Source organism: Larus michahellis, chromosome Z (assembly GCF_964199755.1).
Source record: "Larus michahellis chromosome Z, bLarMic1.1, whole genome shotgun sequence".
Taxonomy (NCBI): Eukaryota; Metazoa; Chordata; class Aves; order Charadriiformes; family Laridae; genus Larus; species Larus michahellis.
In genome coordinates this window covers 36,973,344-37,037,288 of record NC_133930.1, presented here as the reverse complement: position 1 = coordinate 37,037,288, position 63,945 = coordinate 36,973,344, and the positions used below count along the sequence as shown (strand labels likewise).

Below are 63,945 nucleotides of genomic sequence, written 5' to 3'. Positions count from 1 at the left end.
GGTTTAGATTGGTTGTTAGGAAAAATTTCTTCACCAAAAGGGTTGTCAAGCGTTGGAGCAGGCTGCCCAGGGAAGCGGTTGAGTCACCATCCCTGGAGGAATTTAAAATACGTGTAGACGTGGCGCTTAGGGACCTGGTTTAGTGGTGGACTTGGCAGTGTTAGGTTTACAGTTGGACTCGATGATCTTCAGGGTCTTTTCCAACCTAAATGATTCTATGATTCTATGAATTTTATTTTGCAAAGCACATTCAGGATTAGTCAGGTATAAATCCAGGCAGAGAGCGCTTATATTATGTCTTGATTAGGTAACAATCAAAAGCAAGAGACTGAGTTTAAATCCAGTTCCAGAGCCAAGGGACAGATGGTGAATGGTTGCAGGCCCCAGATGATACTTCTCACAGCTCTTTCTCCCAACAGCTGTTCTCACAATAGTCTCATCCAAGGTTGTACAGTTGCATTGATTAGACCAGATCTTGAACAAAGACAGATAAACCTCTAGTTCACTGGGGAAAGAGGTTTCAGAAAAAAAACACATTGAATGATTGTTACAGGGCTGGTCAGTGCAATTAAAGCCTGTTATTGTACTCAGGTTCCTGATGTATATTTCACATATATGCCAGTCTTGCCACCAATCGACAAATAATTGCAGCATCCTGAAATCATTGCTCCTGTTATGTAATTCTGTGTACAGTACTGACATTATTTTTGTGTGTAATGTGTCTTTTTTATGTAGACCCAAATGTTGCACTTCATTTGATGTAAGAGTTATGATGTTGACTCCCGCAAAGCTTTGCTGAACTGGATCTACAGGCTTTTTGAAGCTTGTTTAATTTGTTAGCTTAAAATTTTAAAGCCAAGCATTATTGCTGAAATTCCGTGAGCGTTCTAAGCTGAGTCAGACTAGTACTACCACAGAAAAAGGTGGATACCATTATTTTTATTCCCTGCAGCTTGCTTCTGTTCCAACTCCACTGATCCTTAGTGGCACTGACCAGAGTTGTGGACTGTCCACCCTTGGTAATTAATATTCAGAACTCAGTTGGTTACAGTCCTTGGCAACCTGTTGTAGCTGACCCTGCTCTGAGCATGGAATGGGACTAGAGATCTCCCAAGGTGTCTTCCAGCTTCAGTGCTTCTGTGAATCTGTGAAGTGGAATGCGTGGTGGATGGAAACAAGTCATTAGATACTCACAGTAATTAGGATTGTCACAAAAATCATATTGCCTATTGTATTTCTTACTGTTATTTATGTATATCTTGCAGAATAGGCATGACTATGATGTGCAGTACTCTTTTTAAGTGCATATAATATGCCATACAACTTACTAACTTAAGAGGAAACAAATGAGGTATTCAGAACGAGTTTTCATTTAGTAATCAACATACTCGGTGTATTTTCACTACCTTTTCTTCATTCATTTTTTCCTCAAAAGACTTATTCTAATCGATACCTAAGAGTTGGAGCTGTAATGAACCAAAAAAACCCTTATAATTTCTTGTAACTTCCCTAGTTGCTGGAAAAGCAAAGAAAATATCAGTAAGCCCACATGATCAAAACATATTCTTTTTAATGTTGTTACAAAATCATGCAGGAGTTGCAAGATGAGGAAATGGCCTCAAGTTGCACCAGGGGAGGTTTAGACTAGATATTAGGAAAAAATTTTACGCTGAAAGGGTTATCAAGCATTGGAACAGGCTACCCAGGGAAGTGATGAAATCATCATCTCTGGAGGTATTTAAAAGATGGGTAGACGTGGTACTTAGTGATATGGTTTAGTGATGGTTTTTGTCAGAGTTGGGTTGATGGTTGGACTAGATGATCTTAAAGGTCCCTTCCAACCTAGGCGATTCTATGATTCTATGACATCAAAATGACACCTGTAAACTACCAGAAGATTAGTTTGCTACTACCTATATCTAAGATGTCAGTAAAGAGAAGTAGGAAATGGGTTATTACTCTTAAAATTATACAGCTGAGCAGAAGTAACTTTTACACAAAAGTTCAATGAAATAATATACTTAACATAAGAGTTTGTGAGCGTGTAAAGCATATGTATGAAGTACCTATCATTCTAAGAAGTAGGTGATATAATCTGAAAATTGATCACCCTTCACGATATTGTACTTTTCTCCTTACATGAAAAGAAAGATTAGTTTGGTAAAAAATTTCAAGACTTTTGAATAGTTATTTTATGAATGGTTCATTTCACTGTGGAGCATTAAATGTGGTCTAGCCATGATAACGCTACAAAAGTTTCCACACTTCACTGTTACAGATAAGCAATATGAGGCTATGCAAAGAATTTTAGTACCACATGGGTGGAGCTAAAATTTAGATGCTGTTATGAAACAATTAAAATAGATTCCCACACAATAATCCACATCAAAGAGCAAGAAAAGAAATTAACTTCTTGTAAGTTATTTACATACTTTGATTGCAGCTTTGTGAGAAAAGTTAGGAAGATCAGTGCTGGGTTAAGCGTATCAGAGGAAAAATGGTAAAAAGCTGCTAAAGCCATAGTTGCTAAGAAGAAAAAAAATTGGTAGGCTTATGAATTGTATGCTTATTCACTGCAACAGTCCATTTTTTAATTCACATATAGGCTGCACTAGAGTTTGCCTGGAAGCCAACAGACCGGAGCAACTAGAATAAGTTCATAAGGGTTGTCATTTGAAAGAGGGATGTGAAAGGGAACATGAAAGTTAAGTCATTCTACAAAACCAAATACCAGATACCAGATTGTGAGGCTGTTTCACCTGGGGAAACTGAGACTTTGCATCAAAAGTATTAAATTATATGTACCTTCATGGTTTAAAATGGTGTCTCAGTTTATGAATACCAGCCACTTTACAGCACAATGCTTTGGTTTTTTTGTTTTGATTGAGATTTAAATGAACCATTATCTGACAATAATGTAAGAAAATGCAACCTTTTTCCTCAAAATAACTGTGGTAGGAGAGTGGCCTCCAAATCCCGAGAGATACATGCAATACCTGTTGGAATCTCTGCCTGCTTCTTCAGGGATATTAGACAGATCACTTGGAATATAATCCAAACTCGAGTGAATTTAAGAATTTTGCCAAGAACAAGTTTTTAATGTATATTTTAAGTCTGAGAATTAGGGCTGTCAGAAGTGGAGTGTCTAAGGAAAAACACTCTTCCACTCCTAATTAGGTACTTATATCCTTTATCAATTATTGGTGCAAAATCATTCTGAGTATAGTTATGACTTAGTGGTATTAGCATAATTTCCATGAGGATGTTTGTTGCTTCGAATAGTGTATACTACATTTTGAGAAGACCCTTGTGGTTTTGGAAAGTTAGTATTTTTTTCTTCAGAATACCATTTACAGATGTCACTGTTAGTGGTTCCAAAATTTGAAAGTTCTTATGAAAGAATAGCACAGGGATGGGTTTTTTAGCTTTGCTTTTCTTCATTGCAGCTGTTCTGAGAAACATTACATGCTTGTAAAGGAAGCCATGATGTTTGTTTTCTGACAGAAGCTCCGTAATCTTCCAGCTTTACAGAAAGAGTGCTTTATAAGTAGGGCCCACTGAAGGAATTTAGCAAAAAATGAGGTACTGACATTAATTACTGAGCGGAATATATTATTGTATTTCTGATACCTGACTAGCTCTGCCCTTAATATTTGTGTAAATGTAGTTACTGATCAGAGGGCTAATCAAGTAAAAAAGAATGAGGGAGAAGATACCCTAACTTGTGAATCTGTTTCCTTTCCTTATTTTTTAAATCAAGAGTGTTGATTTTGATACAAAAGACTAGGAAATTACAAAAAAAAAAAAAAAAGAGAAACTAGGGGAAAGGTGAAAGATGAAGTATGAGGCAGTCCTGGCAAATACATATATAGCAGTCCGGCAATGGTTGTCTGACACATCCTACCGTATTACAGAACAGGGGGGAAATAGGGTTTGTTGACTTCACTCAGGAAGCTTGTTGTCTGGTGACTCAGTGACTCACTGTTACTTCACATCTAGAAAAAGTGGTTCCTCAGGAGGACTTCAGAATTAGCTGAATAGTTCTGAGGAGAGTCAAGGAAAAAAAATCTAAGGTTTTAAGTGTAAGCAGTAGTAAAGGAATGGGTTTTAACTTTACGTGCTATACAATCTTTTCCTTTTTTTTTTAATGGCAGTTTGTTTAGCTAGAACAGGAATATTGAATGAGCTAAAAGCATACCTGCAATAAAACCTGATTGTGAGAAAAATAAGAAAAGCTGGGGAAGCCTAGGCTTTTGTTAGGGATCAGGAAGAAAGACTAGTGATATTCTTATAAGTAATGGTTAAAGGTAGGTTCCATCTGCTTAAGATATCTCAGGTGTCTCCCAGATAGTATTTTGTAGATGTTCAGAAAACAGTTCTTCTGTTTCTGGTGTTGTGGTTTAACCCCATCAAGTAGCTCAGCCCCACACAGCTGTTTGCTCACTCCCCTCCAGTGGCATGAGGGAGAGAATCAGAAGTGTAAAAGTGAAAAAACTCATGGGTTGAGATAAAGACAGTTTAAAGCAAAAGCTGCACATGAAAGCCTAGCAAAAATAAGGAGTTAATTCATTGCTTCCTACGGACAGACAGCCATTTCCAGGAAAGCAGGGCTTGGGAAGACAAACACCATAACTCTAAAAGCTCCTTTTTCCTCCTTCTTCCCCCAGCTTTTATTGCTGAACGGGACATCATACGGTATGCGATATCCTGCTGGTCAGTTGGAGTCAGCTGTCCCAGCTGTGTCCCCTCCCAACTTCTTGCCCACCCCCTCGCTGGTGGGGCAGCAAGAGACACAGAAAAGGCCTTGATGCTGTATAAGCACTGCTCAGCAACAACTGAAACCTGGGTGTGCTGTCAATGCTGTTGGTCACAAATACAAAGCATAGCACCATAGAGCTACTATGAAGAAAATTAACTCTATCCCAGCCAAAGCCAGTGCACCTGAGCAGGTCCTATTCATCTTGCTCAGAGGTTGTGAGACAGGTCTGTGGCTGGTAAGCTTCTGGGGTCTCCCTCAGCTCCCAGCTCCCGTCCCTTAGGGAGCAGCCAGCCTGTGCTGCACGGTGACAGTTAGCTCAGGCCTTCTTGAGTCCTCAGCCCAGACAGCCAAACCTCTGGAAGGAGGGATACGCTTACAGTACTGACATTTTCTAAGGGGTAATACTTTTCTGCTATCCTGCTTTACTCAAGAAAGGATTAAACAGAGTTCTTGCCAATTTTGTATATATTAGTATACATACATGTGTAAGGGTTTGGCATTTAGTTTGATGTTTGAAGCAGTCATACTGCTAGGTGTCCCGGGAGAAAATTGTGCCTGTTCACATGCCTCACAGAGTCAGAACAATGAACCGTGACTGTCCAGAGACAGAAATTAGGAGCTTAGAAACCAGAATTAAGCCTGCTTATAGAAAACTGCTGACCAAAGAGGGGAATCACCCCAGTCTGTAACAGGTACACATAAGGCGTATGGCTTCCAGGAGTATATCTGAAGAAAATCTACAAACAAAATCACACTGCAGCTTCAGCTGGCATTGATGCACTCCCTAAAACAGACTGATGGCCTTAAGTGTTCCATTACATCCTTCCTTTTTGTAGCCAAGGTGTTCTGTTCCTTACGTGATCCATTGTATGACTGGATCCACGATACGAACTTTGTTCTTGTTCTGTACATGTAATTCAAGTTGGTTTTACCTTTGACCTGAAACCTCTTATGAGCACAGTTTCACTTGCTTACTGTAGAGTTTGTCATAGGTTGAACATCTATGGTTCATTTGGTTACAGAACAGGGCTTTACAAATAAAATATCAGGGTACTATGCCAAGCCCTCGTTCAAACTGTTTCAAAGTGAAATCCTAGGAAAGACTAATTGCATATGACAATTTACTTTGGTGAGAATGTAATTCTACCAAGTTTTGTTCTATGGTGATCTTGCCGCATGATTGCAGTGCTGTACAGGCGAGGCACAACTTATTTTCATTTCACCAATGCTGATGGAACAGACTGTTATCCTTTACTAAGGGTTACGAGAGTTTCAGATCTAGCAGTTGAGCTGCTTGTGTGAATTACTCATTCATTAACCCACGTGATGCAATGTGAGATGACAATGTTATTTAAGCTACCTGAAATAGCCAAGTTGAGGAGTATTACACAACAGTCTCATTTGGCAGCTCTGAGAGGGCATTGACATCTGACGTGGCACAGAACAGTAGATAGATTTGAACAGGTTAGGACAGCAATTTCTTCTGTATTTCTTTGTATCATTTTGTCTTTACATTTAATCTGTTTGCAGAGGCATGAGAGAAATATGAACTTGGTGGTTTCATCGACTAAAATGTCTTTCAGTTCCTCTTCAGTGAATTTTGTACAGGTTTCAGAATAGTGGGCTGTAATATCCCAAAACAAATGTGGTTGCTCCCCTCCATAACAAATGGGGAATTAATATAGTTGATCCATTACTTATGTGTGAACTTGATACAAGCAGATATATTAAGATGGATAATTACCAAGCTATCCAAAAAAACTGCAAAGGTTCATGACTGATGGAATCCTGCCATGGTGGTACAGACTGCCTAGATGATGGAATAATAGCCAGCCATGTGGGAAAGAAGACCAGTTTCTTTAAACCTTTAGAAAACACTTAACAAAATATAGCATAAAAGCTGAACTTCTTCCACTTTCAGAAATTCAACTAAGCTTACAAAGATACTATTTTTTATTTTGTTGCATTTTCTTCTCCTTCTGGGCTCCATGTCAATTGCTGTTACAGGCTTGGATTGTCGTGGACTTGCGGATGTCTGTGCTCTTCCCGTTGCTTTAAGTGGAAACCTTAAGGAGTTGGCAAGGAACAACCTTCAGTGTCTGTTTTACTATCTTTCCTTGAACTTCAGGGGATACAACATTGAGAAACATCCTCCCACAGCCTAACACAAGCTGCTTATTGTCTGCCTTAAACCTGTTTAAGTGAGTTTAGCTGACCTTGGCAGAAGTAAATTAAGAAATACCCTCAGGAAGTCCCTTGCCAGTAAATTGGAGGAAAAAGTAACTTCATACAGCAAAAGGAAGGCAAGCAGCTTGGGAAAATAACATCTTCCACTTGCAAAGATGGATCTGGAGGAGAAGATGGTGACTAAAGTCTCTTATCCTTCTTTTATAAAAAAAAGTATTCTTAAATTGGCCTACTGAATATACAATCAGTGAAGGTATAGGTTTCACACAAGCTAGCAGATTAAGTATGAGGCTTCCCACATTCTCCTGCTGATATGAAACCTACAAGCACTTTTTCCTCCATTAGGATTCATTTCGACTTAGTGAGGTCAGATGAAGAATACTTTCTTGCTCAGATTAGGAAAACTTTTCCTCCTCCTGTAGCAAAGACAAAGCTATAAGAGTGTTAGATTAGATACAGATGCCTCTAAACTAGTATGAGCTTTTCCCACTGATTTCAGTAGGCATTGATACAATTCCTAAGCACTGAGTTATTCAGATGTTTGCTGTGGAAGAAATAAGGCCTCTTGTGAAATGTTAAGAAACAGAAATGTAAACTCAGAATGGTCGATAGGTCAAAAATCAATTTTATGTACAAAGCTCTCTAACTCACCACCCACCAATACAGAAGTCCTTTACAACAGAATCAATACAGTTCTAATGCCCAGAATAGCAACATTTCAGAGCATATACAGGTACTGTTAAGTCTACCTGAACGCTATCCATGGAAGTCTTTGCACATGGAAGCTTTGTGTGTGATAGAATGACCATGGCAGCATCATTCACAGGCATTTTGAAGTACTTAATAGTACATTATTCAAGCCCAGAGATGAAACAGCCACTCCAAAGCAGCTCTTCTGCAATTCACTAGCCCTTCTCAGCCCCACAAGAGCACAGCAGATGTTTGGATTGCATTCTGTGGGCAAGACTTCAATCAAAGAGAAATTTAGGACTTGGGGACTATTAAATCCTGGATTAAAATATCAAAGTGGAATTTAAAATCATTGCCAAAACAGCTGTTGTTTACCGTCCCTTAACAAACCAGATGACTTGAGAGAAACATTTTTTAACAAGCAGATTACAGGAAGTCCAATATTCCTTTAACTGATATTTCAGGCAGCCCTAAGTTTGTATTCCATCTGCACTTTTATATCCCTTGGCAGTCTCTGTGCTCTGTTCTTTATGCAAACCTATTACCCTTAATGCACATAGCCAGGAAATCCCATGGGAGAAAAGGGAATGAACAGGCATGAGCCTCACAGTGATTAAACAGAACAGTTTACAATAAATATGAGTCTTAGATGAATCCCATTACTCCAGTCAGGAGAACTCATTAACGTGCCGCCTCTGGTTGCCAGGCCTAAGATTCAGCCCTGTTGGCTGTCAGTCATCCAGTTGTCCCCTTACTACTCCTCCTCTTCTCAGTCACTCCTGTTCCATCTGAGGTGCTATCAAAGACAAGAATCTGGTTTAAAAAGACTCTTTTTCTTTGGCTTATTGATCTTCCTGAGCCTCTGTTATGAATGTGTTGGACAGACATATCTATGTAGGACTGTAGATTGAACCTTCCCCAGAGACTGAAGGTCATTGAGTGCATCTCATATTTATTTATTTATAACAAAGTGAACTCGACATTTTTATTTTACAGATGGGAAAAGTAAATCACTGAGAGCTAGAACTCAGCTTCTAAGGCAGCCTGATGCTGAATGTCTGATTTGGGTATGCCTCTCAGAGGCATTGAGTATCTGGGAATTCCGGTTGGAGCTGAGGAAAAGTTTGCCCTTGTGCAAAGTCTTGTTAGCTACCAGCCCAGACTTTCCAATTTAAAAAAGGACAATGCTGCATTATAAAGTAGGATATTAATCTAAAAACAGTAACACTAGCGTTATTGAATTTTTAAGTTGGCTTTACTGCTGTTCTTGAGCACTGTGGGTGAGGGACTCTGAATATGAGAAAAGCACTCAAAAGTAAACAACCAGTTAAACCTCGCAGCATCCCTGCGGTGGAGCATTTTTAGAGAAGACACAGAGAAATGAAGTAACTATTTCCAAATTCTGTAAGTTAGCGTGGGTCAATGCAGATGGACTCCAGTTCCACAGCCTTATGCTCCAGTCTGACTGGAAGAGGAGCATCTGCAGTCTGGAAGCTATGCAACACTGTTAATGAAATGGGATGCCTAAGCTCTGCCACTCAGTGCTCTGCCTCTCAATGGAGCTGATGAGTTTGAGAGGAATGGCATGCTAACATAGTAATAAAAACTTCTGGATCACCAGTTTTGTGTTTAGCCAGTATGAAGTCTAGGGGAGGTTCTCTGCATTACCAGTGTATTTCGAACCTTGATCTGCTGATCCCCACTCCCCTGCATCACTGACCAGACTACATCATCTTGTGTACACGTGGAATAATTCTGGCATTTTATGCCCGCTCTGCACAGTACAGTTCAGCAAGCACCTAATGGGCTGTTTTAATAGTAGTGTTTGATTTAGCTGGTTGGTGAACTTTGTACTACAGTAAAAGATGAGTCATTTTTACAGATTTTGGCAAAGCAGCCAAGTGGAGTTTAACCAGGGTTTGTTAACATTTTCATGCACTAGTTGCACATCAGCAGCTGATGTTCAAAGCCAGTATCATCTCAAAAGGAAACTGCCCAGGGACAGTGCTCCCCAGAGACACTAACATGCGTCTGAGAGAAACCCATTTAGCCTTGTTTAAGAAAGAAGCCACAGAGGTGACGAGCTTGTGGAAACCTCAGTAGCAAGGAAAAACAGATGTGAAAGAACAAAAGCGAGGCTGCTGTGGAAGCCTCCTTGGGTTCCAAAAGAACGTTTCCCCCACTGTCAGACCTGAGATTTTATTCTGTCTGCAAAGGCTTTTGCAGGAAGATCTTTTGCAGCTAAGTCAGCGTAGAACTCAGTAATGCTAAAGTGATTTAGAGTAGCTGCCAGTCTGGCCTTATTTTTTCTTTATCAAGTAAATGGAAATGTAAGTAGTGAAGGCTTGAATGTTTTGTAGTGCACACCTCTTTGATTTCTGTGCAAGGTATAAGAATAAATAACCTTCTGGTAAGGAAACTCTTTGTGCTTAGTAAAGGAAATTCTCAGACACAGATGAAAAAGGAGTAGTTAGTTGCTAATAAGTAATTGGTTTCTGTTTAGGTGGAGAATTTCAGGAGGTATCTTAGCTTTTGTGTTGGGAAAGTCTTATATGAGAGCCTATGGGAGAATGGGGAAAAGTACTGCTCTGAATGGGAATGCTCTGGTAAAGGAGCTACCTTGATCTTTGAGGAAGAGTGGCTGATTGGGTTTCTGTGGAACACCTTCCTCCTAGGATCTTGAGAGATTTTTTAAGCATTTTCTTAAAATTACCATCTTTGGCCAGTTAATGTTTATTAAGGATTTAATCCTTTATGTATTAGACACCTCTGGCAATTTTCTTCTGCCATAAGGAAAACAGGATAGAATAGTAATCTTTGTTATTGAGGGAAAACAAAAAGCTGTGAAAAGAAAATACTGTTCACATACGGTATCAGCCAATAATCAATCCATCTCTCCTTACAGGTCTTTCCCTTACGGGTGCATGGAACTTGCAAGCGAATGTGACAGAAGTGGCCAAATAACATCTATGTCAATATCAAGACAGAGTACCCAATCTGGATTCATTGTTTGCTTTGCAATTCACAGTCAGGATTCAGCATAGCAATAATGGGACTGGGATCTGACTATAAAAAAAGCTTTTCATCATCACTTAAAAAACAGATAGTACAATGGTGATAAATAAGAAAAATCAAACTAAAAGGATAGAGTCTCCTATGGTATAGCCAGAGAGACTGATTTGAATTTTTTAGGATTGCCTGTGAGAAGCTTATTTATGCTACATTCCCATGCGCTGCATGGTAAAGATGTGTTCTAGAAAGCTGAGTAAATACACAGCACTCCTATTGACTATATGTTTTCTGGTCAAGTTTAATATTTATTTTAAAAAAAAGGTATCTGAAATGCTTTCTGAAAGACAACACTTCTAGTAGCGTGTAATATAAACTCCTAAGGGCAGTAGAGAGGCCTAAATTGGTGAATTGATTATCCTTGAATGTGTTCGGTCTTTTGCTGCACATGAGAAGGTTGTAGAAGGCATAGAAACAAAGACTGTACTATTATTTTTTGATTTCATGATACCTGACTCATTGGTATGATTTCAAACTATGGAAGTGTTTCCATTAGTGAAGGCTTGGGTACTACTTGTCAAGTTGACACTATTAAATGTTTTACTGCTCAGTGAAGCAATGTGTGGGTTTTTGGTGGAACTCACTTCTCCTTTCAGTATTGCCAGTGATCTGCTGTATGACTTCAAATAAGTCACTTCTACTTTCCATCTCTCTCATAAATAGTAACAGCAATCTCTTTCATTCTGAGTTCTTACCCAACTGTATGGGCCTTGCATAGCTTTGCACCTTGTTAAGCACTGTGGTCCTAGAGAATAGTTAAGTACTTGCGGTGCTACTGAACAACAAAAAAGCTTTATATTTTCTTTGAAGAAATAGCATTGATAATGTAATGAGTCATCTCAGTCATGCATGTCACATTGAAAAGGTCAGGAATTATATAATTAATAGCAACAAGTCTTATGGAAAACCCCAGTAACTCATTGTACACTCATGAAGGGCATCTGAATGTTACTGTGTCTCTCTGAAGTATTATGTTACATTGACAGTCATCCTCTCCAAACAAGGAAATATACTCCACTATAAATAACTTGAATTATGAAGGAAAGCATCAGATTTTGAAATAAACTTGGCTTACTGGAGATACTGAAGATATGGCCTAAATAAAAAGATGGGACGAAATTTACTAGAGTTGTATGCAGGATGTTGTCTGAGATTGAAATATCTACAAAGGTACTGGACGATGAACAATGTGTCAGGCACGTGTTCTTCAGGAAGACTCTGGGAGTTATAACAGATTGCAGGCTAGCTCTATGTGGCCAACATTGCTCTAACACTAGGACAGAGTAATATGGATCAACTAGGTTTCAGATTGAGCACAGTGCTTCTATTTGAGAAAGAACTGAGAACTGATGAGATGAGTGTCATCAGGCTAACAAATGTGACCAAAGAAGAAGGGCTGGATGAACTATGTTCTTCAGCCTAAAGAAGAGAAGAAGAATATTTGGTCTCTATCTTTGCAGATGAGAGAAGAGCCACCAATGTGCCTGAAATGCATTGGGAAACGATCAGCATAAACATTAGGGAAACCTTATAAATGGTAGGACACAGATTGCCTGTGTGTGATGTGAAACGTACATTGCCAGAGGGTCTTAAAAACAGGTTGAACATATTTCTGTCAGAAATGACAGATACTATTGCGCTTCCTTTCAGACAGGGAAGTGAAATAAAGGTCTATTAATGGGTCATCTAGCCCTCTATTTCTGGGATAACTGTCATCCCATGAGCTGATCTTGAGTCATTATCATCACCTAGAAAGTCTGTGGAGGAAAACATACAAAACTCTGCATCCCCAGGACTTCTATAGAGCATAAACTGCAACTTTATGTCAGGACCATGAGTGCATTTATAAGCCTTAACTGCCTTAACTGGTGTCACTGGGACCATCACCCACCCACTCCCCTGCCCATGGCCCAGGAGTCCCATTAAGTCTAGGCTTAAGCCTTCCATTCTGGCCTGAGCTGTGCTGTACATTTATCTTTCACCATTCCTGTTTTCTATTGCTCCTGAGTTGTTTGGGTTTCCTGACTTCATCTATAACCTGATGTATTACTTTGCCTTATTGGATGATTACTAGACTGTCAATAGGACCTGTTATCATCACCAATCTGAACCTGACCATGCTTGGGTACCCTGTTCGGGCAGACCCTATGGGACTGCACCCCGTTACTGAGGGTGTTGCCCGTGCTGGGGTCACCCTTGACTCCTGGATTTTTTTCCCTTGAAGAGTAGTCTGACTCTTTTTGGTCCTTGTCACTTAAAGCCATTGCCTTCAGAGATATCCTCGTTCTCCAACAAAGTAATTCCTACCAATACCAAAATGGAATCTGATAGACCAGCAACCACACTTGATAAACCATTGTTTAAGTTATTAAAATTTCCCAGTGTTGCTTTTAGATAATACAGGCTTCACCAACATGAGGGGGTTTGTGCAACTTGAGCAAACATGATGGTTGTTGAATGTTACTTGTGTTCCACTACTGTACCATTTTTTTGTCAGACCACCAGTTGACAAGTAAACCACAGTACAGAAATGGATTTTTCTTATCTGTCTGTTGTCTAGAATGTATTAGTCTTTAATATGAGAACATATCTCTAGCAGAGCAATTGCCAATATTAAATTATTCTTCAACCCCTCATCCTTCCCAAACTCACAGACGTCTACTGAAATGGCAGTGAACTCTTGAAAAAAAGGTCCACATTAGAATGCCTGGAAAACAACCAATAAAGTGCTCTCTGGTTATGTTATAAATTCTGACTGAGAAGATCACCTCACATATAGGCAATGATGGTATTCATTGGGCATAGCGTACAAAGTAAAACAAAGGCGTTTTGGTGAAGTGGACGTGAGTGAAGGTATTGGAGAAGCTTAAAAGACGGATAATGTCACCACAGCACAATCCATTTGATATGTTGTACCTGGTCCTCTTATGGCACCAGACAAATGCAAATGGTAACTATTATTCTATGCAGCTTAGTAAATATATCACAATTTTATTGTTTAGGAAGGAGTCTGTGGTTTTGGTGTACTGTTATAAATAAAAAAACCCCCACCTTGCTAAATTCCCTGAAAATGAAATTGTATGAAACCCACCAGACTAATACTGAAACGCCTGTCTTTAAGGGACTCTTTGTATGCACCATGTTGAGAATTTTTGACTGTCACTGCTATCACTGATGATAACTATGAACTGCTACAGCACTGACTAATGTTGATGGAACAGCATTACATTCTCAAAGAGGAATAAGCCATAACTTTATATAAATACATAGTAACATTTTTGTAATACTGTTTTCTTAAGAAAAGTGCAAAGCAGTCTGAAAACTGACAGCTAGGATTTTTTCAGTAGCAGACTTCGCAGTACTAACCCTAATTCCCTTGCTCTCTGCCCTCTTCTAAGCACGTGTGCTGCATGTGAAGAAGGCATGTCCTTGTTAGAAATGCTTAAGAACAAAATTCTCTGGTTTCTGGTTAGCAGAATGGTTTATGTTGCAGCTTTTAAGCAGCTATAAATTATGACTTCAGATATGTCCCCACAGACACCTCAGCTGGTTACGTCTCTGCTCTCAGTTGCATTGAATACGATACTCCCATAGTAAATATTCTATCATTTTTGTATCCTTTACAAAGAACAGCATCCTTATTCTGCTCTGCCCAAAAGTAAAGCACTCCCACCTTTTGTTTCTGAGCAGCGTGATCTGCAGGTTTTCTCTATTACGTGCTACATTTGCTGTCCTTTATCCCCTAGCAATAATCAATCTGTTCCTTAGTTCTAGAACAGGGACCGGATAATTTTGTCATGTGTTTGTGTTGTATCTACTATATCAAAATCCTCACCCATAACTGCATCTCCTGGGTGTTAATGCAACACAATTAAACAATTACGGGATCATGTTAACATCAATACAAAACGTGCTGTATTGTTTAACTGACAGTACCTAGATATTTGCCAGATACCTAGGATATTCATTTTTCTTTCTGCTGGTATGTCATTATGAAGTAGTTTGTCTTTTAAAACAGACTGCCCTATTGATTACTTCTGTCATGGCCTCATCTAGCATGTTTGACTATGTAAAGCCTGAAAACCACAGGGCTATATGAGGGCTGACAGGAGTTATAACATATATGTCACATGAGACACGAAGGCCTGCTGTGATCTTTCTGAACGTGCTGCACGTTACCATGACGGCACATTGCTGCCTGGCTTTCCGAGGACATCTGGCAGAGTTCTAGGCAACAGTAGCCGAATGAATAAAAATTTCCTGTACTTTATGTAGATATGTGTAATTGGCTCCCTATCCCTCTCAAGCTAGCGTGAGTTGGTCCCTTTCCCTCGTCTTCTATCTTAATTAAACATGTGATATCTATTGTGGGGGTGGTTCATACTCTATATGGGCAATAGTACCTCTCTGCCTGTAATAGGTACTACTTTTGCTTGCCTTTGCCTGTCTTCAAATGTTCAGAGGAGAACAACCTTTTACCCAATTCCTCTCTTTTGAATCAGATGTCAGGTTAGCTCAGTTACAGCTGAAGAGGTAAGAGGTAATGATCTTTGGACAGCTAACACAAGATAAGACCCTTCGAAAGATAAGTACATTCCAGAGGAAATGGAGCATGTAATAGAGAAAACCTGCAGATCATGCTGCTCAGAAACAAAAGGTGGGAGTGCTTTACTTCTGGGCAGAGCAGAATAAGGATGCTATTCTTTGGGAAGACAATTAGTGTAAACTTACAAAAGGAGGATGGTGCCTCAGAAATCTGATATCCCCTCCCGGAGAGGGAAAAACCAAGTGAGTCACAGCAGGGAAACTATTGAAGTGATTAACCAAGGCCCGAGGAAAGCTTTTCATACAGGAACATATAAAAATGGCTTAACCCCCAAACCAAAGAATAAGATAGACAGACAGTTTAAGTGGATAAGGAGTTAGTTGCGAGTCCAAAAACAGAATGGTGCAAAGAAGGATTACAAAGCCTAGAAATGGATTACCATGGGATTGGAAAGAAAGGGGAAAAGTGAGAGCTGAGGGAAGATAGCCTTGACAGTTGTCTTCTTTCACAGATAACAGTTTCAGGGTGTCCAACACAAGTGTGTTGATTCCCAGTTCCACAGATTCACTTGCATCTGACAGGGCAAAGTAACTTTTATAAACATGTAAAAGAAACACACGCTTTGAATATGATAAAACTTTAAGGCCAGAGGAACTGTTATAATCAATTGGCCTGATTATTTATGTTATGGACCCTGAACCATCTATCTTTCACAGCTCTGAACACCTTATTTTTCTTTGTGTCCCTATGGCAATCCTGACTGCTGGGAACTACTGCAGTGGTGGTGCCACTGGTAAGAACTTGAGGCACAGAAGGCATGTCAGAGTTTTCCTGTGCTTCTTGCTCACTCCAGACCTCAGACTGTGGCTGGAGGCAGTCCTTTAGAGCCTGCCAGCTTGCTAAGGCTGTGACTGGAGATGCTTTCTTGACAACTCCAAAAGGCCGCCCTTCTGTGCTCTCTGTTTTGAAGGACAAGAGCATGGATAGTTTCTCCTAACGTGGTTAAGAGTATGTCAGCACTTCACTGCTTTGAACAGTTATCCTAAAGACTGAGTAAAAAACTCTGGATAGCCATCTTGATGTGGAAGCATGCCTACTTTTAAATAAAGGTGGCTTTAATCTGTTGGGAGAGCTCTCACTGCCCCATTTTTGACTCCCCAGGATATCCCTCCACCCACCAGCTGTGAGACCAAGTGAAGACACTTCTACCAGGTTTTGCCAATACACTAGCACTCTAGCTGTCAGCCAGCTCTGGCTCAGAATATTAGGCTATACCCATTCCTAAAGGAACAGTATCAGCCCACTCAGGCCCCTACAGATATTACCACTGCTCTTCCCTTTTGCCTTCCTGTCACCTTTTTAGTGAACCACTGATACCCTGGTCTCATGAGGTTCATAGCTGAAATGAAAGTACCTCCAACCAGGTAGGTCCCAGAGGTCTTACCAGCCCCCTGCCATGTCAGCCCCCTGTGGCTGTCAGCCCCTGCCCCTGCCGGAGTAGGAGCCCGTCTCTGGTTCCCCTCAGCCCTGCTGAACTCCGCGCTGATGTGCCAGCCTGGCCTCAGCCCATCCCAGTTCCCACCAGGTTCCCAGTCCTCGGGGCTGGGGCTGCCCCCAGATGCCCACCCCCCACCCCGGCTGCTCTGCTCCTGTATGAGGTGGTGGGACCCCACAGGGACTCCCCATGGCTCCCAGCTGCCAGGAAGCCACCAGCCCACACTGAGCCCTGACACTGCAGCAAGAGGAGCGCAGCCCCTCCTCTTTGCTGTACTAAGGTGGTAAGAAAAGCTGGAGGACCTGAATTCTATCAGTTTCTGCTATCTCGGGCAGAGATATGTTACAAAGCTTGTGAGGCTGAAACCTGAGCTATTCCCTGTCATGGAGAATATGATAATGAGTTTATAACAGATGCACCAGAGGATAGATATGTTTATTATTTGATCCATAATTTCATACCTTTTAATTTTTTTCTGAAGTTAAGGATAGGTAGGTTGACTTCTGTTTAAAATGTTAATTAAATGGACTTGGGTATATGAATGTGCTAATGTGTTATTCAGACTGAAGGAATTAAACTTCTTTCATTAGATGCATTACATGATTTTAAACACCTGCCTTTGCTGCATGGAAGAGAAAGGCAGCGTATGCTACTATTGCCTTCTTCTTCTAGCAGTGGCTGGTGTGGCATGCCTTTGTATCATCTGTTACTACTGCTTTACTTGATGCTGTCCTGCCTTCCTCCCAGTGTTGACTGGGATCACACCTATCTCTGTTTTAAGATATTTGAGGAATTTGGTCCATCCAAGAGCTAACAGCCCATCCCTGCTTCTCCCCTGCTGCCTTGTTACCAAGACAAAGTTCTCAGGAAAAAAGTTTCTAGTTTTTCAGAATTTTAGATAATCCCCTCTGAATTCATCGAACACAGAAGGGGACCGGGTTGTGAAGAGAAACATGTTCAAAATCTGAATGCTTAGCCTGCCAAGGACTGTTGAGGGGCTGATACTATCTCTTAACTATTGCATTCTGGCAGAGTGTGTCCCTGGGCTGTGTGAGTCGCAGGTGTTCCGGTCCTACAAATAATGGTAACTAACATCCCTGGAATACTCTAGAATTTCCAGCACAAACACCCCTGACAAAAGGAATTAATTACTTTTGTAGTAGCCGTGGGTGCATTGAATGTTTTACACTTGAGAAGCCCCATGACTGTGAATGAGAAACAAATGGAGGTCTCAGATAACAACAACGTAAAGAAAACAGTGGAGTGCCTCTGAAGTGTTTGGTATGCATCCTAATAGAGGCATAATAGAGCGGTTCAGAGAAGTGAAAATTACTGTTTTATTCCAGAATAGTCTTCTATCTGTTCTGCTCTGGAACAAGAAAAGAGAAGTGATTCCTTTGCAGAAGCAAACTGAATGACCATTCCGGGAAGGTCTTCTTGAAATGGGATGGAAAAAAAAGATGCCCTCTCCCCCAGTCCAGGAAAAGAGTGTTCTGCGGGAGCGAGGGTCAGAATCTCTCGAGCAGTAAGCAAAGGACATTTTATAATACTGTAACATGTGAATATACATAATAAGTAAATAATAAGAATAGATGGCGTGTATATTTTCCTACCACGGCTTTGGTAGGAAGCCTTCCTTATGGTAGACGTCAGACTCTTTATGGTGGTCAGTCCAATGAGGAAAAGTGTCTCCTTCCCCTGTCTTGGGAAGTTAATGATATTTCTTACTGTACTGCTCTGTATTGGTGGAATTTGCTGTCCATTATTGAGCAGAAAAAGAGGTCTATTTGTTTTATGCAGTAGAAGTTAAAACAGAATCGTATGATGGACTTTTGTTTAGGGAACAAAAACAGCATAAAGGAGTCTTTGTCCTCTGTGGCTTAGAGATAAGGTGGTTTGTTGTCAAGTTTAACCACTAAAACAATTAAAGTTTTCTGGAAAGGAAGTTAAAATTTCCTTTAGGAAAAATATTTGTGCAAAACCGACTGGTTCAAGTAGAATTTGTTTGTACACATTTGTAGCGTGTGATTACCCTTGAGGCCTGAATCTTTCTTGTCAGCCTGTTCTGACACCCTGTCACTGCAACAATGAGCTAAATACAACTCTAATTGTAAATATGTATTTGAGCCTTTGCCCACTGTTTTTCTCTGCTGGTTTGATAATCCCTAACTGTGATGTCCTTTGTTTATAGGTTAAAAGTGAAGTGCACCTTCAGAGTTATGAAAGTTACAGCATACCAAATGCGTGTTTAGATCTGCTGAAGATGACTGTCTGTGAGCACACTGAACTGCTCCCATAGTGCCTGAGGAGAAGACTGGAGGCTCCTCTGCCTTTCCGAGCTAGAATCTCGCCTAGGGATGCGCGGCTGCCTGGCAGCCACACAACCAACTGACCCTGGTTTCAGCTCGCTCCGCGCTCCAGCCCCAGGTGGAACAACTCCTGGTTAAGAGGTGCTGGGCGAAGGATGACAGGTGATTAATTTCAGGCCAACACAGCCGTATCTCTTGCCTCGACATTTTCCCCCCAATTAGATGAGCTGCAAGACTTGCATGCGAGAGGAGGGAACACACTTTGCTTGTAACCCCTCTGTCGCTGCCTAGGCTAATGGCGGGCCTACACACCTCGCCTGAAGGCCTGGATCCACCGCTCCCCCTGGTCCTTGTGTTTGTGTTACAGTACTAAAGACGGGTCTGCCGACAGATCGGTCGAACAGGAGCTCCCTTTGCTAATACACATTTCTTTCTGGATGACGCCCTGCTCAGCGGCGCCCCCTCCTCCCTCCCCGTCCGCCCCCCGCTGCTCCCACCTCAGGGTGGGGGTGGTGCGCGGTGGCGGTGACGCACCCACCTCTCGCGAGAGAGCGGGCGGCGCGCGGCCGGCGGCGGCCGCTCCCCATAAACAGCGGGGCGAGGCCGGGCCTCCCCAGTCGGCGGCGGCGGCAGTGGCGGTAGTTCGAGCTTCAGCTGCGATATATCGGCTCCAGTTCTTCTCTCCCCGGGTGAGTACGGCCGCCCGCGGCGCTCCGGCCCGGGTCGGCTTGGCTCCCCTCCCCTCCCCTCGGCCGCAGGGGTGACTCCGCAATATGGTGGAGCCGGGCGGGGGCTGCGGGTCCGGCTCCGTCAGTGTCTCACCGGGGGGCCGCCTCCGCCATCGGCCCTGAGGCCCTCCCGCCGCGCATCCCGGTGGGCTGCTTAAGGCGCTTCCGAGCACTGGACCCCCGTCCTCGGAGACGTCCCTGGCGACACCTGGAAACTGGGGCGCCTTCGTCCCTTGGGGCACGGCGGGCAGCCGGGGCGAGCTGCTCGGCTCCTCTGCGTGGCTCGTCGTGCTGCGCTCTGGTCTTTAACTTCTTTCTATGGAGACGGGGGAAAGCAGAAGTTAAATTTTGCGACTTAGTTTATTCACTTTGCTGTTCAGGGTCTTTCGCCATCACGGAAATTTCGTATTGTGGGCTTTGATTTCAGGCATCTCACTCACCAGTTCTGGTGAGGTGGATGTGACTTTTGCCAGAGCAGAAACTATTCAAGGGATCTCTGGAACTGTGTGAGATCCTAGTTATCTTCCCTGTCTTTAAGAGCAGGAATAAATTCACGGACTAACTCCTGGTTTAGTTACTAAAATTCAAATCTGTGCCGTGTGTGACTGGATCTTTTAGGACACATTACAAATACGGAATACTCCTTAAATTAAGGGCCCTTCTTTGTTTTAGGGCCAGATTCTGCACTGTTAGCATCTTCTGCTGTTCTGCAGTGTGCTTTGCAGTTCAAAGTGAACTTAGAGTCATAGAATGGTTTGCGTTAGAAGGGACCTTAAAGATCATCTAGTTCAGTTGCACGCTGAGTAATCTGACTTGTAATGCTATGAGAGAAGCATGATGTGTTTCTAGGGGTATTTCAGTACTTGATAGATGGATGGAAAACTTCTCCATTACTGCTGTAACCCGTGTCTGTTACCTTTGTTAATGTACAGTGGTTAATCTTATTGCAGGTGTTACCTTATGGCATATCTGTGTTAATGTGGGCAAATATGCCTGTGAAATGTTAATAGCACACCTTTGTCCTTGTTCCCCATTATATAACAGGGAAAAGTTTTACTTAACCCTAGGCAGAATACTAACACGCTCCTTTTGATACTGTTGTGCGTATGAGACAGAAAACTGCTGTTGGCTTTCTGACAAACCCAGCAGAAAGTCTTGACAACCACTGTCCTTTCAAGGACTGACTTCTAGCTTGCCTTTCGGTTGCCTGCCTGTATGTACTTCACACTTCAGTGTCATATAAAACCATCAATGCAAAAAGTGCTTCTTGCAGACTTAGTTCAGCCTGCACGCATTCATAGGATGGCAGCATACTTCTGCGTGTTCTCCTTATGTGATACTGCAATATCCCTCTCCTTTTATAGGGTTGATATGGGGAGAGCGGTTAGTATTTTCTCCATTGGAATGCAGGTTGAAAAATAGTTGAGTAGCGTAGGCTTGTTGAGTGACTGCTGCGTTTCAGTGTGGGATGGGTAATAATTAAGTCTAAATTAGCATAAAGGAGAGTTATTTGCTGCGGTGGGAAGGTCCTAAGCTCTGCGTTACAGGCATGCTAACCTTTGAGCAAGCTGAGCAGGGGGAGCACTACACAAGCATCAGGCACAGCACAAGACATGATGAACTCCTCGAGCTCAGTGGAATGACTTGTGAGAATTGAGCTAGGCTTACTGAAATGAGTACTTCACCTCAACCTTCCATGTGTTTTCAAGATTTGGACAGCAATGGTGACTCAAATGTCAAACTTGACTCCCTTGTCCTAACGGAAGATTGAATCTGATTAAAGATATTGGTGATGGTTTCTTCACCTGTGTTAGACATCCTAAACTAGAGTTTTAGTGAGTTGTTGGCTGGCATTTCTTTGTCTTTGCTCAATAAATAAGCCCAAGTGTGTCTATTTCTTCTAGAAAAATTAATTAATCCACTAGTAAGTAACTCTGGTAATTCTGCAATAAACTGCACTACCTCAAAGCCTGTATCTTGCATGTGCCCTACTTGTGTTGCTTAAACCAAACAAAGTAATTGGGAAACAAAGTTTTGGATTTCTAAATTGTAACTATGAAATGTAACTCCTGTATGCAACAATGTGAACATCCCAATCCCTTTGATCAATGGGGCTGATTACAAAAGAGTTGATGGTTTCAAAGTCTGGTCATTCAGCCAAGTGGATCTGAGAATGCTGTAACTCAGATATGTTTCTTTCCTAGGCTGTGTAAGATTCACGACCTGAAAAATGGCATTGGCAGCAATTGATCCACAGCAGGTATGTCTGAGTAGCCCCATAGATTTCTACGTCTAGTTCAGAAAAATAGGAGGCAATTAACCTCTTTCTCTTTTAAACAGAACATTGTATCGAGGGTTGTCAACCTTCCCTTGGTGAGCTCCACCTATGATATGGTGTCCACAGCTTACATCACCACAAAGGATAACCATCCTTACCTGAAGTCAGTATGTGAGATAGCAGAGAAAGGAGTGAAGACGATTACTTCGGTAGCCATGACAAGTGCTATGCCTATCATCCAGAAACTGGAACCACAAAGTAAGGCAAAGATGGAGCTGTTGATGATAACTTTTAATTCAGCTGATTGCTTTATATATCCAGATGCACTTAGAGTTTAACATGATCATGCTGATCTAGAGTGCTCTTTCAAGTAGCTGACTGAACCTGTTGCCTGGCTTGTTGAGTAACTGATTACAGATGGTTATGATTTAACATAAAAAAAATAATCCAGAGCCAAAGCAGATTCCAGCTTTTGTAATACTAAACTGACTGACTCATCTTGATATGTGAGATGGTTACATAGTCTCTTGCTCAACACCTTCCTCCCCTTTCACCTGGCTTCAAATACTGTTTTGTACTTTCTCTCACCGAGAACAACTTGTGGTTAAATTTGGCAGCTGTGTCATAAAGCTGTTGTAACCAGGAGCCTGATTTCATGAAGTGGCAGGAGGCCAGGTGCTTTAACTTGTTCTAACAGTTGCTTGTAAAGCATCAAATGGATTTTCTTTGCCTGCAAATGAGCTTTTTTTCTGGCAGTGTAAACCTGCCTTGTTCATGGGCTTTCCTGCCTCAGTCTCACTGAAAAGGGGAGAAAACTACTTTGAGAGCATTGTTGCTTGAGCTTTCTTTCAAGAGAATTTTTTAATTGGAATTATTTTATACTAAGGGGAAAAAAACCCCAAAATTAAAACCAACTATTGTAATTTCTTTTATAGTTATAGTTGCCAACAACTATGCGTGTATAGGTCTAGACAAAATTGAAGAGAGACTGCCTATACTGAATCAACCCACTGACAAGGTAAGTTCTTTCCATGTACATTAGCTAAGCAGAAGAACTATATGCCCTTCCTCTTTTCTAGTGTCACTGAAAATACAGGGAGACAGATTTCAATAATCATGGCTATTTCAATAATAATGGCTTAAGAGCAATGAGAAAGTAAAAGGTGTTTCTGTAGAATTGTTTGTTTCCTTTTGGGAGGCCATTAAGCCTCTCTTTATTTTTTTTTTTATTTTGGTCACCACTTGACACCTCTATTTATAGCTGGTGTTCACTGGTGGGTATCTTTTTTGTTTTTAAAAAATTTGAGTCCTTTCTCTTTCTGGCTCAGTGTGAAGCAAATAATGTCTGAATTACACTCACTGAAGTGTTTTGAGCTGAAGGCTGTGTGGCAGTCATACCTTGTTTTGTCTTGTACATGTTTTCAGGGCAGAATTTCTCCTAGATAACCAACACTTGTATAAGCTTTAGCACAAATGTGTATTTCCCAGATTATGTGTCTCTCCCTAGAAAATATTTCTAGTGAATCAATCTGTTTCCTGTGGCAGGTTGTCGCCAATGCCAAGGATGTAGTTGTTGGAGCCAGAGAAGCTGTAACAACCACTGTGACTGGTGCCAAGGAAACTGTTGCTCACACCATCACTGGAGTTGTGGGCAAAACTAAAGAAGCAGTGCAAGACAGCGTAGAAATGACCAAGTCGGTTGTCAATGGCAGCATTAATAGTGTCCTGGGAAGTCGGGTGGTGCAAATGGTGAGCAGTGGAGTGGACAGTGCTCTCACTAAATCGGAGACTCTTGTTGACCAGTATCTCCCACTTACAGAAGCAGAACTAGGTAAGTGTCGCAGGTGGAGTGATTAACTTCACTCGTAAGAGAGAAGTAGTGAATGTTTATTAATATAAAACAGTGATTTAACAAAGTTAGTAGTGAATGCGACAGTGTTTTACAAGATTTGATGACAGGGTACACTTGATTATTTACTGCATAGAGGACAGGGTCAGACAGAACTGTCGGGGGACCCTCCTGTTGAGTCACGAGGTTCAGAAAGGATCCTGTTATTTTCTAAAACCCTTCTCAGAGGGGAGTCTAGGTGCTGCTGGATCCAGTCCAAGATTTGGTTAACGGTTTATGTCTAAAGGATTATATATGCACAATCAATCCTTTATATCACTTAGCTAAGATTTCAAAGTTTAGCATGCTATTAGTCACTTACTGAGAATCTGTGGCAGCAAGGAATCTGGTGGTAATGGCACCGTCTTCACAGGGAAAGCAGAGAGAAAGTAAGGATTTCCACATGTGGTGATCTATCAATGTATTCTGGTGCTAAAGAACGACTAAACAAGTCCAGTATTCAGCCATTATTAAGCAAATAAAATAGCCTCAGACCTCTTTTTTTTCCTCCACTGGTCAATTTGCTTCCTTTCTACATATCTAGAGAAAGAAGCTGCAAAAGTTGAAGGTTTTGAAGTTGGAGTTCAAAAGCCAAGCTACTACGTTAGACTAGGATCCCTGTCTTCAAAGGTCCGCACACGTGCCTACCAACAAGCCTTAAACAAAGTTAGAGATGCTAAACAGAAAAGCCAGGAGACAATCTCTCAGCTCCACCACACTGTTAGTCTGGTAAGTCTAAGTTTTCACTTGAGGTATAAAAGGCAAATATTGGCATAATTTGAGTGCAGAAAACAGCCAAAAGAGGCATAGGAAAACTAGAATTGCTCTCTCGAACTAGATGCATTTTCTAAATACAAAGCATTTCCTATTTGGAGCTTTCCATCACCATTCAGGAGGGGTCCTAAATCAGGCAGAGCTGTAAACTAATAAGGAATTTGCATGTAATTTTAAGCATTACAGAAATAGAAGTGACATGTTTAAAACTATATTCCTGTTTTAGAGTGCTGGGTTTGACGCAGTCTTCATTCGGTGAAGAAAGTGTCTTGCAATTTCGAAACACTTCAGTCCTTTAAGTCCTTTTTAAAAATTAAATGTTGGATTCTTCATGGGCTTGCTTTTCTTGCTGTGGGTATTCCTGAGCATTCCTGGGTACTTCAGTAGTCTTATCCTAACAATGTACCTTTATGTACAGGATAAACTGTGCATAAAGAGTCATGGCATTCTATACACTTTCAAATCCTTGTGTAGGATGCTAGTTGGGGAGGGGGAATTAGTTGAGGTAGAGGGATACACTACATAACACTTCAAAACTGATTCCAGTTTTCTTTTGAAGAGGAGGAACACATTCATATATTTCCCAAAGTGTTTTATACTGGACTCTTGAAGTATTTAAAAAGGAGGCTACAAAGCAGGTAGGGTAGGATAGCCCTAATGTAATTGTTTGGACTCTGCTTTACTTCCTTATTTGGCTGTATTTCAGATCGAGTATGCCAGAAAGAACATGAATAGTGCCAATCAGAAACTTCTTGATGCTCAGGAAAAGCTTTATCAGTCCTGGGTAGAATGGAAGAAAAATACAGGCCAAAATGATGATGATGAACTGCATAGCGCTGAGGTAAATAGATGTAAATGTAAACCAGGATTAAATGGATTGTGTACTGTCAAGGTAATAGCAAACTAACAGTCCCTAAAGTGTGCAGCGTCTTAACAGCAGAGAAACTTATGTGCAAATGTGGAATCTGAATGCTGAAGTTCAGGGCAGCTGACTAGTGACTACTATGGAAAGCAGGGGATGCCCAAACTCTTAAATGAGCCTGCTTCCTGCATATACTTTGGGGTTCACTTCCCCTTTCAAGAGGATGCTCATCCTGATTAGCATGTGAACCTGTGTTGGGATGTCCATATCTAGATTAGCTAGGACTTAACTTATCTGATATGGCCAGACCAGAAATAACAACTTCTCAGCATACAGCAGTCTTAGGCTCAAACTCACTGAGTCTTATATGTAGCTTTAAGCTGTAGTTCATTGATCTGGAATATCTCTACCTGCTGTGGCTTGTTATCCAGAGTTGAAACAAGAGCTTGCTTATCTGTCGCTGGGTAGAAGCTACTGATGTTTTTGTTCCACAAAGTACTTGAGCATTGAAGAAATATCAAGTACTTTCAAGTCTCTGACTCTTCAGACTAAGCTATAGCTTTATTTTACTTACATCCCCTTTACTTTGCTTCTTTATGTATCTTGAGCAACATAAAGCTGCTACAGTTATAAAAAGATACTAATGTGCTGTTATGCTCCTTGTTTCCAGCACATTGAGTCAAGAACTCTAGCTATAGCACGGAACCTCACGCAGCAGCTTCAGACCACCTGCCTCACACTGGTCTCAAGCCTACAGGGGCTGCCACAGCATGTGCAGGATCGGGTTTACAGTGTTGGGTCAATGGCAGGTGATGTCTACCAGAGTTTTCGGTCTGCGTCCTCCTTCCAAGAATTATCAGACAGCTTTCTTACCACTAGCAAAGGACAGCTGAAGAAAATGAAGGAGTCTCTGGATGATGTGATGGATTATCTTGTTAACAACACGCCGCTCAACTGGCTGGTAGGTCCCTTTTACCCACAACTGCCTGGCATTCAGCATGCTGAGAGCAATGGTGAAGGGGAGAGAAACTCCAGCCAGAAAGACAAACAGCCTGAACGCACTACTGAGTAAACTGCATAGCATGCATGTACTCTGCTGACTGACCAAACAAGTGGCCTTAGCAAGTGTAGCTGTCAAAAAGCCTTGGAGAAAAATCGATAAACATAAGAGTGGGAGAATGATACAGAGAAAGGACGCTCAGGGCTGTGTTGTCCTGTATAGTTAAAGCACTCTAAAACTCAAACTGTCTCAAATGCCTTAATATTGGCAGCTTACAGTTGTCAAGATGCCTTGTTTGTCTGTCAAGTTAAGAAACCTCACCATGCGTATTAATACCATTAGTCTAAATTAAACCTACCATAGCTAAAAGCATTTGATTTGTTGCCTAGCCTGTACCAGAATGATATAAAAGTCTTCCATACCGTGAAATGACTTTAAAAGCCCTGCAGTCTAGCTAGGTACACTTAAATTCCATTTTTGGTGCAGACCACATATCTGATTGTTAGGGATCTGACTGTCTTAAATTCTGCTGCTACACAATTCATGACAAAAGTTCTGTGAATGCAGAATTCCAAAGCTGAAAGTGAGGTTTCTGAACGAGTCAGCTGGAGTTACTTAAATGCTGTGACAGCGCTAACATTAACTATATAAACTTAAATATTGTATAATGCAGTGACCTGACCATAAAAATCACAGAATATCTCAAGTTAGAAGGGAACCCATAAGGATCATGAAGTCCAACTCCCTGCTCCTGGCAGGACTGCCTAAAATTAAACCATGTGACTAAGCATTGTCCAGACACTCCTCGAACTCTGACTGGCTTGGTACAATGACTTCCCTGGAGACCCTGTTTCAGTGACCAACCAAATCATTATCAGTACACTTACTCTTGTATGCAGTATAAAGATTCATGCTGTTTGTACCCAGGTGCCTGCTGTTGTGTGGCTTGTTGGTTTGTTTTTTTTTTTTCCTGTCTTTTTGTAATCCATTTTGTATGTTAGTAATAAATGCTTCAGTAGTCAAAGTCTGTCTCCATTTCGGTTGTGTTTAAAACAAATGTAACTTGCTGTTCTGTGACTCCTTCAAACCGTGTCCAGCAGAAAGCAAGCTTGAAATGCAAACAAAGTAGACACGCATTGAAAATGTATTTGTGTGTGTGTTTATGTAAGATACTGCTGCAGCATTTCCTTCCTCCATTTGAGTTCTTGTGCATCTTTCCATTCAGTCTTAGCTGTACTACGGCTTTTTTGGTGCTTGCTGCTGTGTGTAATGATGACTTAAGCTGTGAACTGATGGATGTTCTAATATTGAGAAGGATATGGACAAAAATACCTGTCCTGCCTTTGCAGTAGGTGTTCTGTTTGTGTGAGACTGCCAGCTACCTGCTTTGGCTGCTGGCTTCCTATAAACAGTATATACTCCTCAGCCGCAAACACCAGTTTTAACCTGTTTAACTTTATTTACCGTCTTTTGAACTTGAGTGCCTAATGTACATTAACTCAGCTACTTGGGTGGAATTGTTCCTCAGTAAATCCCATGAATCCCTTCCCTGGAAGAAAATTACAGTCACTAAGAAATAAGCTTTCTTGGTTTAGTGCTGTCCAGGTAAGTGTATCCATGTTCTTAATGCACGCCCTGTGCAACTTTGAGTTGCAATTTTTTAGCGTAGCAATGCTGGCCACCATTTTCAAAGAGGTCACCAGATAGCGTGAAGCAAAAATGGAGTTCAAAGGAAGCCTAGTGACACATTGCTACATGGAACAATGCTTCCACCTGTTACAATGTTGGCACTAAAGCAAATTGCATGTAGTCTAGCCTTCTAATGCGAGAGGGCTTGCTCAGCTGTTAAATCAGGGTTGGTCTAGAAGTGTGAAGAAGTGTTTTAAGCACAATATTAAACCAGATTGTAACAACAGAGGAGTACAGATAAAGATTCTGTAACTTCCAACTCTAAATGCTTACCTTCTGTAAGGGGGCTGTTTAACATGAGATGGTGAGATAATCTTTTCCACCTAGGGCCTGAGTTAAGACTTCTGGAATTCTTTCAGCAATTAATTGTGTTTAAGCATTGAATGACTCCAGACAGAGAATATCCTTTTTTTAATCTTGATTTGTAATAAAATTTGTAGAGTGCATTGACTGTTGTAGAGGTGCTCACAACAGAATGGGACTAATCAGGTTTGAACTGCAGCTGGCAGTTCAAAGAATGGAATTGCCCTTCTTACATGTATTTTTAAAGTCTGAAGGCTGTGGGCCTTCATTTTGAGGACTGAGAAGTAAACAGCACTATCTAGTATTAATGCAAGAGCAATACACCTCTCTGTTCCATCTTAAGCTCTGCTACTCTTTCATACCCTCTTAGATGGCTGCCCAGCTTTACTAAGCGTCAGCAAGCAGGTGAAGTAGAAAGCAAGGAAAAATGTTACGTGCCTAGACCTTCAAATCATTTCTCCCTCACTGCGCACTGTTGGGTGTCTTCTGTGTAAAAGTTACTTTGACTTCTGCCATCTGACCTACAACCACTGGTGGCAGCTAGAGGAATGCCTGGTTAAATGCTTGCCTGATGGTTGGGCTAATAGCCTGTTACACCAAGATGCTGTATGCAGGTTCCTGTATCACGCTCTTGTGTGTGGCTGTTTCACTGGATCCTGCCCCCCCCCCCCCCCCCCGGAGGTGTGTAAGTTTCTATCCACCCCCTCTAATAGAATTAGGAACCCTTCCTTGGTGGAAAAGAGGGTTGAATAACAGCAAATCGGTATGTTCCTGGTTTATTATGTTGAATAAAGGTCTCTGGATTGAAATTACTAGACCCTTCCAATAGGGACAGCACTGGATGTGTTGCATCCAGAATTGAATTGCAACTGTAGCTTACATGGGTATCTTCTTGCTGGTAATCTAGTACAGCATATTGCTAGAGCCTATTCTAGTTACAAGCCTACAGACAAAAGTTGGTATTTTTCTCTAGCACAGTTAAGAGACAGTGACTATTAAGATGCTGGCTGGAGGCAAGAATGATGTGGACACCTTCCAAAAGCCATCTTTGTTTTTTTTGCCACAGTTGACTAAAGCTGAAGTACATGCTAATAACTGCTGAAAACTCTCAAACAGAAGGAGGAAAACCTAAGATATTAACAGAGCATAAATATTTTCTGCCATTTTACTTGTTTCTCTATAACTGCAAGTATCACACAGCTCAGCTACACTGCACAGAAACTTGCTTGCTCGCTGTTAGTACAAAACCACTTTTGAGGCTGTAGCTTAGACTAGAAAGCTGTGAAGGCTCTTTGGAACCTTTAAAAAAAGGTAAGACCAGGTATGTTGAAAATGATAGGAAAGAGTTGATTCTATTTGCAGCAAGGCAGATAAATTAGATGGAAATGGAGCAGTGTCAAAGGCTGCTAGTCACACAAAACCTGGGATGGTAAAGGTTAGAATACTGACGAAGTAATTATCACTGGTAAGGTTATTTAGGGTTTATTTATAATTCAGAAAATTATTGTTTCTCTTTAAGAGATCACTGGAAAACCATTCACGCTAGTTGAAGCCTCCCCTTTTCAGGCTCATGCAACAGAGAACTATTTTCCTACTATTGCTAATAATTCTTTGCCTCAAAAGTTTTAAACACAAGCATTTGTAAATAGCTCTGTATGGTATAAAAGTTTTGCAAACATCACCTTTATAGCAGCATACACACTGGTTGTTAAAGGAGAAGCTGCTGCCTGAGCATTCACACACCACCCAAGTCTTTCACTGCTCGGACCAGGGTCCCCTTGCTGCAGGTGACCCCAGTGAGCTGACGGGTGCCACTTTTCACTCCTCACACACACTTAGTCTTGGGTACGCTCCCTCCTTCTTCAGGCTCGACCCTAGGTTTCCTGCAGCAGAGTCTCAGGGTGTCAGATTTTATAAAAATAAGTAATTTAATTGAAAGGTATAGTAGCGAGGTCAGCCTGGGCTGGGTGCCTCTGAAAAGGCAGTGATGATGAAAACATCAGTGTGTTATCAATATTTTTCTTACACTCAAAGATTGAACCCAGCACTGTACCAGCTGCTAGGAAGATGACTAAGAAAAGTAACTCTGTTGAGGCCTAAAGGCTTCAGCAAATCTAGCTACTCATGCTAGGTAAAACCTAAATTATACTTTACAAACAGCATAAATCACTCAATATTATAACCCTAAGTAATTTATTCTAATTAAATCTTACTTGTTTAAGCTAAACAACTAATATCTGTCAACATTGGTCAAATCCAAATTGCAAGATTTGTATAAGGACTAGAGTTGCAGGGATGTAGCTAATTTGCCTTAAGAAAGGTGGAAAGTTTTTGAAATCTCTCCTATTCCCTAAGATGACTTTTTTGCAATAATCTTTTCCAAACTGCAACTTACAGCAATACTATATAGCTAGTAAAATAGGTGAAATGATTTGGAAACAATTGATGTTTATTATTGTTTCTCTTTATTAAAAACAAACAAACCAACCCAAACAACCAAAACCCACAAAAAAACAACCCAAAAACTTATATAAGCCATCTAATTAGAAAGAGAAAATAGAACCTAACTTATTTTTTAGGCATGATCTGTTGGTCATTTGCTGGAGGTATTGTGCACAGTGTTTTGTTAAATCTATTTCTCGGCATAACAAGATGGAAATACTATTTCTTTTGGATAATACAGCCTCTGATGACTAAACATAAGTGCTTGTTCTGAAAGTATACAAAATAAGAACCATCTCTCAAATTGCTAGTGGCTCAGTTCTGAAAATATATTAAGCAAGAAAAAATGGATTAATTTAAAGTTAAGTTGGCACTGACATTAACACAACACTGAAGTATGCTTTGCACTCTTCTGTGCAAATATTTTGCAAGTTTTGCACTGTTCTGCGTAAATGATATAACTGCATCTTACAGAGAAATGGCATGAAGAGTCCTATCTGGCCTTATTCTTTGTTGCAAGAATTGTCTTACTGCTTTGATTCAGCTTCCTTTCAACTATGAAAAGTGACATGGAACTGAAGGTCCTTTACCTAAGCAAGCCCATTACACCAAGGGCTTTGCATTGTTTTAGTCAGACTGTTGCAGATGTCGGTTCAAAACTGAGATACATCATAGAATCACCTAGGTTGGAAGGGACCTTTCAGATCATCTAGTCTAACCATCAATATAACTCTGACAAAAACCATCACTAATCTAAATGATGCCCCTCAGCACCACATCTATCCATCTTAAATACCTCCAGGGATGGTGCCTCAACCACTTCCCTGGGCAGCCTGTTCATGAACCTGTTCTACCCTGACACTAACAGATATGGTCCAATTTGAAATTCTGTCATGGCTCTGAACATCTTACTAGTACATTAAAGGAGTCAGCTGCTTGTGATGTGTGCATTAAGGAGATGAAGAAAGCACAAACTTAAATTTTGAGTGATTATCTTGTTGTTAGCAAGAACAAGGATATAAGTAATAAGAGTGTGTTAAAGCTAGGATATAGTGAAAATTATCAGATGCAGTTACTGAATATGGTTATGTGCCCTGCTCAGTGTAAATACAGAATAAAACAACTTGTTTAAACCACCCATTTGGGCACATTTTAAAATGAGTTTGCATATGGACTACTTGGCCTTAGTCTTGGTAAGATACCCCCATCTGTACTGCGTACGAAATACAGGGTTATGTGCTGATAATGGGAAAACTTGATTTCTCCAATTGCAGTAATCAGAGTTTTAGGTAAACTGCCATAAGCAGAAAGATAGAAGATAATTCTTGCTGGTAGAAAGATGTGTTTCCCACATTACTAGTACCTTTTGATTTTTTTAGAAGACAGATTACTGATCTCATTTTGGTCAAGTTTAGGTACTCGAAGTGGTCTGCATTTCATTGCATTCACTCTAGCACCTGATAAGTGGCATGCTGCTTAAATTCTTCTGAAGCTCAGTTTTAATTAATATTTTAATTAAGTCCCTGGTGCCCTATGGCTACCGACTCCCTAAGGAACTGAATTATTCATGTTCAGTGCTTCAGCGCTATCCACAACCTGATAGCTGAAACAGTAATCCCTTTAGCCTTTAATATGTTCTCTGTTCTTCTGACACATCTTCATAGCAGGCAAAGCACAGATTTTTCTTGCGTACTATCTTTCATAAAAGTAAGTCATAAGCAAGGTGTTCTGCAGTTAGGGAATGGATTAAAACTGCTTCTCCAGTCAGCACTGAGCTTAAGTTACAAAAATGCCTAGAAGCCTCTTCAAGTTGCTGCTTCTTTGTATATGCAGAACTGAATTGTCAGCGTGCAGCAATCGTTATGGGCTGATACTGTGCCTGGCTCCGAGTGTGTCACATCACCAATATTAAAGCTAACCATGAATCAAAGTATAGATAAAAGTTCTTTTTACTTGGGGCAAAAAACTTTTGGTTATGAGTAAATTGCTTAGTTATATCCCATTTTTCAGAAGTGCCTAAGTAATCTAAGTCCTACTAAGGGGACTTAAAGGTTGGGACTTAAGCTCCTAAGTGACTTAGCCAACATTTTTAGAAGTGTGTAACATCCATGTATCCACCAACGTCTCTGGCAATTCCTGAAACCGCCTGCTGCTTAACAGTACAGAATACTATACATGCAGTAGGACTGCAGTTCCAGACACTTGCTCCCTCAGGAAAGGTTTGATGTGGTAGGCAGGCAGAGGAGGCCAGAGCAATCTGTATCAAGCTCCTCAGGGCAGGTTCCCTTCTATAGCCTATAGGCTTTCCTACAGGAAAGAAGAAAAGCAAAGTAAGTTAAAAAACTTACTTCATTCATTTTCTAGTGACCCGTTTCACTAAATACACTCCACTAAGTTCAGCTATGTTCCATCTTTACTATAAAATCCTGTTTTCTAAGCAACTCATCTACATCTTGCATAGTATTTGGCCTGTCTTAATGCTATGTGTTTCATATGTGACTAAGCACATTTCACTCTGTATTCAGTATTTTGGGTCTGATTTCTAGAGATGCTGAGCATCTTTGTCTCCTGATTCAGTGAGGAGTACTGCACAGATTTATTTAGTTTTACTTTTAAATTGATTAAAATTTCATTCCTATGCAGGTTCCAGATTTCACTATTACAGACCTGTCTTCAGAGTCAGATGATATCCCAGACATTTTGGATTTGGATGAAGATGATCAACAAGACTTTTCACGCACAAATGGCCCTTATACTACAGGGCAAAGAGCTGAGTAAAGAGAAGCATAAAAATGTCTTTTTGATACAATGTACTTTTGCCATGTTTAACTTATATTTCTCCTTTTTAAAGATGAACCTGCCTAGCTTAGGGATTTTGGGGATATTTTTTTTTTAATCACTACTGTTTGACTTAGCTGCATCGAAATTCTGATTTTTTTTCCGCCTAAGGAATACATACTACATTAATTCATTAGCATGGGTGTCAAGCTCCCATTCTACAAACCAGGTATAGCCTGAACAGTGTATCCAACTCATCTAACCTTTGTTAGTGATTTGTTCTCCTGCTGGCAGCAGCTGTGAGAACACTCCAGTGCTTTGCATAAAGGGCTGCCAAGAAAAGGAGTTGATGAGGATTTACCCACAAAATTTCCCTTTTCGGTCTACATTAAAACCACTTCCGCATCTACCTCTCTGCTGGTGGAAGGGGTAAGAGACTTTGTCTCAGTTTCTCTCAGGTTCTTTTTGTTAGGCTCTGTACCTAGAGCTTAGAAGCTTAGAGCTTCCCTTTGGCACGGGTGCTTTATGCACAAAAGGACTCCCTTTTTCTCCACATGCCTTCTGTGTGCAAGAGTTTTGCCCATCCTGATGCTATCAGTTGTAGGGCCTGAGACTAAAAAAAGGGTAAATGATTAAAAAAGAAAGTTTTCTGGGAATAAGGATGACAGTTAAAAAGGAAAGTGGAAGAGCCTGTAAAAAGTAAGGAAAAATGGAGAGCAAAGAGATACAAACAGGTGTGGGATGATTTAAAAGTAAGAAAGAGAATTGAAGGCAGGGATACTTCTGGTGACAGTGATGATCCTTTTTATGTTTAAATAAAATCTCAATGAAATCTTTGCTATGGAATGTTGAATCCGCATTTACTTGCACACAGTGACTTTCCGTAGGAGTTGGGGTGAGCGGGAACCGGACTGGGGGCAGCCTCACGGCGTTTCTTTCCTGGGCTCAGGCTGAACTCCTCCCACAGAGCTCTCCTCCGTGTCGCCGGGGTGGCCGCAGCAGGTCTGGAGGTGTCGCACGGTGCTACTTCGCATACAGCCGCAGAAACATCGCCCGGCAGCAGGCCTTGCTGTGGGGCGAGGCCGGCGCGCCGGCTCCCTCCTCATCACACACTTGGCTGGCGTGAAAAACTTCTTTAGCCTAGTCACTGAAATGCCTTGCAATAAAAGCGTGAACCGCAGAGCCTGCTGCCGGTGCGAGTTTTACTTGGTTTTCGCGTCAAATTTTGCAACCCGATTACAAAGCAATTTCAATTGCAAGGGCCCTCTGCCGGTCGCTAGGCCCAACCGCCCTCCACCATCAGCTCACGCTGCTCGCGGCCTCCTCGGGGCGGGTTTCGGTGAGCTGCTGCTACTGCGCATTCCCTCCCTCCTGGCCCGGCCTCTTCGTGGGCCCCTCGGCGTGGCGGCGGGCGGCAGCTGCGTTCGCCGGCCACCAAGGCCTGCCTGCTAGCCAAGAGTCGTCGGGACTACAACTCCCGGCAGGCAGCGCGCCCGGAGGGGGGGAAGGAGGCGGCTCCCGGCATGCCTTGCGCACCCTCTCGCCGGTTCTGTCGGGGCCGACGGGAGGTCTCGCGGCTTTGGGGCTGTGACGTTGGCAGGCCCGAGCGCGGGAGCTTTTGGCGGGCTGGGGAAAATGGCGGGTGCTTCTCTGCCGCGGTCCGGCCAGCAATGGCCCTCCTCCGGCACCGACCCGCGACCCCGCTCCTCCTCCGGCACCGACCCGCGGCCCCGCTCCTCCTCCGGCACCAACCCGCGGCTCTATTCTTCCCACACCGTCCCGCGGCCGTCCTGCGTCCCTGGGCGGGTGTCCCGTACGGGGCTGCACACTCCGTATGCGAAGTGGGAGGGGGAGCATCTCTGGCTCTGCCTGCGGGCCCTGGGCTTCGATCCGAAGGCTGCCGACAGCGGCGTCGAAGTGGGGCCGTAAGTCCGAAGGAGAAGCCGGGGAAAGAGGAGAAGGTAGAGGGCGGGGGGCGAGAGGGACTTTTGCGGGTTCCCTGTTTCGCCCAGGAGCGCACGCCTCAAGAGGAGGGGGTGGTGGGGTGTGTGGGGGGGGTGTGTCGCCGTGGCCGCCGAGGAGCCTGGTGCCCTTGTCGTGCCTGTGTTATCTGTGTCTGAAGAAGTGAAAGCCAGAAGCAGTCATGACTCCTGCTCTTCGGTCGATACATTCCACGCAGTCCTATGGCGAAAATGGGCGGGTTGGCTCTGTCACTCCTGGTTTGGAAACTAATTTTGAGGAAAAAAACCGCTCTCACTGAAATCACTTCAACTTTGTTGAATGAGCTGAAAGATGTATGTTTTTAACTAGTCAGAAAATAAAGCATTCAATGTATGACTTCTAACACTTTAATATAAAGTAGTATTTTGTAATCTTAAGCAGCCAGTAAAAATGTTGTGTAAATTCAGTATCCTAACTAATTCTGATGTAGCTGTTTATTTGTGTATTAGGACAATGTTTAAGAAACCGAACATCACAGGGTTTCACACTGTTGCCCTCTTCTTGTTTGCTAAACTGGATCAGTTCCGTGCAGCAGAAGTTTTCTGGTAAGTATTTGTCTTGTGAGGTTACTTCTATGCACATAACCAAGAGTGTGGATTATGCAGTTGCTGAGGGGAGTGGGGGGAAAGTGGTCTCTCGGGGAATGCTGTGGAAAAAGAACATACAGTCAGAGAATTTATTTCTTCTTGATCACAATTCTGTAATGTATCAGAAAACTTGCCTTAATTAAAATTGTTTCTGATAGTGTCTGTAACTCGGTGAGTTTGATAAGAACTTTCATAACTGCAAAGTAATCTACCTTACCCATTCATTTCTTTGACAAAACAGCAAGTAACATTTCCTGGTTATGGGTTGCTGCCAGGATCTTCAACATGGCAAGAACCCCATCTTCCTTAATGTTTTTCATCATATGGCTGAGAGCTATTTTAGCTTGCACATTGAAGACATGGATGGAGGAAGACTAGCGATACAAAAAGTGTCAGTGTTCTGACCCTTTTTTTTTTTCCCTCTCCCTTCTCCTGAGTTGAAAAGAGCTGCAGACTGAGCTGTCTCTCAGATAGTCTGCTATTAACCTATTATGGCAAGAAAGCTTTATCATTTAACACACTTACCTATTCTTGGTCTAGGCTGTATGCACTCATTTTGTGGCTCCTCCAGGAAGCACCATTAAGAAATGTTTGTTTTAGTCTTGTTCTTATAGTAGTTAATAGATAACTGAATATTTGAATGTGTTTTGATATTGCTTTTTCTTTTTTCTTCTTTTTCCGCATCCTTTTTAAATGGAAAAATACAGTTCCCTTCCAGTAGGAAGGGAATTTAAGAAGCAGTGCTGTTTATGGCTAGAAGATATTGCAGTGAGTATTACAAAGAGTGGAAATTGATGCTTTACTGGTTTCTGTGACCTCATTCTTTTTTTTTTCCTAGAATATGTAGTGCTTTTAAAGAAGAGTTTTAAATGAAGTTGTTTTATCAAAGAATTTAGTTTTACCTTGTGTCTTGTTTCACATAGTTTATCTTAGACTTGTTTGAAGAAAAAATTGTGGCATGGTGGCATTTAGATGACAGAGACTTAAGTCTTAAAACTGCCGTGGCTAGCTTCTGAATAATGGTACTTGGTTAAACAGAAGTCTGGAGGGTTCCTCAGCTCTGGGTGAGAATAATTTTCTTCAACTTGAGAGATGTTTGCTTAAGTTGCCTGGGAAGGTGTTTATTATTGTGAAAGTGGTTTCAGATGCATGAAAAACTTTTTTTAGTGTTAGTGTTAATTGTTCTTATAAATGGGGAAAGGGACTAAAGTTTAAGGCGAGCATTCTAAAGGAAAAGAGACAAATTGAAACTGATTTCGTCAGATATCATAGGTTGTTAGATTATCTTCTCATGCTGTTCTTGTTTTAATGATAGTTCTAGAAATCAAGTCTCTATGTACTGGAACACTTATTTTTTAGTAGTAATGGACAAGGTGAAAGCCAACAATGCAATATCTTTGAGTAAGATAAAAGCACAACAAAGTACACTGATTAGTGACTTCAGTAGAAAATATGAAAGAAAACTTGAATGTTTTTTCAAAGATAGTGATTACCAGTTAGGAGTGAGGAGGGCAGAGACTTGTAACGTTTAGCCAGCACCGATTTCAGTCTTTGCATTGAAAATGTCTTGCATACAGAGATAGGGATGGTTTGGGGAACATTCAAAAAGTTTTAGTCTCTTCTGCTGACGAGAGTAGGTGTCAGCTGTAGTGGCATAGTAGTTGAGCTTTGCATCAGCCTTATTAGCAAGTAGGCAATATTTTGGTACTCAGCTAAATGTTTGAAGGCTGTTGCTTAGGCCTTATTTCTTAGATTAGTTTTGTGTTTAAAACCAGCTTAACTTTTCTAGAAAGAAGACAAAAGCGGTATTCCGAAATTTCCAGCTTCTACACTTATTTTTCCTACTGGTCCTAAATTTATTCACCTAATGTATCAGTTTGCAAGACATGCAGTGGTGGTGGACATGAAAAGGAACTCTCTAGGTAAGCTGTAATGGAACAATAAAAATGCTTCATTTGTCATGTTTGACAGTGAATCTGTCAAGTCTTTAATATATGCTGAGAGCTTTAAGTAGCTCTGAGTTGGCTGCTCAGCTCAAAATCTTTCAGAGGCTTCTGTGTACTTGCATAGAGCTACTGCTGGTAGAACAGTGCAGATTGTTTTGCTTTCTGTTGCTTTATGGGCCTTACTCCAAGGTTCCTCTGTGTAATGCTGTACACAGTTAAACACACAAGCCATGGTTTCGTCCAAAAGTATTGCACCACTCTACCCGTTCTCACAACTTGTGGAATTCTGAAGGATCAGAACTGCTTATTCTAGGCATCTTGTATTGTTTTGGTGACCTAAAGAATACGGAAAGAGAGTGAGAGTGATGGAATGAAAATGTATACAACAGAAGGAACTGGCAAGAAAGACAGTACACTGCATACTGTATTTCAGCCCTGGTAAAATGGGCAACTGGATATGATTCTTTCAATTCAAACTAGGTAGATTAGGAAGCTGTCTATTTGCTAGAAGTGAATGATGCAATCCAAACATTAACTTTCATTTAGGCACTGGTATACCTTTTGCTGAAGCTGTAAATTTGACACCTGAGGATATGTACATGGCAAGTGCGAGATGTAGAGTTGCATACAATAAGCTTCTTCAAATTTTTCAAAAGGAAGATTTTGTTATGCGAGAATATAACAAGAAAAAACAGTAAGTAATGCATTTAAAGAAATGGAGTCTTCATAAAAGCTGACTCTTCTATGTGTGTGTTTTTAAAAGGATTTGAGGAGGCTGCATCTGCTTTACATCATGAGTTCTGATCAGCCTCTCATCATTTTTTCCCCCTCTACCTCTTTTAATCAACAGTTCTACTGTTTGTAGGGTCTTTTGTGAAGCGTAGTAGTCTAAAAAGTTAGTTCTTCGTTAAGATATGCTGTATTCTGGAAGATACGGTTACTTGGGCTTTAACATTGATCAGGGAATTCTTCACATATAGCACTATGATTTCTTAACATTTGAAGGGTTATATCTTATGTAACTGTCTCAAGATGAAACATTTGGTCTTTGCTTAATCACTGTGGGACACATTTTATTTACATAATTCTTAATTATTTCACCAAAATTATGCTATTCTTTATGCTTGTATATGGGAAACATTCCAAGTTTGGAACAACAATTACTGGAACTTTCTGTGCAGGTACAGAGTTATACGTCATTGGAATGTACAGAACTTGGGTGGGATAGTTTACGTGACTGCAGCACTGTCATGGGCAGTTGCAAGCTGTTCAGTAAATGTCAGAAAGGGAGGAGGAGTTGCATTGTAGGTAAAAGAGCATTTTCAGTGCATGTAGCACTGTACGACAGGACTGGTCTCTTTCATGCCTTTGGATCAAGATCAGAGGGTTTAGCATCAAGTGAGACCTCATGGTAAGTGTCTGCTATACACCTCTTCCCCTATACCAGGAAAGGTATATGAGGCCTTCTTAAGATGATCAGACACACCCCAGACCTGCAGGCCTTCATCCTTATAGAGGATTTCAGTTTACCCTGATATTTGCTGGGAAAGCAGCACAGTGGTGCGTTAGCAATCTGGGAAACTGGAGTTCATTGAGCATGACTGTGTAATGCAGTCACTAGGTGTGCTGAGTTGAACTCGCTGCTTATAAGTAACAGAAACTTTTCTGGAGTTGTAACTGCCAACAGCTAAAGGAGTGAGCCCAAAGGGTTGTAGTGGCTCAAAGTCTAACTGATTGTGAGTGGAGTTCTCTGGGGCTGATACTGGGTCTTACACTATTCCTTGTCTTTGTAAGTCGTATGGATGACAGGATTGAATGCAAACCCACCAGGCTTGCAGATGATGCCGAACTGTGAGGAATGGTAGGTATACTGGAGTGAAGAGCCTTACATAGAGAGACCTTGCTGGGTTTGGAGACTTGCCCAACAAGAACTGTGTGAGGTTTAACAAAGATCAGGGTGAAGTCCTGCACCTGGGATGGAATAATCCCCAACAGCAGCACAGGTTTGGGAGTGATTTGATGGGGAGTAGAGGTGAGAGTAGTGTTGGACCACAAGCTGAGTATGAGTCAGCAGTGTGCCTTGGTAGCCAAGAAGGGCAACAGCCTCCTGGGCTGTATGAAAAGAAGCACATCCAGCAGATCAAGAGATGTATTTCACTCTACCTGGCAATTCTAAGGCCACACCTGGAATACTGTGTTCAGTTTTGGTCTCCCCAGTAGAGGAGAGAGATTGAAAGATAGGAGAGATTCTAGCAGAGGACTACAGTGGTTAGACGGTTGGAGAACTTGATGCATTGGAGTAAAAGCTGTAGCCTGAGGAAGACAAAGCTCAGAGGGTTTAATCACAATCTTCCAATATCTAAGAAGTAGTTGTAGAGAAGATGGAGGCATTCTCTTTAAAGGGATATATGGTGACAAGACAAGAGCCAACAGGCCCAAGGTGCTTAAGGGAGAACTCCATCTGGATGGAAAAAAAAATTAAAAAAAACTTACGTGAGAACAATTAAACACTGGAACAGGTTGCCCAGGAAAGTGGTGGAGTCTCCCTTGCTGGAACATTCAAGACTTGACTAGACAGGACCACGAGTAACATATTTGAAGGCTCTGCTTTCAGTGGAAGGCTCAACAATACGATTTCTAGAGGTCAAAGTCTGCTGAACCTCTCTGATTTCTCTAATTCTGTGTCTCCTTTCACCCTGCTTGGGAAGTGTTAATGCTCGTGCTTAACTTATGAGTGGTACCCTTCAAAAATGTAATTCTCCATAGTTTTTTCACTCTCAACAAGGCATTAGAACTCTGAAGATCATTTAGAATTCAAGATGATTCAGGCATCCAGTGTTTCTGAAAATCAGGCCACTGTGTTTTTACATACTGAAAAATTTAATAAAAGTGCTTTGGCAAAAGAACTTTGGTGATCCAGCTGCTTGTACTCCGGTATTCTGTTCTCTAGTGTTTTGAAACTGAGGGATTTGGATACTGGACAATTGCTGAATATATTTGAAGGTTTATATTGGTAATATACATTTCTAGTAACTTCATTATTGTTCATGTGTCTATAAAAGGTGTTCCATTGCAACAGAGTAAGCAACAGCTTAATTGCTTAATTTCCAGATATCTTAGTTGCTTTGCTGGCTGTCTTTCTGCACAAAGTCATGGTGAGGAAGTCAAGGATAAGGTTTTGGCTTTGTTTGTTGGTTTTTTTTTTTTTTTTGGCATTGTTTCAAAACTGCCTTGGTATGCAAATTTGGAAACAGTAAACATGACTGCTTAGTGATTGTAAGGAATTCTGAGAATAGCAGAGTAGGAACTTCAATTTTTTTAGAAGTCTGTTGTAACTTAACTTTTTGTCTAGGCTTTTAATTAAAGAAATAAAGCAGATAAACTCTGAATATGAAGTCCTGCAGATACAGTCTTCCAAGTAAGTGTTTTTCCTTGTAACTAAGTTAGCATATAAAAAATAAATTTCTTACTCAATTTGATGAAATATGAACTATAACTTCATTGTAGTCCACTTGAACTTTTGTTTTGCATGTGCATATAGGATGAAACAAAATGACCAGAGCAAAAATGACAAAACTGAGAGAATTCAAAAGGTGAGCATTTTTTTTTCTGCCGATGCATTGTACTGTGTTTCTTCTCACATTCTGCAACATTTACTTTCAGATACTGTTATTTCCACTTGTCTACCGTGATTATGCTAAGCATCTTCATCTGCCTTTATGCTGTTTTGATACTCTGTCATTATAGGTGGCAAACATTTTAACATACCATTTTTGTCCTTCTTGCCTGTTAAGGTCCGCAGTATGTGGACACTTATAATGGAAATCCTTACATCTCTGGCAAAGGAAAAGGAAGCTGTGGATTATGTACTTGGAGGTCGTGTTGGCCAGTATGTTTTAGACGGAGCTAATGTTGTTTTCAAAATTCCATGGGTGTTGGCTCACAGAGTTGAAAGTGACGTACACCAAGTAAGTAATTTTTTGTCCTTACTACGCTGTATTTTTTTAAGTCCCCAGGTGTGTAATTAGATGCCTTAACAAAACCTAGCAGTACTTCACAGATTGTAAGAGAAGATTGCTGAAGGATGGAGAAGATATGTCTAATTTGTATGTAAAAGTTTATTATGCTGCTGTTTTGTATTAGTTATGTTTCAACCATTAGCTTTTTAAGTTGAATAACTGCATTGGTAAGTCTACCTAATTAGTACTTGATTATTTTGTTGTTTAGACTTTAAAACTAGGTTGACCAGTTTAACTATTGCTTTAAATAATGGGCTTTTGTTTCCAGTGTGTGGTATATGGTACTGTTTAGGCCTGCCACGTCTTCTGGGGCAGTGGTTAAACAGAATACCTCATTAGCTGAAGTTTTTCTTAGTTCATGTGGCTTTAGAGGCAGCTTTTAAGCATCTGATTCTAGAAACCAAACCTGAGGCTTAAATCTAGGGTGTTTTTTGAAAAATGAAACAATCAGGAACTGAATCAAAATGTGGAGCTTTATATCCCTGCTCTGACTACAGAAGACATAACATTCTGATATTGATGCTGTTCACTAATCTTTTTTTTTTTTTCTTGCTTGCTATACTTCAAGTGTTGGTCAGGAAATGTATATGAAGGTGAAAACCTGAATTTCTTAACTGTCATTCAGTTATTAAATGAAGCCCTGAGGACACTGAGAGATGAAATTTGTCAATCTAAATTAACACCACAACTTGATTACATTGAAAATATTGCTATGGGATGCGCAGAAGAACTACAGAATTTGAAAGCAATCAGGTAAGTGTCTGGAAATTTTCTCTGGTTGCTTGTTCTGTAGTCCAAGGATGATGTGTTCCTGCCTTGGAGTCTCTTCTCAAATAATGTAATTTATAGTGAGAACGTGTTGGTTCAGTCTTTCCTTTGCCTCTGGGAAAATCATATTTGTCTGGATTATCTATGTAACTTTTAACTGAGATTCTTTTCTAGGTAACTTAATTTTTTTGCCCTTGCTTCATTATTAGGTTTTGTTCCTGAGGAACTTGTTTGCTAGCTGACGCTTGATTTTTTTATTTTTTTTTTTTGTTGTTATGTTAATTGGTTCTGGGATTTTAAAACTTTATCTGAAACTGGCTTAGGGAAAGTTTAAGTGTGTATCTCATTGTGTGTATGTATTTTAGTATAGTTCTCCCAATTCTACTGTAAGAAACATGAAAACTATCTAGCAGCTGCTTTTTAGGTTGTGAATTTAAGTTAGTGCATGCTCAAATGCACGAATAAGTTGATAGATAGCAAATACCTTGCAGTATAAGGGGAACGCATAATACTCTTCATCTTTATGCAAAATTGTGATCTCCAACAACAGATGTGTTATGTTCCTTTTCCATGCTTATATGTTACAGGCTAAAGTTAAAGCAACAGCATTGTATGTCAGGGAGTGAACGTATTTCTAGAGAACAGAAAGACTGGGAAGTAAAGTGGAAAAGCTTTCTTGACCGGTGTCCTTTAAACTTAATGTTAGAGATGGATCCTGTAAGTAAGGTTCGATTTATCTGGTTCTGGGAAGAGAAGGGGTGAAGGTGAGGGAGGTTGTATGTCAAAGATGGTGTATTCTATTGTGACACTTAAGCTTTATATGTAAGGTTAGGGAACCAGCACAATATAGCAGAAACTGCTTTATGAAGTAGTCTTCCTTAAAGAAGATAAATTTGACTTAATAACTGGTGTCTTCATTTGAGATGGGGGATGGAACCATCTTGTCAAGACAGTACATCAGCATAACAGCAAGCTAGTTGTTTCTGGTTTTATCCCTGTCCATCCCTCTGGAAACTGAGCTTTCGTGTGCTGTCAGTGTGAACGTCTGCTGAGTTCTTTTTTTCCCCTTTTAAAGTCATCTGCTTGATGAATGAACAATAATTTCCATTCTGATGCTCTCACTGATGCAGGCATCTGAGGTTATACCCTTGCCTAGCTACCCAGCAGAGAGAGAAAAGTTTCATGTTGAGTCTGACAGCTGGTTTGCAGAAAACCTGTTGTAAATAATTATCTGTTAATTGCAGTTGATATGCAGATTTTTTTCAGCCTGCTTGTGTAACTTTTTTTTTCTTTTGAAAGGTACTTCCTTTGTTAAGAGCTTCACCACCCCATTCTTTTCATCCTGCAGAAGATGATGAGGATAGCATCTTTTATCAGCATCTAGTATCAGTTTCAGGTGGGTGAACAGAAGAAGCTTCTTTTTCTTCTCCCTGCCACAATTGTTAAAAGTTACTTAGAGTCAGAAAGACTCCTTGATTGCGTTTGCAAGTATCTTTGATAGTTTCTGATAATCTGGTTCTGAGTGACTCATTGCCACAACTGCCCTACGTTTTTGAAGCTTGTATCTCAAAGATTCTCTGAGGTTTTTGGTATGGCAAAAAAGCAATGCTGGAGCTGTTTGGTATTTTGTTGTTCTTGCATGAAGAATGTCAAGACAGATTTCCACGTACAAAGGTTCATTCATGAGTTCTAGAGAATACATTCACTTTACCAGTAGAAGTTGGTTCAGGTTAGAGGAGTAATAAGCAAGAGAGAAAGAAGATAGATCTTTTCCCACTGGCCATCTGGGAAAAGAAATTGAAGGCATCCTTCCAGGTAAACATTGTCCCCTGGTGCATTCTGAAATGCTGACTCCACAGTAATTGTGTGCCATTTGATCAGGACCTTACTTGGTCTCTGTGTTTGTTGCTTTCGGTCATTAGGTTAACAGTGCTGAACAGAGCTCACTTTGATCAGACATGGCTGTTGCACATACTAATCGGCTGATGAGTTGATTGTATTTTACAGGGTAGTGCTTATTGATCAAGTGTTGACTGTCCCTGGTATAGAGTTATAAATTAGAAGCTACACAGCAAGGGTGGAAAAGAAGGGAGAGGACAGCTTGAATCATATGTCATTTGCAGACCCTTTCAGGAAAAATGACATAGGAGACGTATGTTGGAATTTCAAGGTGCAAAGCAATAGGGAGAAGATCCTTTTGGTTACAAAGGTGAAAGCACTGCTTCAGCAGTCTGAGGATATGTAGGTGTAAGGCTAGAAGCTGCAAGGGAAAGCCTACAGAACTGCAAATGGAAGGTCATTTGCCTTAAAAATTTCAAAGATTAAAGCATTGTGCATTAATGCTGTGAACTTCTGATAATGTGAGAAAGCTTGAGACAAACTGGTGTCTGTGGAATTCTCTCTACTCTGTGGTTAAGATGTTTGAAAATCCAGCTGCTAAGAAAACTAACTTTATGCCCGTTAACATGGTAAGTTTTTTAAAAAAAAAAAAGTTAACCTCACCTAACTTCTTGAAGTGAGCCTTGGATTTTGGGGGTGGTGTTGAGGTGAATACGAAAGGAAATAATGCCATTTATGTTAGCGGAAGCTGAAACTTAGGGTTGGTAGAGAACTTCAGCTGCTTATCCAAATGATGTGCCAAAACAGATACTGTTGTAGACAGTCTTGAGGTGAGGTACATGTACTGTACTCAGTCTGATAGTGTGCAGAACGCTTCCTTATGGTGTGCCTTGCCTTGCTCAGACTGAGGTATTGTTAATCAGAGGGATGAGTGTGTCCACAGAGATGTTTATGGATAAACACATGTGAAGATGGTGGGGAAAACATGGGTGGAATTTTGCTTTGTGGAGTTGACGTGCCATACAATTGATGTGTATGTGGAGAGGAGGCAATAATGATGACCTGTGGCTGGGATTGTAGTCTGGAGAAAGGTGGAATGTATGATTGATATGTGCAGGGCGGCAGATAGAATCGCGCCTCTTGAAGATGCAGTCAGGAATAACAAAAATAGGTGCTGTCTGCATCTGTGGCTGCATGTGGTATGTCAGCAGCAAAAGGATTGATTTCACTGTCGTGCTTATGTATTAATTTATACTTCATGAACATTTCAAGAAAAATAACCTGTGAATAATCTAAGGAAGTGGTCTGAGTCACTTGCATCACGTGGGAGGCCTGAGCAAAAAAAAAAAAAGGAAGCAATAATAAATCACTTCACTTGCTTTTCTAGATGTTTGTGACTCTGTTTGTGAAGTACATTATGAGAAAGATGATAAGGCGTTGAAAACTGCGATGGATAAGCCAACACAAGTATCAAGATGGTACGATGTTAATGAGAAATTGATAAAAAAGCAGTGGAAAAATACACATTTACTTGTTGGGAGTTGAATATATCTATCTCTTGATCCTTAGTGGAATATTCAGTAGCCCACTCCTTGCATGTTACATATACCTGATGTGCCGCTTTCTCCACCTGTGACCAACAGATCAACTATTTGCTGCTGAATAGGATGTGCAGCAGCCAAGTTGCAAGGTTTTTATCTCGCTCTTCAACTACATTCTTTCAAGTTTTAAGAGCCAGGTGGAGAAAACGGAGAATTCTGTTTCTCAGGCTGTGTTGAGGCAGGCATATATGTTCAGTATAGCCTGAGAATGAAAGAACAGACATTCACAGGAGCCCTTCTTTTGTATTTAAGACAGCCAAACAACTAAACGCAAACCAAAACAAAAACCCCAGACTCCCAAGCAGAATTATGGTGCTAAACTTCCTCAACAAGGCTGTTCTCATGAATCTTCTAAAATCACTTTGTAGCTTCTCTTACTACAGTTCCAGCAAAGGATAGAAGACAAAACAATGGTATTCTATGAAGTTTTGTCCTGTTTGTAATTTACTTAGTCCAGGAAGGTTTCGTGACCTTTTGAATAACACCGTATTTCATAATATGACCCCTACAGATATTTGAAAGTTGCCTACTAGGAGAGAAAGGGAGTTAGCAAAGGAAGGCTGTCCTATACTTAAACATGAGTAGATGTAGTTGCACGTAATTCTCAAAGGGTCCAAGTAGTTAACAATTAAAGCCTGAATTTCTCTGAGTGACTTCATACAGCATGGATTTTTGTCTGCTTCTGATTCTAAAGACAGATAACAGCAAATAGTAATGTTTTAAGGTATGTTCTTCCTAATAAACAAGGACTGTACCTTATATTTTAGAGAGCCATGCAATTAGAACTACACTCATCAGAAGTGGTAAGACTCAAGTTTTTGGTATCCGGGTGATTATTAAATATCAGTAAGTTCATATAGGAACAGACCTGTGGATGCCAGAGGTGATTCAGAGGAATAATATCTAGGGAAAAGAACGTTATCATATGTGTATAAGGCTTTTCAGTTATCTTTGATTGCAGAATACAGAAGACTTGTTTACAAAATATATCACAAAATCCCTTCTTTTTCTGTTTGGTAATCAAGGAAGGGAAAACGTTCATAATTTATTAATTTTGGGAGGCTGATACACAACTAGGGCTAAATCTGCTCTAATTGTCACGTGTTCTCCCTATAGTAAACTTGCCTTCTGATGACCGGGACGAATTGAGGGAAATCGTAACGGACAGATACGGGGCACACAATATATAATGGGCTTTTAAGACTTGCATGCCGCTTGTTTAATTTGTCTCTAAAGCATCTTTCTTTTTTTTCTTAACACCTCTCCCCCATCCCCCTAAGGACCTCTTCAGTGCCTTTGGAGTTGTCAACAGCATGTGAAAACAGAGACGTGTTAATTGAAAAGGTTATTCTTCTGTAATTTCCTAACTGTCTTAAGAAGTTAAATGCAAGATACTTGCTTTTTACATTGATTGAAGCTTAGACTTAGTATTTAGGGGTGAGGGTTGTGTTTTTTTGGGTTTTGTTTTTTTATTTTTTTTTTTTAAAGTAATATTTTCACATATTTGAATCAGCCCGGTAAAAGTGTAAAAGCTAACTGCTAGGGACTTCATTAAGTTTTAGGAAAGGACAGTAGGATGTAGGTGCGCTTGTGCCTCATTTCCAGTACAACGTACAGTGTCTGACTGAGTGCCTGCTTGTTGAGCAAGCTTTTTGGTGTGACCAGTGGTCAGACTTTGATGTTTCTTTAAGTTGTGTGTGAACTTAAGTTGTGTTATAATGTGGCCTAAAAGCAACTTGGATGTACAGTTGTCCATTGCACAACTGTTCACTGTAGCGTGTTGAAGGTAGTTGCAGATGAGTCACCTGTGTTCTGTGCAACACTTCTCCTAGCCATTACTTATGTTCTACTTCAAATATGATTGTAAAAATATTTTGTGTTTAGTTAGAATTTAAGACTGAAATATTTTTATTAATTAAACACTAAGGCCATTGCTGTTCAGAATTTGTACAGCAGTTTCCCTACACTTGAGTTTGAAACTTCTAATAATTCCTGTGTATTGCTCTAGAACTTGCCTATTGAGACTTGCAAGGGGGAAAAGACGCCCATGCCTCCAAAGATCTTAAAAAATGGAAACGATGAATCTGCCATTTCGGAAATGTCAGAGAATGCAGGTGATCGTGTTGTTCAGACAATGTCTCCTGTCAAAAAAGAAGACCCTCTTAAGAGAGCCAGAGATGAACTGGCAGAAGAGGTTAGAAAAGTTATTTTTAAATCTTTTGTTTGTAATTTAAATAAATGGTCATTAAGCTTAGAGAACAAATTACTAATTATATCATAAAATGCCACTTGTAATCTGCATATGTCAAAAGTTACTTTTTTCTGCTAACTAGTAATCAGTCTCATTGAGCTTTAGGGGTGCCCAATTAAGTACACCCTGAAAGCGTGGAGTTTGTGCAGTTATTACGCTCATAAATCATGATAAAGTTAATAGCACTTTCAGTAGAATCACGGTGTGATTTTTATCACCCATCGTACTTTAACCTGTGAAACACTGCATGTATTCAGAAACAAAAAGGAGTGTTGAATTCCTAAGTTATGCAGGTTAAATATTTAACAGGGGCTTGGGAATTCTAAGCAGGAATTTAAATATTTCCTCCTTCAGGTATTTTATTTAAGATTTAAGGAATTCTTCCACAAGAGTTGCTGTAAAATGAGCCTCAGCTTGATTTGGAAAGAAAATTGCATCTTTCGCTGAAATGGTACAATTATTTTTCATCTGCTAAAATGCTGTACTTATGTAAATAGAGCTCTAGTCTTCATGCTTATGCAGATCTTGATTAGTGTCTCAAATATATTCTATCTCAGCACATTTTCTTATTTTAAAGATGGATTCATAGATGATGAGGGAACTTAGAATTAGAATTCTGATTTCAGTCCCATCTCCATTTTGTGTTTGTAGTACACTGTAGTCACTGTGCGCCTAAGTAGTAAAAGGCAAAAGGAGAATTGGGAGATTCCAGACTCTTCAGATCATTTTGAGAGTGGGATTTATTTCGAGCCATAACTGACAGAAATAAAGAGGTTATAATTTTGCTTTCTTGGGATTTGTCCTTCTCTAACATGCTACAGTTTGCAAGAACAGTGATGTCTGAGTCACCTCAGAGTGGTGAAGGAAAAAGAATGGCATTAGAAGATCTCTTAAGCACACTGGCTTTTAACCCATTTTTAACAAGGAAACAAATTCCCCGAACTCCAGAAAATCTGCGTAAGTCTAAAACTCTGTTTCTATAATACTTGTTGATTAGGAATGTACAATGTCAATGAGCTAATCATATGTCACACAAGAAGTAAAAGATAATTATTTCAGTGAAGGTGCAAGTTATCCTAATCATAGAATTGCCTAATACAGCTCCCTCTGTAACACAATACAGTAGGTGTAGTAAGATGCAGGCTTAATAAGATGTGAATACTGTGAATTTGATTTAACAAAGACTTCTTTTTTTCTGTGTAGAATCTCTTTTGTGTTGAGGAAGAAGGCTAAGCATAAATAATATAAAGCAGTTATACATCTTCCTTCTTGGATTGCTTATGTTACTGAAGGGACAGCAGAAAAACAGATTGATTGAGCGTATGAAATTACTAAAATTTTACCTTGGTTTGTTCCATTTAGTTAGTGAAATTAGAAGCTCATGGAGAAAAGCTGTTCAAACTGAGGGCTCATCAGTCAGAGAGCTGCCCCCAGCTGAAGTAATGATAGACGAAGCTCCAATGGATGCTAGACCTATAATGCAGAAGGCGGCAGATTCTGGATTCGTGTGCTCTATCCCTGCATCTCCTGTACCTGAGTCTGATCCTCTTTTGTCAGAAAGGAAGACCCAATTAAGTTCTACAGTACTTACACCTCAAGGGCAGATGAGGGTAAGTCATATCATTGAATCTCCAATTTTGGAAACAGCAGGAATGCAAGAGAGTGAAAGAACCGAAGAACAGGAATTAAAATGTATTGTAAATATTTCGGTACAGAATGTAAATTCTGTAGAAGATCCAGAACAGAGTTCTCAATATGTAAAGAAGAGCGTGAATACTCCAGACATTTGTTCAGAAAACAATAGTAGAATAAATGTTCTACCTTCAGGCCACTTTCAGCGTTCCTTAATGGATAGGATGCTGAACCAGAATGTATCTCCATTGTTAAGTTCTGCTTCCCACTTGCAGATACTGGGTGAGACATTTCCAGAAGAACTTGGTAACATGGGTACCCGCAAATCTGCAAGCTCAGACTCTGGTTTCAATGTAGTAGGCATCGCAGATATAACAGGTGGTTCAGAAGATAACGGGGATATTCAAGAATCAAAGCTAGATCTACACTCCCTGTTCAGCCCACATACAGCGCTGAAAAAGACTGTATCTAGAAGTGAAGAGGAGCTGCATCAAACACATAATGGAGATGAATCTGTAAGTAGCAGATCAGACCAAAGTCTTACACCAGAAAGAAGAGAAAGAGATAAATTGTGCAGTCCTCTAGAATTCTGCTTGGATGAAGCATTTACCAAGGTCCCATCTCCAGTATCTCTTAATGAAAGAAAATATTCCCTGTCATCTTTGCTGGTATCCTGTCAACACCTGGAGGAAATGGCATCAATGGTACACAATATCCCATTAGGCATAGTAGCTCAATTGAAAAGTAAGTGTGCACGTACTTTAGTAGCAAGATTTTGTCCTTTCTGCCACTGGGTATACTACCATAAATCAGGTACTCTGAATAGCTGAACCCTATTGTGGAAGTGTAGGGAGATGGATTATTTGTATGTTACTCATTATGAAAGATGAGACATAAAAGCAAAAGAAACATGCTTCCTTTAGTTGTATGACCATCTTGCAGATAGGAGGAAAGGTGCTTATCTGACTTCCTGAGGTAATCTGCAGCTATTTAAAAAAAAAAAAAAAAAAAAAGCCTTAAGATGCATTAGCAATAGAGTAATCTGAAGTTAGACTTTGAGAATTCACGAAGTTAGTTTGAAATAGCGTGTTTACTCTAAACAAATATGTCTATTTAGAAAATCGTTGCAGGTAATTGGAACTTTTGTGAGGTCAGTCAGGTGTCATAGTCTGTAATACTTCATTAATATTCTTTTTATTATGAAATATCCTGCCTTCTCGTCTGCCTGCTCCCTCACCACATTTCCAACAGGAGCGTCAAGTTTGTTTAACTGGTAATGCAATGTTTAGTTACATGTGAGGTCAATTTTTGAAATGCATTAATAAAAATGAGCCAGTAATGGTTATACAGAAGACTTCACCAAACCAGGTGGTATTTAATGGAACACTAGGAATTTAACACAACAAGGTGGTCTCAAGGAGTAGTGAGATATATACATTGTGCAAAGGCTTGCTGCAATTTACCTTTTGCTTAAAATTAAGGCCATATTGATAGCAGATGATTTTACCTTACTTGGAACAGTTCTCAAAATTAGTAGTACTATTTCATATATGTTTTTTTAAATGTAAGCCAAACGCTTTTGGAGCAGTATTTCTGTCAATTAATTGAATGTTATAGAATGCTAACGAATACGCTTTTTCTTCCAGATATAGAGCAGTTGAATAAAGAGCCAGACACAATGGAACCATCATCAGGACAGAATTTGTAAAGCAGAAGCACAACCATCGTCACACAATTGTGGTTCACTTGAGTAGCGTGTACCATCTTCTCCAAGCACTACCTAGATGGAGAAGTTGCACTCCTTTCTGTATTTTTTTTTTTTTTTTTGCGGAGACTATATTCCAGTCTCCTTGTTTAAGAGTGTCAGTTACCTGCACTGGTTCTTCCAATTTCATGTCATCCATAGTAGCATTCTATGTACAGCCCATCATTTATGTACAGAACTACATATTCCTTTTTAAGTGCATTTTCAAAAATAGCAGATGTTGAGGAGGTGACGTAATCCTAGAAAACGGAAAACCAAAGTCTTGATGAGACTGTCTTTCCCCTAATTCCACCACCACACCACACCCCCTTGATTTTACTTGGTGGTCTACATTAATTGGATTCTTCTCTCTTACTGAGACTTCTGATTGGTAATTGCCGTCAGCTCTACCTGTTGATAGAGGCTGCTGTTTTATAAACTTCCGCTGAAATGCCTGTTTTTTTAGCCATGTTACTGAATAAATGTATTAAACTGAGGTAAAAATTCATGACTTGTGGTAGTGCTAATGCCACTTTATTTGCAAATAGTTGATATAAATTTATGACATTGTGTTGTAAGTAACTGATAATAGAGCTTGTGGTGGGGTGGGAATGTAAATTTGAGGTTCCAGCAGATAAACTTCTTATTGTAAAAGTACTGACCCCTAACCTGATGTGTTTACAGAGTTTGGGAGGATTGCTAAGTAAAGTTGGCTTTCTGTTCTGTTCTATCTTTATCCTCCTTTCTTCCAAAACAGTTACAAATAGGTTTTAAGAAGGATCTCCACCTGTATTTGACATCTTCCTTATAAAGCAGAATTTGACAAACTGTATGAAAAGAGTTATGTGGCTGGTTGTGGAACCTATAAAGTGGCTGCTGACATGTTAACAACTAAAAGGGAACTGATTCTTAATAGCCCATTTACGTGTTGGTGTAATGGTGGTCAGATGGCAAGAGAATTGGAAGGTCTGACCTTAGCTATTGGCTGTCCCGAACAGGCCCAGCCATGTTCCTTGCAGACCAGGCTCTAGAGCTTGGTGCTGGTGACTTCACAAAGGTTCCTCGCGTTACCGTCACGGCTTTCACGCCCTGGTCAGAAGAGGTGTGAAAGCAGGGCCTCAGAGCTCTGGTTGGGATGCCACCAGAGGAACCTGGGCAGGCTGCCCTAGGGATGGAGCTGTTCAGCTGGGATGTGTAGTGCAGTCTGTACCAATATTATGTGCTCTGTCCCTGCTTCTGGAGATTCCTAGAACATCTTCTGATCTAATTGTCTCCAGGGATTGCTACTGAAGAGTGGTGGATTTTTTTTTTTGTTTTGTTGTTGTCTTTTGTTCTCCTGTAGAGAGAGCATCTGCTGGGAAAGACCTGAACCATAACTGTTTTTCTTAGCAAACATGTCTCCTGTATCGCCTGTGCCTTCGCATGTAGTTCCACCCTTGAAGAAGTGCATTTGTCAGCTGTGCTCCTGTGGGTATGTAAAAGAGGCTGGGGGAAGGAGCTTGGAGTAGTGGTTACTTGGCTAGCAGGCTGCATGGCTCTTTAGGGATGCACTGTTACTCACTGCTATAAGTTGCATATGAAAAATTATAAATAAAAGTATCTTAGAGCATTTTTAAAGCTTTAAAATAGGAAATCTCCCCCCCAACCCCCCATTCTGCCTGTTCAACGACATGGTTCTAGCTTTTGTCATAGGAGTAAACAAATGGCAGGGAGACTTTCTGTTTTTCTTATGTAGGTGGATTGCATCTCTAAGAGGAAAGCTTTCCACTTTTTGGCCACAAACTTGCTTTTGAGTGGATGTTACTGTCTTTGAGTCTGTTTTAATGCAATACAATGCGATACTTCCTTTGTAAACATGCTGATTCTGGAAAAGATACAGGGGTAGAGCTTTACAAATGGAAGAGACAACTGAAAATACAAGGATTGATTAACGGGTTTGTTAGTGTCAGTGTTGTGAATGTATGCAAACTCCTTGGAAAGCAATGATTAGCTGTAGGCCCTTCAGCATAACTTTAATTCTCCCATATTTGCAGGTTAAGAATAAAATTATTATAGTGGAAAAAAAAATCTTTTTGACTCAATCAGATTACGTGTCTTAGTTTGTTTAAAGCTACTAAATAATTATGAAGAGAGTTTAAAAGTACAAAATTCCCACCCAGGGTTTATATGAGGTGGGTATGCATTGTTGTTACTCATCATGAGAAACAAGCACATGTACTCCAAAAAGAAATCCAGTAGAAATACTGATACCAAGCAGATCGTGAACTGTATTTTTGAGTACTCTTATCAAGTACAAGTGCATCTGCTCCCTCCATTCGTCCTTCTGTGTGTATCGTTCCTTTTTTAAAATCAGTATTTATTTTTGACTTTGTGAAACGTGTTCCAGAGAGAAGTAACAGTGATTTGATTATTGTATTAGAGGACTATGCTATCGAGGAACTAAACAGGTAACACTGAGATCTGGATTGAGAAGTATCATCTGTTTCTAACCAAGTAATGTACTGAAATATAGGTCTATAGGTCTATCTTTGAGGCATCCTTCAGATGCTAGATGAGCTAGTAGGGTAGCTCAGTCTAAGGATGTGGATATTACCTCGATTGTGGCCTGTCTTAAGAAAAATTAAAGTGCATTTTGGGATGCCACTACATTGACAGTTCTGAATTAAGAAGTGACAGCTAAGAACTTTGAGTTTCTTGTGAAGACCTGGCCTCAGGTTCCAAGTGATACATATAAAAGTGGAAATGATATATCTGTGCACCTTAGGGATCTTTACTGCTTGCAGGCAAGTACAACGCTGGCATTTGTGTTGTAAGTAGTAGCTCACCTGTCCGCTTGTTTGTGGTAGACACTTAGGAAATTTTGGTTAGGCGTGTATTAGAAGGCCATCATAATTACATTGAACTTCAGGATTAAATCTTCTCGTAGAGCAGGGATTTACTGATCAGTGAGGGGGAGTTGGGAGAACAGCAGGGTATTATCAGCAGTATAGATACAACTTTTTGTATATTTTTGTGACTTCTTTAAAATTGGGTATTTGCTGAAGAGGAATAGAGTATTCATAATGTACAGTGTTAAGTGTCTAAGATACCTATCCTGAAACACCATTCAGAAGTACTTGCCCATTAAGCTTAGGAAATTAATTTTCTTATTAACTTCCTAAGCAGAAGATTTCTCCATTTAACTTTCTAAGAATAAGGAATTTGCGCTCCTGAAGTTAGCTGCACTGGATTATTATTAGCTGAAGTACATAGTGCAAATAACTCACTGTCCTCTCCAGAGGAGAATATGCCATAATTTAGTGCAGCACTGCAGAGCAGTCAGTATTTCGCAGTTTAGATTTGCCCATCCTTACCAGGTGAGTTCCAAAAGGATGGGTTTACGAATGTCTATACTCACTAGTCTCTTTTTTACTTTGGAAGGTTATAGTAATGTTTTTTTACAAACGAACATATGCATTGCTCATAGAAGCATGATGAGGTGTCTGGAATATCTTTCCTCCAAGTAAAATATCAAGTGGTCACATGTTTGGTAATGGTATATCAAATAACATGTAGCTATAACAAAATATAAATTGCTATAACTTTTGCAGGATAACAGGTAACTGCAGTCTGTCCTGCATATGTTCTGTCTGTACTAAACATAAATCAGTCTATTTTTATTGAAAAGTAAAGCTAAAAAAATACATAAATGACTGTCACTAGTTCACAGAGCATTTTGAAAAAGCAAATACTTTTCTGTCAGTGGATTTCCGCAAGTAATGGGAGAAACAGTCTCAATTACAAGACTTAAGGAACAGCAAGTCCCCTCTGTTGTGTAACTGCTGCTTTTAGAATGGTTCATTGTGGCCAGCGGTGGCACTAGCTGAGAGATTGTTGTGGTTTTGGCCGGATTGGCCAGTCAGAACGACAGATGGCCCTCCCTCCCCCCCACCTCTCTCCTCAGAGGGGAGAGGAAGAGATAAGGAGATTTAAAAGTTTAGAAAAAGAACTAAACTACTTTAATGAAAATAATAATAAATAAGAAAATAGTAAATAATAGTAGAATAACAAAAATTATAAAGAAAAAAGTATACAATATATACAAAACCGTATCCAGCTCCCAGGATGACGATCACGTCACCAGCAGACACAGGAAAGTCCCAGACTGGAGTCAGCGATGGACAGGAGCTGAATTCCAGAACGGGAGTCAGGAATGCTCGGATCGGGATCAAAGGCAGACGAACAGACAGGGTCCTCCCCAGACATCGGCCATTGAAGAAAAGACGAGCCAGAGCCCCCCTTGCCCCTTTGATCCCTCAGCTTTTACACTGAGCGTGGTGCAGATGGGATGGAATACCCTGTTGGTCTGTTTTGGGTCACCTGTCCCGTCCGCTCCTCCCTGCAGGTGGGATCCCTTTACGCTTCCCCACTTCCAGCCCTCTAATGGGGCAAACAGTGAAGCTGGCTGACCTTGGTCGTTATAGCAATAAGTGTAAGCAAGAGCCTCGCTGCATACCATTCCTTGGTACAGTCAGGTCTTGTCACTCTGAGAGTGAACAGTGCCTGAACAATATGCCGTTAATTTCAGGCTTTGGTCAGTTAGAAGAGGCCCAGCTAAAAAGTAAAATTACAAATCAGAACATTGGTTCTCTTTTACCTCAAACCAGCACAGAGATACAATTTTTACTTTGTGCTAGGAATGGATGTGAATGGAATATATATGTTAATTCTGCATAAAGGCAGAAAGGTAGAGTTTTAATGAGTCCTTTATGCATTCTGTAGTGTATGATGGTGTGGATTGAGAAAGTACTTTTTTTTCATCAGCTGGGAGGGGCAGAAGAAGTAGAGGCTGTGAAATACTTAATTTTATTTTTAAGTTAAGATACCGTGTTCCATCACAGCTCTGAGGTGTTAGGGAAAGACTTTTTTGACCTAGTTGTTTTAGCTAATATACTACATGCAACAGTGACCTGGCCAATGGGGTATGGGTCCCATGTGAGAGCTACACATTTTCTAATGATTCCAGGATGTTCAGTGATGAGTACTTCTCAGTACGGATGTTTACCACAGAACTCTGAAATAGTGAGTGACATTTATAGATGTGTCCATGTATATGCATGTATGGAGAGACACAGAAATACAATTATCATTCCTTATGGGTCTAATTCACATCAAGTTTGTTTTCATTCATGAATGGGGTTTGTGTGTGAGATAATGGATGGAGGCATGAGGGTAAGAATGACAGGGTATTAGGCCAGTAATGCAAACTGGCTTCTTGTAGCAGCAGCTGTATAGTGAGAAGGTGTTTGAGGTAACTGGTGAGTTCATAGCCATGTTTTCTTATTTCCCTTACCACGATTTGTGTGGATCTACTCACTACAATCTCTCAAATGAAGAATGTGTGAGAGCAGGAGCAACTGCAGGCCAAGGATTACTTTTCTTGCTCCTGCATCTTGTGCAAAACCCATTTATGCGCAAAGAAGTTACATGGAATTTCTAAAGGTTCAATAAGCACACAGCTGATGTTCTTGTAATGCCTTGCATAAGTGATGGGCAGTCTTCCACAGTGCTGTGGGGACAACTGAATAGAAGGAAGCAGATTTTTGAGTGATCATATGTTTTTGTCTAATATCTTTCATTGTTTTGCACGTAGAATAGTGTTATATTCATCGTCAGAGAATACAGAGAAAGGTCACTCAGAGCTGAACTGGTAAATAATTTAAGATATTTGATAGCTACTCATGAAACTTTTTTTTTTTTTTTAGTGGAGATAGGAGATAGAATGAGTAGGGACTTAAAAGGATTTGAGTGCTCCAGTTTGAGTTCAGCCATGGGGTCCTTTAGCAAGCCTGAATTACATTCGTGGTTCGATAGTTCTGGTTCAGTCTTCTATGTTGCATCATTTGAAAAACTTTGGCAGAAATTGCTGTATTGGTAGATACGGTAGAACATGGCATGAGAGCTCTATCTTACCATCTGCAATGCTTAACAATTTTAGCTGGGCTAACTTGTTAAGTGTGGCACCATTTGCAGGTAGCTCTTGCGTATGAAGGTACTTTTTGGACCATCCTACCTTGTGATACCTATCTACACCCCAGTCTATGTGAAGCTGTGTCTGATGCAGTGTATGTGGGTTTACAGCTGTGTTCTGTGTTTAATTGGCATGAAGCACAACTGCAGAGAGTTTGCAAACCTTTCTGTCCCTATTCTGGGCATTTTAATACTTCTAAATCATATATCGCATCTGATGCGGTTTCTCTGTGACACTAACAGTGGTTTATAGTACATTTACACATAGGCAGTTGTCTCAAGAGGTGGATCTAATCCATAGTCACTTATTTATGTATTTTCTGGCAGCTTGACTATCTCTTCCAGCTGCATGCCTTTTAGTAGTTTGCATTTGGGAATACCAGTCAGGGAAAGCTGCAAGAAGCTCTTTGACGATTAACATGAAGTACCGCAGGAGGCAGGGACACAATCATTTCACTTGCATTTGGGCCTGGACATCTTTAGTTGCTTAAAGAGTTTATTTATGCAGTTGGTTGGGGTTTTTTTTTAAGTAATTGAGCAATGACAAATACAACTAGAAACAGTGCTTGTCCCAAGAGGCTTTCAGATTTAAAAGACAAAAATCTAGCCAAGAAGTCTAGTTACAGGTGTGGAAGGTGGATGTTTCGAATCAAAAGAGGACTGGTGGTGTGAATGCTGTAGCTGCTGTAGAAAATATGTGTATGAAGAGAAGTGGAGAACAGGACACAACTGGCACCTGTTACAGTTCAAGGAGATGGCAAGTAAGGTAGCCTGTGGGAAAGAAATGGAGGTGGTAAGATGTGTGCTGCTAATGTGGTTCATCAGAATGTCAGAGAAAACAGTATGTATGCAGGAACTGTGCTGCACTGATCACCAAAGGCCCTGAAATAAATTTTGTGAGAAATGTCTGATTCTCTTGTCCTTAGAACAGGTTTACTGTAGCTCTTCTACTTCCCTCTTACACAGTGCTTGCATTGCATTCCATGCTGTCCTACAGAGTGGAAGTTGTGTTTGACTCTCAGGCAATTCATGGCAATAGAAAGACCAAATGACCAAATCAAGATTCTTGACAGCAATTTTTATCAAAAGTGCTTGATCTGAATTTTGCAGCACATACCATCTCAGAGAAGGGTTCACTCAATATGGGATTCACCAGTGTTGTCTGTATTCCTAACATACAGAGTTCTCTGATATCCAGTACTCTTATCTTTGAATTTTTGTGCAGTTCTTCTATTTCATGTCATTGGGGCCGAAATTTTTGTCAGTGGGTGTTTACCATTTTAAAAGGTAAGATATTTTGTTGGTATTTATAAGAGATGGTCAGGAATGTAGGCTTGGGCACTACTTAGAAGCTTCATCCATCATGTAACAAGTGAATTTTGTTAGCCAGGGTAGTGATTAAAAAAAAAAAAGTCTGAACAGACTGAATACATATTTGATTACGTAATTTTGTGTAGTTAGACAGGACAAGAGGTAATGGGCATGAACTTGAACATGCGAAGTTCCACCTAAACACGAGGAGGAACTTCTTTACTTTGAGGGTGCCAGAGCACTGGAAGAGGCTGCCCAGAGAGGTGGTGGAGTCTCCGTCTCTGGAGACATTCAAAACCCGCCTGGATGCCGTTCCTGTGCAGCCTGCTCTGGGTGACCCTGCTCTGGCAGGGGGGTTGGACTAGATGATCTCCAGAGGTCCCTTCCAACCCCTACCATTCTGTGATCTGTAGGGAAAATACCGGTTCTTTTAACAAGCCATTTGTAACAAACTTTTTTCAACACTAAATACCAGGTGCAGCTATACTGTAAGTACTTTTTTCACCTGACACTTTGTTATGCCAATTATGGACACTTGGGTGCATCTTTTCACTGATGTAGACGGTGATGTCATGTTACTGAGTGATGTAATCTCCCATAGCAAGGGAAGCTTTGCATTTTACTCTTGGTGGCTTTTGTTTGGAAAGCGAGCTGGCCACTCAAGTGTGACTTTCCAATTTTTTATTTTAATAAAGTGGGTCTGTTTACATTGGAGCATGTTCTGCTCATCTGCATCTTTATATCCTGAAGTGCTGTTCTGAAGATGTTTGAAAAGGGTTTTTGTTATTGCCTGTTGTAGTTCTTGCGAGGGTTTCTCAGGGGTAAAGTGAAATAAAACCCTTAGTGGCTGCAGTGACAACTAGTTTCAGTGGGCTGAAGATTATTTTGCCTCAGAACTGGTTTAAGAACTTGAGAGTGTGTCTGTCAGAATGGACTCATCTTCAACACAGCTTCTCTAAACGAAGCACATCACTATGGAAAGCACTGAAACCTCAGTAACTTGGAGAGTCGAAATACAAGAGCCTGGAAATGTCAAACTGTGGAAGTCTCCTGAGATGGGAAGTCCTGCACAGCACTTGAAGGATCGTTTTTCTTTTCAGGAGTTTGTGGTGTCATTTTCACAGTGTAGAGGATTAGTTTTCATGCAGACCAAATGTTGCAAAACTCGGGGAAAAACTGAGCAAGAACTGAGTGAAATTCTTCCCGTAGACCTCTTTTAGTAGTTTTAATGACATTCTGGCTTTAAATTTAAACCAACTTTTAAAAAACTGAATGGGATTTCTTTTAGCTGATATGAACGATGCTCAAGGCTTCATCATTTTTGCTGTACTGGAAATAGTTTAAGTGACTGGCAAATGTGTGTCTAGAAAGAGCTTTAGTAAAGGACAGAGTTGGATTCAAGTAAAACAGTTCTTAACCCTATGAGAAAATTTTCTTTATTCTTACAGAAGAACCAAATTTCTTTAAAAATAAATATGTAAATGCAAAGCCCATGCTGGAGACTACTCTTTAAATTCTTTGATTTCAGTTCTATCAGTCCTTCTGATAGTGACTGGCAATTTCCTACCTATTACTCTTACACATTACTGCCTATTAAAATTACCTATCACCAGTGCAATCCCTTGTTGCTATGCATGAGTAAAGTGCAATAGAATTAACCCCCTCTTGTAGCTATTACAGTCTTTTAGCTTTGCAGGAATAGAGGTCCTTTGTTTTTCAAGACATTTTTTTTTAACCCTTCTTTTACTGTTCCCTTCTCTTTCCATGCAGTATTCATAGAAAATACGGGGTTTGTTTATAAAATACTTTTCAGTTGGGAAAAGGTAGTATTTGGATTGATCTCACTTCCAAAATGCAGGAAGAGATCATGGCACCAACTCATTAAATGGTGTTACTGCATTAGGTCTTTACTGTACTGGTGTAAGTTGACATATCTCCACTGTCTATGTGCTGTTGACTCCAATATTCAGCCTATATAATGTTTAAATGATTGTAGGGGGTGAGCGGGGAATCAGAAACAAAGTTTAGAAATATTTTCTAGATTCCTCGGGTATTCTTGAGCACAGCAAATGTTTAAAGTATACTTCACTTTAAGCAGTCAAAGGAGATGCTTCAAATGCAGGGCAGGGGGGCAGAAGGCTCTTCATGTCCTTGGCTCTCACCAGGCCCATGCAGAGTGGGTCTCATCTTTTTATGAAACATCTTCCCTCAGCTTAAAGACTTTAAAGTGAGTAGTTGATTCTTCATGGTGTTATTCCTCTGGCCTTGGCTTGAAGAATGAAAAAATTGAGCAGAGATGGGCCAGTAAAAGGTGGCTGCAAATCCCATTTAAAACCAATGGAGATGCAGACACTAAGCACTACTTCAAAACTCAGACCTGGAGTGCTTAGAGTCCTTGTTTTCAGTGCAGCACACAATTTTTTTGAAAAAGGCATAAAACCAGCAAAAGCACATGTAACTTCCCAATCCTGCTTAACTCATGTTTTTGTATCAATACAGTAAAAAGCAGCATAAAAGTATTCAATGTGTGGTACAAAGAATTCACTGTGGGGGACGGTGCATGGATACTGTCTGGATTTTTTGTCGAATGGTGGTATGTCAAGGGTTGTTTTGGATTATTTCTTAACCCAGTTCTGTGGATGGCATACCTGTCCTGTCACTGGGCACCATTGAGAGCCTAACTCCCTCTTCTCTATGCCCAGCCCTACCAGCTATTTATACATATCGATAGGGTCTCTGAGCCTTCTCTCCTGTGTAAACTTTCTCAGTCTCTCCTCATATGAGAGATGTTCTAGTCCTTTAACATCATTATGGCCCTTTGCTCCAGTATCTCCATGTCTCAGAGAGAGTCCAGGTCTGGACGCAGCATTCAGATCCCCTTTCCTCAGTGCTGAGTAGGGGAGAGCTTGCTTCCCTTGGTGTGCTGGCAATGCTCTGTTCAATGCAAGCCAGAGTGCCACCAGCCTTCACGACAAGGGCATGTTGCAGGCTCTTGGCCAACGTGTCTATTACAACCACCATGGCCTTTTCTGACAAACTGCTCTCCAGCTGGTTGAACATCAGACTGTTCTGCTGCCTGGGGTTATTCCTCTCCAACGGCTTGACTCTGCATTTCTCTTTGTTGGCTTTCATGACGTTCCTGTTGACCCATTTCTTCATCTTGTTGAGGTCCCTCTGAATGGTGACACACACAGTGGGGCAGAAGTAGGGAGGTGATTGTCCCCCTGGACTCAGCACTGGTGAGGCCACACCTTGAGTATTGTGTCCAGTTCTGGGCACCTCAATACGAGAGAGATATCGAGGTGCTGGAGCGAGTGCAGAGGAGGGCAATGAAGCTGGTGAAGGGCCTGGAGAATAAATCTTATGAGGAGCGATTGAAGGAGCTGGGACTGTTTAGTTTGAGGAAGAGGAGGCTGAGGGGAGACTTCATCACTCTCTACAACTACTTGAAAGGACATTGTAGAGAGGTTGGTGCTGGTCTCTTCTCGCAGGTAATTAGTGATAGAAGAGGGAATGGCTTCAAGCTGCAGCAGGGTAGGTTTAGGCTGGTCATCAGGAAAACATTCTTCACAGAAAGAGTGGTCAGACACTGGAATAGGCTGCCCAGGGAGGCGGTGGAGTCACCATCCCTGAATGTGTTTAAGACTCGTTTAGATGTGGTGTTAAGGGATATGGTGTAAGGGAGAACTTTGTAGAGTGGGGTTGATGGTTGGACTCGATGATCCCAAGGGTCTTTTCCAACCTAAATGATTCTGTGATTCTATCAACCACTTCTCCCAGTTTTGTATCACTTGCAAATAAATATTTCATAAAGGTATTTAATAGTATTTATCCATTATCCATCCCTGGGGCACACAGCTGCTGACTGGCTTCTGGCTGGACTTTGTGCCACTGATCACGACCCTTTGAGTCCAGCAGTTCAGACGTTTAGTCCACTGCACTGTCTACTTATCTAGCCAATACTTTCATCTGGTTGTTGATGAGAATGTTATGGGAGACAGTGTCAAAAGCCTTACCAAAGTCAAGATAAGCAACATATACTGCTCTCATCTACTGAGCCAGTGTTCTCATTCTAGAAGGCTTTCAGTTTGGTTTAAGCATGATTTACCCTTCATAAATCCATTCTGACCACTCCAAATGACCTTCTCAAGCCCTTTTGACAGCCAGTGTCTGGAATTGATTTTCCAGGATGATTTGCTCGGTCACCTTCACAGGGATTGAGGCTGACTGGCCTGTAGTTCCCCAGATCCTCCTTCTTGCCTTTCTTGAATACAGGAGTGACATTTACTTTGTCCCATCCCTAAGGAACGTCCCTCCAACTGACACAATTTTTCAGTGATAAAGAGAATAGCCTCAAAATTACATATGCCAACTGTGTCAGTGCTTGTGGGTGCTCCATGGACATGGGTATGCCGTTTGTTTGTGTTCCCTAACCTGCTC

At 40.7% G+C, this 63,945-nt stretch overlaps 2 protein-coding genes and 1 non-coding gene across 7 annotated transcripts; all 3 read left to right on the top strand.

Moving 5' to 3' along the window:
• Positions 1-19,600: 19,600 nt before the first annotated feature.
• Positions 19,601-34,634, top strand: PLIN2 (perilipin 2). Its single transcript, XM_074569173.1, has 9 exons — positions 19,601-19,744; positions 21,988-22,043; positions 22,124-22,319; positions 22,997-23,079; positions 23,607-23,892; positions 24,494-24,678; positions 25,430-25,564; positions 26,256-26,546; positions 33,663-34,634. The coding sequence occupies exons 2-9, from the start codon at positions 22,014-22,016 to the stop codon at positions 33,795-33,797; spliced, it is 1,341 nt and encodes a 446-aa protein (XP_074425274.1). The 5' UTR covers positions 19,601-19,744; positions 21,988-22,013; the 3' UTR covers positions 33,798-34,634.
• A 714-nt stretch (positions 34,635-35,348) lies between these two features.
• On the top strand, positions 35,349-53,793 carry HAUS6 (HAUS augmin like complex subunit 6). Of its 5 annotated transcripts, none has more exons than XM_074569171.1 (18): positions 35,349-35,722; positions 36,248-36,343; positions 37,093-37,153; positions 38,175-38,307; positions 38,878-39,025; positions 41,684-41,749; positions 41,873-41,924; positions 42,126-42,299; positions 42,919-43,103; positions 43,706-43,835; positions 44,418-44,514; positions 46,345-46,435; positions 47,839-47,902; positions 48,567-48,752; positions 49,631-49,766; positions 50,172-50,419; positions 50,717-50,956; positions 52,088-53,793. In XM_074569171.1, the coding sequence occupies exons 1-18, from the start codon at positions 35,433-35,435 to the stop codon at positions 52,091-52,093; spliced, it is 2,403 nt and encodes an 800-aa protein (XP_074425272.1). In that variant the 5' UTR covers positions 35,349-35,432; the 3' UTR covers positions 52,094-53,793. The 5 variants fall into 5 exon arrangements, with proteins under 5 accessions (XP_074425272.1, XP_074425271.1, XP_074425268.1 ...); XM_074569170.1 differs by having other exon boundaries at positions 50,717-51,185; positions 52,088-52,695; XM_074569167.1 differs by having other exon boundaries at positions 35,361-35,722; positions 50,172-51,185; positions 52,088-53,016.
• Positions 47,614-47,743, top strand: LOC141736615 (small Cajal body-specific RNA 8). Its single transcript, XR_012585027.1, has one exon.
• Positions 53,794-63,945: the final 10,152 nt, after the last annotated feature.

Coding starts and splice junctions, on each gene's coding strand:
- HAUS6 (XM_074569167.1), top strand. CDS start 35,433: ATGGCGGGTGCTTCTCTGCCGCGGTCCGGCCAGCAATGGCCCTCCTCC. Junction 41,750..41,872: donor CTGCAGATACAGTCTTCCAA/GTAAGTGTTTTT, acceptor ATGTGCATATAG/GATGAAACAAAATGACCAGA. Junction 47,903..48,566: donor GAGACGTGTTAATTGAAAAG/GTTATTCTTCTG, acceptor GTATTGCTCTAG/AACTTGCCTATTGAGACTTG.
- PLIN2 (XM_074569173.1), top strand. CDS start 22,014: ATGGCATTGGCAGCAATTGATCCACAGCAG. Junction 22,044..22,123: donor CAGCAATTGATCCACAGCAG/GTATGTCTGAGT, acceptor TCTTTTAAACAG/AACATTGTATCGAGGGTTGT. Junction 22,320..22,996: donor CCAGAAACTGGAACCACAAA/GTAAGGCAAAGA, acceptor TTTCTTTTATAG/TTATAGTTGCCAACAACTAT.